Genomic DNA, 72,089 nt, shown 5'->3' on the forward strand with positions numbered 1-72,089 from the left:
TAAAATCGATAACGTGTTATAATTAGTAAACAAACATGCACTGTTGTTAGGATATCTCTAATAGAATCAATGGGTATTGACAGAGAAAAAATATAAGTTAAATGCCTTCCCTAAATAGACCTTTAGTTATCTTAATTAAATCGAGGGATATGAGATTAATGTAAACAGAATCAAGTAAATTAATTTCATTTTCTACACATGACACAAAGCTGTTCATTTTATCTATAATGTATCAATTCTGCTTCACAATACATGCTAACAAAATTTATCGACAGTAATCGGGTGTGATTTTTTTTTTTTATTATATGTTTTTTTCAGTAATGATCAATCTGTGTATGGTTACTCAATGCTCTACAATATGAAAGCTTATTTGGGTCATTCTATGCTCTAGAAAACAAATATAAGTCGTGTCCACAAGTTACTTATTCGTGGCCACGATTTACTTATCCGTTAGACGTAACAGCTTTTCTATAAAATCATAACAGTTAAGATATATAAAACTTACATCCATAGACTAGACAGATAAATACTATTTCGAAAAAAGTGCAAATTGTTTTATCATACTTTACTATAGTCTAAAATAAGGACAACATATTGACAAAACGTCAAAAATATGCGTGTCAGACGTACAATGTAACAGACTATACGCATAATAACTTTAGCAGGGGTGTTTGTGTTCGTCAAAACAGTGTTATATCCACGAAAATTCGAATGAATGATATGCTTTATATATAAAGTATTACAATATTACTGAATATGCGTTCCTGTAACGATCAACGCTATTTTTTGGTAAAAACAAATAGTGGTCATTATGGTCAGATTTTGGAAAATGTTAAGTTATCAAAATTTATAGGTTTTAAAATATAAGATTATATGATATTTCGTTTGTGTAAATTATGCTCACAAAAAGTACATATATAGGCCATATCACAATCGAATTTTTGCAGCACTCACACTTCATATAAAAATACAACGGCTTCTGGTAAATGTCTTGCAAGATGTCCAATGTCGGATTTTGCCGCTTTTTACAAATAAATTGGCATTTGCGACGCTATTCATTGAAAAATTAGATTAGTTGCATGCTACATAGTGCTTTTCTGTAATTGTGCTTTAACTTTGCAAAACAGCTACATAGTTTTTAATAATATGCGCAGTCAAAACGACTTTGTTTTCAAAGAAATGAAATGTCTTGCAAGTTTGTCCACTGGACGATTTTCATACGTTTTCAACGTTGTCCATTCGGGGTAAGCTATTTATGGTGGCTCATCTGTATATTTCCTCAGACAGAATTTTCCTGATGGTCAGATACTATCAACAAGACCACAAAGTTTTTAAAAAATCCGATGACTTGGGTTGTTCGTTTAGATGAGGTTCTTAAGTTGTGAAAAAGTTAGTATCATGAAAGGATAAAAAAATTCCTCTTTTTCAAATTTTCAAATTTGGGAAGCGTAAAACTTCGATTTTTTTTTATTTCTCTGTAATCAGATTCATATGTATAGAACTTGAAAGTAAAATTAAAATTGGGCCTAAAGCGTTCCATTGGCTATATACACCTCTCCACATCATACAAAGCTTGTAAATATATGAGATGAATAATAATTAACCTTTTATCTCTGACAATCGTTTAATTTCTTAATCTAATTGTACCGCTATTAGGCTTAAATTAAAATATTGTTTGTTTGCCCTTTACCGACCGACCCTATAAATTCGTTCCTCCTGAAAATCTTTTATTTGTATTTACCAGCAAGATTTTATTTTATTTTATTTTTTCGTCCTACCAAAAATCTTATATTTGTATTTCCCGCTCAAAACTTTTTTACCGGAATCCTCGGGTTTTATCTTTATCGTATAAGGTCTAGTCCGTTTGGTATCACGTGAGCGTTTGACATGAACACTTGCATATAGCATGCATAGAGTTTCAAAGCATTTGTAAGAAATCGATGTTAAACGCTTTGAAATAATGTTATGCCGTACGTTAATTCTGCATCTTTATACTTGGAGAGCAGGGTTTATTTGCAAAAAAATTTGTTTAATACAAAATTATTAACGTGTGTACAAACTATTTTGTGTAAACGGACGTTGTATTTAATGTAGGGATGGCCTTTTGTGATCCGTAGATCAGGATGATTATCATGGTTAACGATGCCTTCGACCAGCATTGCTATATTATTTATATCTGAAATGAACCAAAGGTGCAAAAAGCCTGTAAAGTGGAGAATATTTGGCAGTAAAATCGCCAAAGTTTTCCATACAAATCATTTATAAATGCGATGTAAAATACGTGACAATTGAGTTTAAGTTTTGTAGCATTTTTATTGGAAACATGGGCACACACGGAAATTTAAACACTCTAGGGACTTTTTCTAATAGTCATGTATGTCTGCCCCGACATATTTAACCAGGACAAAGTTATCTCTTACCGAAAACCTTTAGGTAGAGGTAAGCGCACAAGGTATGTAGTACAGAATATTAGTGCAATTTAAAACTCTTCAAAGTTCCAGGCATAAATAAACGTTGAAAATATGCGACACAGCTCTTTATTTTGATATTTGAAAACAAATTATTAGTGCAAAAAAAAGCCATATGAATTAACTTCACATTCTACATGATATTTTTTTTTTCAAAACGTTGTCCCAGAAACTTGTTAGCAAAAGCAAAACAGACAAAAATGACATTATGCAGATTTTGTATCTATAAAATAAAATATTATACCTACCTGCCTACCCATGAAAAAAAATATACCGAGTCAAGTTATTTTTTTGGGGAAAAAAATAAAATATTTTACCTACCTACCTACCCTGTAACTTGTTTTAAGAATATTTATATTGTTCCATGAATATTTATAATTTTTATTACAGTGTGGTTTCAACATTTTTTTCATGTGAAAAACCTTAATTTTCCAATCATTTGATTTTTTTTTTTTTTTTGTGAATACGCTAAATGAAATACTATTGACTTAAAGATTGTTAATGGCCCCGCCCATCGGCCATATTTTCTTTCCTAGTAGTCGAAAAGTTACCCGGGACTCTTCTGTTATGTCTTTAGTTACTGAGATGATGTTTTGACTAGAACATGTATAATGCTGAGTAACAGACTACGTACATGCTGTTTCAATTAACTACTTTTTAAAGACACTACGACACTTTTCTTCTTTGGCAGCATGTGAAGGGATTCATATTGTTCAGACGCAAGTAGTTTTCGGAGCCTCTATACATAGCTCAGTGTTTGTCGTTGGTTCATGTCTGTCATATTTGTTTTTCGTAAAATGTCTTGTTATAAATTAGAAGTTGGTTTTTCTCTATTGAATTGTTTCATATTTTTCTCGCAGGGCCTTTTATAGTCGACTATAAGGTATGGGCTGTCCTCATTGTTGAAGACCGTAATGTTGCCTTTAATTGTTTACATCCACTTCGATCATTTTAAATTTGATGGAAAGTTGTCTCATCGGCAATCATATCACATCTCGTTAATTTTTATATAGTTATAATTATCTACATCTATTGTTTTACTTCTGTATTGTGTAACCAATGCCAGGGTTTCTTTTCCAGAGGACAAAACACAATGATGGATATCAAACGTTACTATGAGAAAAAGAAGCTCGCGCTACCTTTAAGGAGGTAGGCCTCGGATAAGGGAATTAACTTTTAAAATCATCAGTACATTTGTGTAAACCATTTTCATAAATATATTCTAAGCTTCTAGGTTACATAGATTATTTCCAATCTGTTTCAGGTAAGGGCTTTAAATGCATTGATGAAACTCAACTTTACAAACGCATTTATTTAATGATTTAAATAGTAACTGTTATCTCCCTATCTACTTTCTTAAGTCGGAAACAAAACCTGAAATGCATGGAACAAGTGTAATTACAATGTAATTTCTTTTAAAAGTCGCAATATATATACAAAACCTATTGTAAAAAATGACGTCAAAAGATTATATATATTCAGAATCCAATATCATATATAAATGTTCATAAGTCGAAGAATCGTAGCAATTACTGTTGATCTACAAATAAAACAAATCTGAAGAGATTCAATAAAACTCACTGAGCCAGACATGTTGCAATTAAATTTATTCTTCTTAATTTAATTCCTTGAACAGAACAAAAATCGTTGGCAGATTTAAAAATTACAAAGGAAATTTAATAACTCTTTTGTTTTCAGGTAATTTACATCTGTTTGTACCAAAATGATAGTTCATTGCGATAGTTAACTTGTTTGGGTTAAGATAGAAACCCCGTTTCCTTTAGGTGTTGTGGATGATCTCACCCTATATTCTCTTTAATAGCGCTTTTAGTATCTCGCAATGTATTATCATTATTACAACAAAGCAGATACGAATTAATGTTATAATAAGATATATGTTGATAACAGAGAAGTAACCAGTCTCTATAGCTATTTGCCTCGAACTTTATATACCAGTAACTGGCAGTACATATTTTTATCATTTCTATATTTTAACCTTGTTGCACCGTCAACAAATGTTACAAAACACAATAAACACGACAGTTAATTTCTTTAGTTATCTCAAATCTCCCTTTAGTATCGGTATGCCGAAAGTTAATCACAGAATCAGCTGAAATTTTCAGGAATAGCGAAGCTGTAGTTTGCAAATCCTTTTGAAATTTTCGCCCTCAAAATAAATCTAAACTTCCCTTTAATCATCATCCTTAGGGTATCTAGAAGTTATTGAAAATATATCCGATGACCCTGTTCATGCATAGACCAAGTTGACCACTATGACTAAAAAAGAACACGGGGGATGCAGTTTGGTTTATATCTCTGAAACTAAATCAATGCTATTCATCTTTGTTCTTTATTTGATCTTTTAACTTTTTGAATTTGAGGCATCGACATTGACTACCCATGACGGTCTTGTACTGCCATGTGCAGCCCCACACTATACAAGATATCCTAAGGGAGCTACCATTTGATTTTTATAGAGGGGGGACGAAACATTTTGTCCTTCATTTTTGTTAGCTGTAATCTCTGTTCTGCCATATTATTTTTCACTCTGTTCGGTCCTGCCTTTTTTTTTTTAGTTTATCCTGACTTTTTTTTTACCTTAATTGTCGTCCTGACTTTTTTTTTGCAAGTGTCTCATCCTGACTTTTTTTACTCAAAACTCCTGTCCTGCTTATTTATTTTCAAATTTCATCTTATCCCCCCCCCCCCCCCCCCACAAAAAAAATAATCAAATGGTAGCTCCCTAAACGGACCTCTGAGAAAAGTGAAAACAACGATCAGATGGATAGAACTCTATTCATGTACTTTTACAGTCAAGATTTTACGAGTATACAAGGCGATTTCAAAAATAATGTTCCAGCTTATTCAAATTCAAGTTAAGTTCTATTGTTGTACGTAGCCTTTGATCTCATTTATGAAAATTAAGTAACTTGTTTCAGGTTAATGTTTCATTAAATACTTGTATAAATGATTTGGACCCATCAAACGCATTAGTATTTTATTACCAGGAAATATCCTAGCGACACATGGTGTACAGTGCAATTATATTTAGATTAAATGATTATTTTTATATTCAAAAATGCATAATGGACCTAAAAATTTATATTTATATATGCATAAGGTTATGTAATTAATAAAAAGGTTATATTGAAGCTGTTGACGTGATTTATAAAAAAAAAAGTATAAAAAAGAAGAGAATTATTGAGAAATACATCTTACAGTGGAATAAAATTTCTAAAAGTAAGTACATGTAAAAAGTACGGAAGTGAAAAGTAAAATCACAAAAATACTGAACTTAGAGGAAAATCAATTCGGAAAGTTCATAATCACATGACAAAATCAAATAACAAAACGCATCAAAAACGAATGGACAAGAACTGTCATATACCTGACTTGGTACCGGCATTTTCAAATGTAGAAAATGGTGGATTAAACCTGGTTTTTTAGCGTTTACCCTCTCTCTTTGATGACAGTCTCATCAAATTCCGTTATATTTCCATTGATGCGTTAACTAGACAAGTGACACATAAACTTTTATTTTATATTTGTCGCTATTTATAGTTTAAATTCTATTTTTTTTTTTGGAAAAAATAAACGCTTCATACGGGAGGTTAAAATAAAAGTCATTTCTAAATTTAAAAAATAAGAAATAAACATAAACTTTTCATAACCTTGCTCTTTAATATTATATGATTGGTTGAATTTTTTTTTAAGTTTAAAAACTGTTTCTCGGCGATGTTTCGTTGTATCCAAAATGAAAAGATGTTCATACGTTTTCAAATATATACTTAAAATCTATGATAACATGTACCTAATCATTTTTTGTATTCAACATTTTCACTTAAATCGAAATATCAGTTTGTAAGTTTGAGTGTCCGAATCACCTTTCAATATTAACTTTCATCAGGAATTAAGGCTCAAATTCAAATACTTCAGAGAGTGCGATATATAAATACGTAGAAACGCTAGGATTTCCATGACAAAAATGAACCAAAAAAGCAGCATAATTTAAACTTTTAGTATTTCATTGTCATAACAAACTACATCATTTGTTCAAAATTATATTGCGTACATTATAAAGAATTTATGGTAGACAAAACTGTGTTCAAAAAAGTAAATTCCCTATGTTTTCAAGACATCAATATAAATACATATGAGGCTTATATTAGTTTTCATTGCGTGAAATGAAAAATGTAAAATATCAAAAATACCGAACTCAGAGGAATATTCTAAACTGAAAGTCCTAAAAGCTCAAAACCATCGAACTAATGGACAACAACTGTCCTATTTCTGACTTGGTACAGGCATTTTCTTATGTAATGAATGGTGGATTAAACCTGGGTATAAAGCTAGCTAAACCTCTCACTTGTATGACAGTCGCATAAAATTCCATTATATTGACAACGATGTGTGAAGAAAAACAGACATCAGACATAAAAGACCGATATAATAGACACAAAAAAGACATTAAAAAGGAAATTTTATTTTTAGTTTATAGGTTAGACGTAGTGTGAAAACAAAAATGAAATTTTTGGTAGCCGCCTTTTTACTCGCTGTCTGCTTTGCAGGTAAGTTAAGATAAATATTAGACTGGAATATTTGTTAAATTCCATGACATTTTCTGCTCGATTGAAATACATGAAACCAAACCATTTTATCAAAAGTGCGAAACATTTATGGGTTAGCTATAGATTCTCTTTATTTCCTCCTTATACTGAATATTTTCATTTTCAAACACAAGTTTTTCTTACAGATTATCTCTGACTTTCAAATCATATTATCCAATACCTCTGTGCCAATTTTGGTGCCAATGACATCAGTTTCTGGATTAATCTTTCCTGGGATCAAATCTGGACAAAAAAATTCTGGGAACATACACATGAAAAAGATTCTCTTGGAACATACACATGAAAAAGATTCTCTTGGAACATACATGGAATAACATGCCCTTTGAACATATTTTGGTTAAACTTCCGTTTGGAACATAGATGGAATAACCTTCATTTGGAATACATTTGGAATACATTTCGGAACATATAAATGGTTCTAATCCATTTACCTAAATTAAAAGAATGTTTAGGTTGAAATTTTGTTTATACTATTTTTTGGTATTTATACTATTTTTTTATATTTTCTCTAATAATTAATAATTCTGATGAATATGCTTATGTTGGTTAGCACAGTTAAACAAGAGAGCAACTCTCAATTTCAACCCGACTTCATATACACTTCCACAGTGACCTTTGTAAAGAAGCAATACGTTTACTATTAGAGGCCATACTTTGAAAGGTAGCAATCAGATGTCTGTCGTCTCTGGATTGTTGCTTTCCAAATTGTGACGGCAAAAATAATGTAAGAGAGAGACGAAAGAAACCAGAGCGACAGTCAACCTCATAAATAGAAAACAAAAAACTGACAACGCCATGGCTAAAAATGAAATACACAAACAGACAAACAAAAGTACACATGACACAACATATAAAACTAAAGAATCTGTGTTTGATACACGTATAGTACACAAGGGAATGATATCATACGTAATTTAGTAATACTAGTTAGCTGGATGATGGTTATTTTAGCGATCATAACACATTGAAGGCCGTACCTTGACCTTTAATGGTTTACGTTTACAAATTGTTACTTGCATGGATGGTTGTCTCATTGGCACTCATACAACATTTTCCTTTATCTACATAATTCAACACTTTAGAAATCGGTTTTCTTATCTTAAACTTCATATTTTGAACTTCGAATTTTATATCTGGAATTTAATTTCGTAAGGACAACAAGTATTAACTTTGCGCAATATGGTATACCTGGTACAAATGTATGTAATTGTTTCGCCATTCGTCATTCTATAATTCGCTATTGTAAATTTTTGTGTGCGGTATATTTAAAAGCGTATTTAAATATTGCATTGTTATATATCCAGTCAGTTGCGAAATCTAGGTCAAACTGGTTTGGCCTATTTTAAAAGTTCCATCGCTTAATGAATATGCTTAGTAAGCTTTATATTAATGTTACTTCAACTTCATGGTGAAAACACATATCCTGCGATTTGATGGACGAACGGCACAGAAACCTGAAAAAGGAATGCCTTATACTATCGAAAGCGAGGCTTGAAAACAGTTACATTTGTTTTTCATTACCTGTCTTATATAATTTATGTCGTAAGTTTTCACCGACTGTATTACGTCTAGCGGTAAATCAAATGCATATTTAGGACGAAAACATGTTTATAATGCGATAAGTATATACACCCTGCTTTGTGTACTCTGTACATGTAGACCGATCGACAAGGTGAGTCATACTTTAAACTGAGTAATACCTCACAAGATAAAACCTGCAAAAGGATGTATATCTCCCTACCCGGACACACATTACTGTTCTGACTTCTAGTCACGTGTTTAGTGGAGAAATACCAACAACGCATGCTCATACACTTGAAACATCTACTAGGAACAATATATATACTAATATCCATGCAATGATTCCGATTTATTACTATCATAAGGACGATACTTTGGATAAAATTAATAAGTGGTATTCTTTTTTAACATTTTTTTATAATTTTGCTTTGATTGCAGGTGAGAGTGCCGCGACATACAATACAGGTCACTGTGACAAGTTGGTAAATCTCTATCCACATGTGTGCAATTATAGGAATTGCCACAATGCATGTGCTGCCCGGTATTGCAATGGACCACATACATGCCAAGGCAGGTACAAATGTTGCTGTACATGTACTGGAACCCATCCTCCCCATCGTGGTTAATACCAGCATAGGCTAATACGCATAAAAGTTTATTCAACACTAACGTGTTATGAACACATCAAGTGAAACTAATAAAATATCAATAAAAACAAACTTGTATGTTTTACATTCATTTTCTCATTCTATGTCAGACGGTGGACACATGTCGAGCATGAACTTTTCTCATTTTATGTCTGACGGTGGCCACATGTCGAGCATGAACTTTTCTCATTCTATGTCCGACGGTGGCCACATGGTTAGCATGAACTTTTCTCATTCTATATCCGACGGTGGACACATGTCGAGCATGAACTTTTCTCATTCTATGTCCGACAGTGGCCACATGTCTAGCTTAAATTTTTCTCATTCTATGTCCGACGGTGGACACATGTCGAGCATGAACTTTTCTCATTCTATGTCCGACGGTGGCCACATGTCTAGCATGAACTTTTCTCATTCTATGTCCGACGGTGGACACATGCCGAGCATGAACTTTTCTCATTCTATGTCCGACGGTGGCCACATGTCTAGCATGAACTTTTCTCATTCTATGTCCGACGGTGGACACATGTCGAGCATGAACTTTTCTCATTCTATGTCCGACGGTGGCCACATGCCTAGCATGAACTTTTCTCATTCTATGTCCGACGGTGGACACATGTCGAGCATGAACTTTTCTCATTCTATGTCCGACGGTGGCCACATGTCTAGCATGAACTTTTCTCATTCTATGTCCGACGGTGGACACATGTCGAGCATGAACTATTCACTTTACCGTCGGATATCTCTGTCCATGACACAACTCTTCATACAAGTAACAATGTATTAAAACATATGGAAGCTCTCTTGTAAGCAAACAACCAATAATTGTAAAATATAAGGGCATACACCACTAGCACATGGATACATTATTAGGCTTATCAAGCAAAACACCAGAAGACTTATTTAAATAGGTAATTTTCGTGTTTGTTGTAAACACGGAAGTCCAATTTATGGTTATAGAAAGCTCATCGACAAATCATTAAAATTACATATTATTTAGCAATATATCAACGACATATAAATAATGTTAAGTGTTTTATGTTACCATTTGGCCGGTACAATTGCTTCAAGGTAATGATTTCGTGCTAATACTCGTAAAGGGACAGCCAGTGTACTCGGTCAAAAAACTTTACTCAGACCTCGGAGTACAAAATGTGAGCTAGAACACCAAGCCCAGTATTGTGATTGGTTGAGTCCAAGAACAAAAATAATCGTGCTTCAAATTTTATGACTGCAAGGCCAGGAGTATTTCAGTTGCACATATTCAATGTTTTAAAGTTGTGTATTTCGGAAACGGCGTGAAATAAAAATGAGAATTCGCGAAATCGACCGTTATTCGCATCGCCAAACTATTTGATTTGACTAATATAAAAAAAGAGGTCATCGAAACAAATTTCAGTATGAAAAAAATGTCTGTTAACGTAAATATGCCAGGTATTTTGTTTTTTGTTTTATTTTACCACCAGTTGTTCAATCGAAATAAACGTCAGTATTGTACGTCTCTGTGTCTGTCTTATTCTGCTAAGCCGCTACGTACTACATCTATGAGACGTGAGGTGAAGTGGGATGGTTACCCTTCCGGAGCACCTAGGTGCAACACTTGTTTAATTACGAGATTGATTCTGCCCAACCATTAGATTTGAATGTGGTGTTTGTGAATTTATTTGTCTTTCGGTTTTCGTCATGGCATTGTCGGTTATTCTTTTTCGAATTGGGAATGTACACGTGGAATGTGTCTAACATCAAAAACAAAAAAGCAGAAAATCGTGCAGTCCCGTTCTTAGTTAACGGTGTCTACCTGATATTCCTACAGAACAAAGAACACTTTGTGTTGATATAAAGTTTTCTGCAATTTAAATATGATTGAATATAGGTAAGTAAGGAATTATTGACAGAATTTTTACAAGTATGATGAAAAATAAGAAAACTTCACATTTATTGCAAATAGCAAACAAGGACAATGACATTATTCACGAACTTGTGAGTGGAGAAGCCGAACTGCTCTTACTCAAAGCTGAAACATTCCATGTGACAATTGCAATTAAACCACTATGCTTAAAGTAATCGATGATTATGGAACCACTATTCTATATGTGGCCCAAGAACTACAAATTAAATCGTCTAGAGGACTGGCATAACACATTAAGGACATTGGTCAAGACACCTCACCAAAATATATTTTTAAAGTCTTGTCAAGCTACTGAAGCTAAAGGAGGCGTGAACACATCTCTACAATATGAAGCAGAATTATAGCCTGTACCAACAAAAGATAGTTTTGGCAAATTCATAGTCTTGAAGTTTTATATATGACTTTTAAAGATTTTTTAAAACCTGAAATCACACACATTCCACATAGATAAATTTGTCATTTCGCTAGCTTTTTATTGTCAGCGAAAATGTATGTATCTCCTAAGGGAATCAACTCGTAAAAACGGTTCTCTAATTTCTGAGTCATTTACGAATTTAGCAAATTTGTTTCAAGGTTGTTTTGAAAACACTTTGACGGAAACTCATTGTGCACTGAAAGTTGTGTAATTCATTTATATTACACCCACAACCTGACAATTATTACTCATTATATACAAAATCTCAGTTTATTCATAAAAACACAATCTTCCGGGATTTGTCGTATTCTACGAACAATCAATCGGGCACTTTGTATTCTGCGAACATCATGGCTGCCAACTCTGTATGCACACCGGTAATCGTCAAATATCAAATGACAATAATTACAAATACAACTAATTGATCATGGCAAATTAAATCTTCTTAAATCTGATAACAAATTGTTTTCTGACATCATTTTATGTAAACAAGAAGCTTGGAAATAGAAAATCTATATCGGATTTGTTTCCGTGTATTAACTTAATTATTGTATTGTTCAACAAATCAATAAATATGAAATTCAATAAGCATGTTGCTACGCGATATTTACTGAATGTCGCTATATTGTGTTGACAATGTTTATTTTTTTTCTTAATTTACTTTTAATAAGAAGACTGATCAAACGAAGCAGAAAAATGGTAGTCAATATCGATAAAAAGGAAGTCGATTTAAGGTAGTTATATATTGAAACGCATCAGTCTTTTGAAATCAGCTGTTATAACCACTTCTAGAAGAGAAATAAACACTGAGAACATTTGTTGATACATGTAGTAGTAAGATTAAGATCCAAAAGATAAATCAAATAAGGTAGCTGTGAAAAAGGCTTACACTTGTGGAGAGTTGTCTCATTGGCAATCATATCTCATCTTTTTTATACAACTTATTGGGTTTTAGTACGTGTATTTTAACTCTGATGGATATTTGCGTCAATGTGAAATATACCGTATCTCATAGTTTCTTTATGAAATAATTGCCACTGAACGACACACAAACATAGATTGACAAATTAAGATATCATTGGATGATGACTTATATTTTTTCTTCTTGGCAGAGGTGGATCTATAACTGGTATTTCTGAAAAGGGGCGTAATTGGAGAAAATATAATGATTTTTTTTCAATCAGTTTATGCTAAAAACTTATGAATTGTAAGTAACAGGATAACTTTTCAGTTTACGACCAAAAGGAGACGTACGTCTTTTATATATACACCCTTCCCTGGTTCTGCATCAGCTTGGTCCATCTTATATAGGCAAAGTGCGTGCACCAATTTGGGAAGCAAGAGTTGTCGGTATTAAAGTTTCAGTTAATACAGTGGGTGACAGAAGAACACAATGATATACATTGCTAAGATGTAATGGCTCGAACAAGACGTGTGTGTGTGTTGGTGCGTGTGTGTGTGTGTGTGTTTGTTTGGAGAGGTCATAGATAAAAAGAGTTTGGTTTAAAAGTTAATAATAAATATGAAAAAAGGAATGCTGCAGCTTTGGATTTGTGTAAGTTTTAAAAGGCATAACTCTAAAACAGTAATTGACTCACTGCACAAATTCGAACTATGTCTGCTAGGTCTGTTTTTCTACATTGTATATGAGCTTCATGCAAATCTTATGAGGCAAACTTAAGATGATAGTGCAGAAACGAAAATGGGACGGACGAACGGACGGACGGACGGACGGTCAAGGGTAACACATCATGTCCACGTTGCCTACGACGAAGGCATAATAATTGCTGTAAATGGGTTTTTCTAAATAGTCGGGGGTGGTGTATGAAGTTAAATACAATAAAATAATTTAATAACAATTATATATGCATCATTTAACAATAATATGCAAATAGGCACAAAATATACAAACACAAACATTTTGATTGTCACAATAAAAGAAATAAATTCTACTAAATAAAAATGAACAGTGGCAGGACTTTAAAATTGAATACACAAATACTGAAATTTACCGTTCACTATGAAAATAACGCAACGTCATTGGTTTAACATTCATCGTTTTAACCAATCATAAAGTTTGGATTTACGCTTTTGAACATATTACATGTACCTTGCATGCATTAGATTTTTAAAAATGCAAAAAAGTAGTTCACAACTGAATTTTGATTTCATAGAAAATAACATTATTTGATATATCATTGGGAGTGAAAGAGCTACATGTACGATTATATAAAAGAATTGCTCATATACTTGAACAGAAACTGTCATGAATGGTATTTTTGTGAATGAAAGTTTATCATCGGAAATTTTGCAAATTTTGCGTTTTGTTTTGTACAGATTTTTTTTTAATTGTTTTTATAAAACTATTTACAAATCATTATTCGAGATACCCATTTCTTTCTTTATGGAAAATTGAAGAAAAGAAATGAAATCTCTACAAATAATCTGTCTAGATATGCGAATATTAATACATGCAGAAATTGAAGTTATAATTGCAATTTACTAACTATATGAAAAACAAAAGTGGTTTGATCTTTAGGTAACATTTTTTGGCAACACATTTCTTACGCTTGTCAATTTAATTGGGAGTATGAAGGGATGTACAGTAAAATTCATTTAATGTTTGAAATCACAGTTCTACATTTTAATTTGACTGTTATTGTATTGTGTTGTAGCAGCAAAGACACGATACGGTTGATTTTTATTTCCTGAAAGCAAATTAAAGGAGCAATCATTTCTTCTATGACGATGACAAATGCATGTGAAACGATACGTCTTACCATACACTCTCGTCACAATAGTCACGTGATATCCTACATTAAAGGCATCGGTTGCATATTTTTACCGTCTTGCTTAATTGCATTCGGCAATCCTCGGTAGAATCCGTACGGAATCGGCCGATTTATGACGAATGGCTTAATTGATATAAAATAATGAAGAGCAGGACGATTCTTTGCTGGGCTTTAAATATATTTTCAGGGGTAAAAATCGAAATCGAAAATAAAGGTTTTGTATATTATCATCTGTTTATACTTTAAAGTGTTTGATTTTTTATAATTTATACAGCAGGCGCTTTTATTTAAAATCTATTATTTTTTTGTATATTTAAAAATAAGTCTTTTACATGATGATATTCAGCCATGTTCTGTAGTTAATACATTGTAGTACCCAAAATAACATAACAACTAAAAACAATTTAGCGTCAATTCTGGACTTAAGTGCTAAACTACTAGGAAAAAGGCACCGCTTATATGTAAATCCCTTATGGAAAGTACAAAAGTGTTCCGAACCGCAACATTCATCATTCGAATTACAAATTCCCCAATATGGCGTGCAACATTTATATTTCCGGCCACACTGTAATCCATCTTCACACATATAATCTGCGTAGCATGGTTGGTTGATTTCACTTTTGGAACACCTTTTGTGTGCACCTTCGTGTGCTCGGTCACAAGATTCCGAACAACAATCCTCGTTTTCGTAACATCCCTCATTTGACCATCGACAAGATGCAGTCACTGTAAAAAACAAAGATGCAAGATATTAGTAAATATCATGTAAGAAAAAGACATGATAGCTTGAACATGGTTTATTTCAAAAATGATATTCAAATTATGATTGTATTAAGGAGTTCGAAACATGATTGTCCTTATAGTAATCAGAGATATATAATACAATGTCTCTGTAGTAATCTATTATATATATCTATACATGTATATATATCTTAAAGTTGTCGTCGGCTAGCCTCAATACTTTTGTTGTTGTTGTTGTTGCTGGAAGGGCGGTATTACAAATTTAAAATATCAATTTTATTCTACTGCCATCAAACAATCACAAGATACATGATGTTTTATATGGCAGACGACACTAACTGTTCGCCGTCGACAAAAAAATTTTGAGGCGAAGCTTGAAAAGTAAAGGCGAGCGATTATAATTTTTTTTTTGTAAACATAAAATAGTAGGTTTTGACAATATTAAAACTTGATTTATCACTTGTGCTTTGACATTTCTTTAATTTCTGAAGTATTTGTTCACTGTTCACCAAGAAATAATTAAATCTGGTCTATGTATGTGTAATTGACAATGAGACAATTCTCAATCCAAGTCATAATCAGTTTTGGGGCAACCCCTTAATGTTATAAATATCCCTTTTACATGTTTTATGAGGGATCAATATGAAATATAATATATTTGTTTGTACAAAAGGGCTCATATTTTCTCAAAGAACTATATATCTATCTGGTATTAAATGGTCAAAACATGTCCAAGAATTTTTGTAATATTCCTGGACTTTAACCATGTTAACACATTTACTTTAACAGTTTAATATTATTCAAAATAAGTGGACCCCTCTTTTAGAAAAGGTTGTTTAACATATGACGTAACTTTCCTCTTTTTGAGTACAAAATTCTAAGTTTTCAAAGGTTTTGTATAGAAGAACTATACAAATCCTTGGTATTTCTAATTTTTTTTCTACATCAGTAAAATGACCCCTTGTCTGAGGGAGGGTTGTTCTCAACCTGATAATAACAAACACAGGTCAAAGTACGGCCTTTTACACAGGACTTTGATACAGACCAAACAGCAAGCTAAAAAGGACCCCAAAATTATTAGCGTACACAATTCGAACAGGAAAACCAACGATATAATTTATATATCCGAACCGGAAAATACCAATGAACCACACCAACAAATGATAACTGCTGAACGACAGGCTCCTGAATCAATCAGGACAGGTGCATAAACATGCAGCGGCTATGGATAGTTTCTTTCGCCAGCATACAATATAATTGCTGTTGAAGGCAAATCCTTCAGAAGTTCTTTGTACTTTATTCTAACAACGAACATTTTTTGATAGGGAATATAGGTAAGGGGGAAAGAAACCAATTTTTTGTTCTCTACATGTAGTCCCGCTGTTATAAATTTACATCGGAGCACTCTCACTTTTGATAAATACGTTTCATGCTAAAACAAATATTCTCACAGATATTTACACAGTGTGGTGGGGTGCTTTTATGTTTAAAATCGTTATATACAGGTTAAACTGATTTTAAAAACAAATGTTGATATCTTTTTATAATTTACAAAAAAAAAGGTGCGGAAAATGGACATGATTACATTTCCGGATGCGGGAAACGGGAATATAAAAAAAATAAAAATATTCTGTTTTGAAAAAAATAGGTGCGGGCGGGTCTGTCGAATAAGGAATCAAATTGGTGTGGCCTAAGTCTAAAATATTCCTTAACAATTCAACTAAATATCTTTATCGTAAGATTAGTTTTACACTTAAGATTTTTTGTGAAAGGGCTACAGATTTTATTCCGAATGGAACGCTAAAAACCAAATATTTACAAGCCAGTGGTGTATAAGAACCGTAACACGTCAAGACTTATATGATCAAAACGGACTAAAGTCAAGTTTCCCTGAGGAGGTGGAACCTAAGATTCTAAAGTTAGTAAATTGATCAACTAACGGTTCACGAAAGGTGTGTTATAAAATCATGACAGTTCCGAAGCACTGACTGTACTCATAGGCTATCAGCAACCGTATCGACACAGTACTATAACATAGACATAACAGTTTGTTAACTCTATTCTGGATTTACCTTCTTAAAGACACAAATAATTACAAAAGTGAATTTGTAGTTGATAATAGATACAGTATAGTAAAACATAATATCATCTATCATATACGTTTTCCTGAAGTACGAATTAAGTAAAATATATACACAAGGGTAAAACCAAAATTGCAACCTAATCAGTCGTGAATTAGGAAAAAGACGTTAATGTGTTTAAATCAACATTTATAGACACAGCTAACATACTATAACTTAGATTGTGGCTTAAACACACTTATCATAAAGTAAACTATCATTGAAAAGAAAGTAATGTAGTAAAAGTCATCAACTAGTTGTATCTAACATGGGGAAGTGTATTTCATTATTTCTTTATGAATATCTAAACTCAACTGTCTGTTTGTATTCATTCGGACAGATCGACAGTGGTAACAATTGAACTCATAAGGGAGCACCCATTTAACTTCAATGGTTTTTCGTCGCAGTCAGAAAATTTTATTTAGTTTTCAGTCAACGCTAACAATCAAATTACTTTGATTAAACTTTAACACTATAAGGTATGTGGGAAATATGCTTGCAGAATATTTGATTTTGTCCTCTGCTTGAACAGATTTTTTTTTTATCAATTTGGAAATTAGAATATTTTTTTTAGAAAAAAAGAACATACCACCTTTCCCCCTTTGAAGTTAAATAGTCAAAACCAAACTGACAATGTCATGTCCAAAAACGAACTGACAATGCCATGTCTAAAAACGAACTGACAATGCCATGTCCAAAAACGAACTTACAATGCCATGTCCAAAAACGAACTGACAATGCAATGTCCAAAAAACCCACCTGACAATGCCATGTCCAAAAACGAACTGACAATGCCATGTCCAAAAACGAACTGACAATGCTATGTCCAAAAACGAACTGACAATGCCATGTCAAAAACGAAATGACAATGCCTTGTCCAAAAAACCGAACTGACAATGCCAGGTCAAAAAACAAACTGACAATGCAATGTCCAAAAAACCCAACTGACAATGCCATGTCCAAAAACGAACTGACAATGCAATGTCCAAAAACGAACTGACAATGCCATGTCCAAAAATGAATTGACAATGCCATGTCAAAAACGAACTGACAATGCCATGTCCAAAAATGAACTGACAATGCCATGTCCAAAAACAAATTGACAATGCCATGTCAAAAACGAACTGACAATGCCATGTCCTAAAACGAACTGTCAATGCCATGTCAAAAACGAACTGACAATGCCATGTCCAAAAAAACGAACTGACAATGCCATGTCCAAAAAACGAACTGACAATGCCATGTCCAAAAAAAAACGAACTGACAATGCCATGTCCAAAAACGAATTGACAATGCCATGTCCAAAAAACGAACTGTCAATTCCATTTCCAAAAACGAACTGACAATGTCATGTCCAAAAAAGAACTGACAATGCCATGTCAAAAACGAACTGACAATGCCATGTCCAAAAATGAACTGACAATGCCATGTCCAAAAACGAATTGACAATGTCATGTCAAAAACGAACTGTCAATGCCATGTCCAAAAACGAACTGTCAATGCCATGTCAAAAACGAACTGACAATGCCATGTCAAAAAAAACGAACTGACAATGCCATGTCCAAAACACGAACTGACAATGCCATGTCAAAAACGAACTGACAATGCCATGTCCAAAAATGAACTGACAACGCCATGTCCAAAAAAGAATTGACAATGTCATGTCAAAAACGAATTGACAATGCCATGTCCAAAAACGAACTGTCAATGCCATGTTAAAAACGAACTGACAATGCCATGTCCAAAAAAACGAACTGACAATGCCATGTCCAAAAAACGAACTGACAATGCCATGTCCAAAAAAACGAACTGACAATGCCATGTCCAAAAACGAATTGACAATGCCATGTCCAAAAAACGAACTGTCAATTCCATTTCCAAAAACGAACTGACAATGCCATGTCCAAAAAAGAACTGACAATACCATGTCCAAAAAAACGAATTGACAATGCCATGTCCAAACAAAGACAAACAAACAAAAGACAAACATCAATATACAAAACACCACGTGGTACATCTCATATTCTACGAAAGGGTTAGAACAGTTGCGGACCCAAAGCGGGGGAGTTCCGGGGGTTGGAATCCCCCTTTTTGGACGATCAATGCATTTGAATGGGGGCATAAAGTTGGACCCCCCTTTTACTCTGGGTTGGGAATTCCACCCTTTTTAAAATGGCTGGATCCGCCCCTGTAGAATATTATAATATACCCCTGTCGTGTTACTAGAACTCCTTCAATATACTTTGATAAGTTCCATCAAGTACTGACATCCGACAGTTATCAAACCGGTAGACATTAACAAATACGACCATCGGTCAAGTATATTTTATAACTCAGAAACTTGACCAATTGTTATGTCATTACATGTGCACATAGAACTGTAAGTTTTATAAGCATAGTTTTATTCCAACAATACCGTATACGTTAGGCGTATAAGGATATATGGCTTGATAATCCACCTGAGTCCGACCGAATGGCGTGGGTTTAATCCTGGTAAGTCACCATATATATATATGAACTTCAACCATGTGGTCCAAACTTATACTTTATAGTGAGATAGAAAATGAGTTTATTTTTTATTTACTTTTTCTAAATAACGTACACATGGTGTCTAATTTCAGTACATAATTTAGAAGATGTACAAACTGATGACTGTTTCGGATTCATATCTTTTAAATTGATTTAACAGTGGTGACTGTTTCGGATTCATATCTTTTAATTTGATTAACAGTGGTGTCTGTTTCAGATTCACATCTTAAAATTGATTTATAAGGTTTCTGTGTTTTTAAAAGGTCATCATATTATGCAACCAATCACGTATTCCATAAAACTAAATCTGATGATTTGTAAACCTCATTTCAGGAATAACCTCGTAAAAAACATATCACTTGAAAAATGTTGAACAATTCATGTACCAACTGATGGGAATGTAACAATGGATAGAATGAATGAATGCAAAATCAATTATGTGTATTGATTCAGTCTTGTGACGTTTAAATAACATAAAATTGTACAATAAACTATTTTACAACTTTACAAATCTACTTCAAAACACGAATATTTTTAATTATATTATTTAAATAATATGAAATCTTGAATTTTAAAGTGGTTCAAAATTTGAATTTAGTATGATTTCACAATATAAATATGACACATATATATATTATATAATAATGTATCTTTCAGGGATAACACGCCTAGTAAGCTACATACGGGTCATGCACGCTAGACCACGAAATACGTGTCGTAAACATAAATACGTGTCGGACACACTGAACAAGAAATACGTGTCGTACACACTGAAAAAGAAATACGTGTCGTACACATAAAACCAGAAAAACGTGTCGTACACAAAGAACCAGAAATACATGTCGTACACACAAAACCAGACGTGTCGTACACACAGAACCGGAAATACGTGTCGTAAACAGAAATACGTGTCGGACACACGGAACAAGAAATACGTGTCGTACACACTGAAAAAGAAATACGTGTCGTACACATAAAACCAGAAAAACGTGTCGTACACAAAGAACCAGAAATACATGTCGTACACACAAAACCAGACGTGTCGTACACACATAACCAGAATTACGTGTCGTACACACAGAACCAGAAATACGTGTCGTACACACAGAACTAGACATACGTGTCGTACACACAGAACTAGAAATATGTGTCGTACTTTGTGTACGACACATATTTCTACCAGAAATACGTGTCGTACACAAAGAACCAGAAATACGTGTAGTATACACGGAACCAGAAATACGTGTCGGACACACCGAACCAGAAATTTGTGTCGTCCACACAGAACCAGAAATACGTGTCGTACATACTGAATCAGAAATACGTGTCGAACAAACAGAACCAAAAACACGCGGCGAATACAATGTACCAGAAACACGCAAAGACCACACTGAACCAGAAATACGTTTCGTGCACAGTGGAACAGAAATACTGTCTCATATTTGTACACACAGCACCAGAAATACGTTTTATGCACGTTGAAATCGTTCATATATTTTCCTTGCATAGTTGAGTTAAAGCCTTGCATCACTTAATCTATATAGCGGGAATAAAAATGGAGGTTCAAATTCAACGTTATTTAATTATGCGTGATTTTAAAATTGTCAAATTAGTAACGTTAATGTTACACTGTTAAAGCAACTAATGAAAAATTTATACGTAAAATTGTTTTCTGAATCGAAGCCGAGGTTTAAGTATCATCCCTTGGTGAATTCTGCATTAAAGTGAACATTTTTTTACTTTTGTGCACTAGTCACGAGGAGGTTAAGAGGGTATCTAAAACCCCACTTACTAACATGTCCAAGTGCATTTGCCCTTGGCCTCTTTTCCATTTTAGTGATTTGTTTGTATTATTTATTCCTTCAACTTATTTTTGTGGATAAGAGACGAGGTGGACCTCAGTTGGCAAACTATTTCCATTCTCAATTTAATATGGTGAATTAATAAATTATCAAACTATTTTTGCTGGCACTCTGGAATGGCAGAAAAAAAAATCAAAAAAGAAATAATCAAAAAATCAAAGATATGAAACTTTGAGAGAACTAAAATAATTTATGAATAATAACAATAACAATTGTTTTATGATGTGACATTTTATATAATATATATATTCTATGGTTTTATATTGTCTTCATGTGAATTGAAATTTTAACTTTATCTTCTTTATATGTTTATGTGTTAAGAATCAGAATGTATTGTGTATTGTTGTTATTATGTCCCGTCAGGGGCCGGCCCTTAATTGGAAAATAAAGAACCATTTTGGAGGAGGGTAGATGTAGGGTTAATATCAATGAGACAGCAATTCAACATCAACAAAAAACAACCGACCTCAATCCATATTTGACGGAAGTTCCTATGGATACAATCATTCATATATCATTAACGGAAAGCTTAATACTAAAATTTATGATAAAAGACATGATTTCTCATTTCCTATCTTTAATTATCCAATTGTAGATGGTGACGTTCCCTTGTCACCATCTTACGGAGTTTATATATCTCAACTTGTACGATTCGCTCGTGTATGTAACAATGTTTTAGATTTTAACGAGAGAAATTTATGTATTACTGAAAAATTATTACACCAGGGTTTTCGATATCACAAACTAGTCAAAACATTTACTAAATTTTATCATCGGTATAAGGACATCATTCGTAAATATAGCTCAACATGCAGACTTCTTATACGTTCAGGTATTTCACATCCAATATTTTATGGAAATTTTCTTTATAAAGCACAGAAATGTCAGTATTCACCTCAGAAGCTAACAAAACCTTTAAATAGACTTATTAAGAAGGGATATAGTTACGATACTGTTGTCAGGTCATTGCATATTTTGGCGTTAATATTGATTCACTTATAGAGTCTTTGCATCGGAACTAAACACATTTATTCTTAATAAACCAGTTGTTGGCATGACACGGGTTATGTTCTTCTCATATATGTTATGATGGTATGATACTAAACCGCTCACGGGGAGGATTGTGCCTGATATTCATATGATGAAGACATAATTTTTCAATCAGTTTAATTGAGCTTGCATGTCAGTTAACTGCTAGTAGTCTGATGTTATTTATGTATTATTGTCATTTTGTTTATTTTCTTTGGTTACATCTTCTGACATCAGACTCGGACTTCTCTTGAACTGAATTTTAATGTGAGTATTGTTAAGGGCTTACTTTTCTGCATTGGCTAGAGGTATAGGCATGATAGGGGGAGGGTTGAGATCTCACAAACATGTTTAACCCCGCCGCATTTTTGCGCCTGTCCCAAGTCAGGAGCCTCTGGCCTTTGTTAGTCTTGTATCATTTTAACTTTTAGTTTCTTGTGTACAATTTGGAGTTTAGTATGGTGTTCATTATCACTGAACCAGTATATATTTGTTTAGGGGCCAGCTTAAGGACGCCTCCGGGTGCGAGAATTTTTCGTTGCATTGAAGACCTGTTGGTGACCTTCTGCTGTTGTCTGCTCTATGGTCAGGTTGTTGTCGCTTTGACACATTCCCCATTTCCATTGTCAATTTTATTGTTACTTTTTTCTCGAAAATACGTGAATGGTATAACTTATGTGCGGGGATCACGCACTTTTAGAATTTTGTTCAAATTGCAGACTCGTGTCTTTTAATTTTATGCAAATGTCGAACTCGACGGGAAAAATTAAGATATATAGAAAGTAAAACGCCCCCACTCTTTCAAACTAAATCTTTGCTCTTGAAATATTTAACAGACATACCTTTGTACACAAGTGAATCAAGAAGCAATAAAACTCCAAACCATTTTACAAATCCTATGCACCTCATTTTACTCCATAGACGTTTAATCCATTGACATACTTTCAAGTAGTACTCACGTCCACTTGCAACATTTTCCAGAATTAAATTTAGCTTTTGTAATTCAATATAATATTTATATAATACTCGGCATGCAAGATAATAAATTCAATATTGGATTCTTATTTTCCATAAAAGACAGATCCAATTTAAAATGTAATCTTTAAAAAATTTCCAACGTGATTGAAATGTCAAAAATCGTCATGAAATATTGACTGCATTCACAGACTTTCAGGTTTGATGTTTAAATATAACCGTTTCTCGCTCATTAATTGTCGTCAAACAAATTGATGTCCAATAACCCAATATATATTGTTCTTATATCGTTGAAATATGAACTATTGATAATACCTAACACTTCGCAGTTTTGCCAAGCAATACCTCAAGCAATCGATTGCTCAAAACAATAGCAATAAAGTTCAAAATCTAGGTCTAACCACTATTACGATCACTATAACATGAAAGCAGCACTTTAATACACATTTTCTGTCAATCATAATCAACAAAACGTTTGAAAGTAATAGCGCAGATCAATATAAAACATTGATTGGATTAAGATGAGATAACTATTACGTACAGTATCAGAACCTCACACTTTCAGACGATTAGAGTACAAAGGTCAAGAAACCATTAGGGAAAGTTTTATTCAATAAATAATGTTAAATATATTGTTAAGGGAACAGAATGTATTGCATTTTGTACATAAAGTTTTCACTTAAGAGAATTCTTCGCTCACGCTAACCCTATAATCTTATTTAACGATAACATTTATCATAACAGGAAGGACATTGTGCTATGCAATAGACTCACACAAGAGATTTAGTATTGCATGATTAATGTTCACATTGTCACGTGATGTAAGAAAATATATACTTTGTGAACTATTTGATTGTTTCATGGGAGTACTATATTCTTACTAAATATATTGAACCAAAACATTAATTATTTTCTCACACAAGACCTTTAATATGATTGTTTTAAATATCAGAAAATCTTGACGGTTCTTCACCTCCTTCACAAAGAGTTACTTCCCTTATTTAAATATAGCAAATATGTTTTTTCTTTACAATTCACAGAAAGACACTAAAAAGATATCTGATAGTACTCGGAGTTACAGACAGCTAGTACACAGCCAAAAACAAATAGTCAAAAAAATCATGGATCTTAATTAGACTAAAATATCAATCAGTACACATCTAACATCCAATGGATTTACTGTAAAGACGTCATAAACAGGCAGAGAAAAACATGATAATGGGCAATGCCAATAGTTATCAAAGGTACCAGGATTATATTTTAGTACGTGAGACGCTCGTTTTGTCTACATAAGACTCATCAGTGACGCTCATATTAAAATAGTTATAAAGCCAAACAAGTACAACCTTGACGAGCATTGAGGACCAAAAATCCCAAAAAGTTGTGCCAAATACGGCTAAGGTAATCTATGCCTGGGATAAGATACAGGTATTGACATATTGTAGTGCCATGAATGTGCACATATATATAAAACAAATATTTAGTTTGATTTTAATTTACTGATAATAGAATCAATATTAATACCAATAAAAGCAATATTCAACTATCTAATTACCTTGTTGAATTTGTAACATTTTAGATTTTATTTCAATGATCTATAATCCTACCTTGATCATTGAAATCTAACGGGTTCGGTTAACAATATCTATGTAAAAATTAGTCCTATCAGATACCTTTTTATTGTCTTTCTATTGTGTCGATGTATAAGTACTGGTCAACGTAAACTTTGTGCTTTTGTATTAGATGATTTGTATTTGTATCCATCCGATGAGTTAAGCATTTTTCAATTATGCTGTACTGTTACACAACTGTCTTAGTAATTGCTCTTTTATATAATTTCATCTGTTCTAGTATTTTGTTTTGGAATTACATTTTTTGCCAGTAAAATCTGGTCTGCGACAATACTTGTTGGAACCCGGGCCTTAACAAATTCAGCTCTATTAATACTATTTCTGAAAAAAAACCTCAATATTCGAAAACATAGGGTTTTTATCAAAACAGTACACACAGGAAATATTGTCTTATCATAACACTTCAGAGACTGAAGCCAATTTTTGCATGGCTGTTGACGCATGCTTACAATAGATATTTATCCTCAGATGCACATGGTCTCGCTTCTTATTGGAGTCATGTAATTTCCCCAGTTTGTGTTTTCTATCGTTATTTTTCTCTTCTTAGTCGATTAATGAGAGATTCACGTCGGTAAACTACTGTCGCTTTAATTCATCTAATTATGAAGATCCACGTTTTACCTTGAGGTCTTTCAGTTGATGATACTTATTTACATATACCATTTCATCTCAATGAATACTCTTGTCATGATGGAAAAACCCATGCGATAAAAGGAATTTACTTTGTTTTATAAATATTCATTCTTTCTGAAAAAAGTAAAACAAAACACTGAACTCAGATGAAAATTCAAAACGGAAATTCCGTAATCAAATGGCAAAATCGAATATATGAACATCTGTCATATAGCTGACCTGGCACATGCATGCCCTTTGTAGAAATAGTTTATCAAATCTGGTGTTATATCTAGCTAAACCTCTTACTTGAAAGACAGTCGCATCAAATTGGAGTTTTAAACAATAACACCTGTTTCATATTTCACATGTCGGTTTTAAGTCAAGATTGTCCGAAATTCGTTTGTATGTTTTTTTCAGTTGTAAGAACAATATATCCTCTTTCCGTTATGACAAGCATATCTTACAATAACTATCTGAGATGCCGATAGAGCACAAGTTAAACAAAACTATACACAAAAAAACTAATGATAGACATACTCACTTTCCAAGTTAGTGTTTGAAGAATATCCTTAATGTTCCTGAACAATTAGATATTTTTTTTTATGCAATACCGTGTGTCGGTCACATTTATCTCCATGATATTCCTTTTACAAACAATTTGTTGAAATTTGTTTCAAAATTTTTGTTATTTTATACAATGATTTGAAATGTTTTAAGTTGTAATTTATAGTATACCCGTCAAGTTTACAAATTGTCTGATAATCATATCATTTTAGAAAATGTCTAAAATTATAAAATGTATGTAACATATATATATACATGTATCATTGATTTTCTTTTATAAAAAAAAAAAAGCATAACATCAAACTAAATTCTGGTTCTGTCTGTGTAGATGAAGTAACTATCACTATCTAGTTTTTGAGAATACTTTGATCGACAAAATTATTTACTTGCATAGTGGTATTAACCATATGCGGATTCTTAAAAATTATAAAGAACTTCTGGATAATTTTAAATCTCGGTCTTTTTCTGATATTAGTTCAAACAAAACTTTTAAATGTTTAACGCTGTATGCCACCATTCCCCATGTGAAATTATATTTTATTAGCAAATACTTTGAACGACAAAATTATTTATATTTCTTCCTGTGTGACGTTTACATTTTCTGATGTCAAACACCTGAAGCAATGAATGTGGTTGTTAAATTTGATAGATGTGTTTTGTGCTTCTTTGTTAAATATTTGTTTGTTTTGAGGTTGTGACACAGTAATGACTGACGTACCCATGTTTTTTTACAATTTTACCTATAAAGTCTATTTTTTTCACGCATCGTTGTAAATATAATGGAATTTGACGCGACTGTCATTCATGTGAGAGGTTTAGCGCTTAAAAATCTGGTTCAGTCCATCATTTTTATATTTGAAAATGCCCGTACTAAGTCAGGAATAGGACATTTATTGTTCATTCGTTTGAAGTGTTTGATAACTTGATTTTGCCATTTGTTTAGGTACTTTCCGTTTTGAATTTTCCTCGGAGTTCAGTATTTTTCTTATTTTACTTTTCACATCAGCAGCCAATACAAGTATGAGGCCGTTTGATTGAAAGTATCTCAGTATATGCCCTAAGATATATCTGATGAAATTATTTAGAATAGTCTTAGGACGTGTCTGAGACATGTCTTTTGATATAACCAAAGCTGTCTCAGGACAGTCCTTAAGCTTACTACAGTAGTCCTATGACCATCATATTACATTTATTTGATAAATAAAGCTATGTAGAGAAATAATTGACATATATGTCATTGAATTTCGGTAAATGTGTAAAGGAAGATTGCATCTTTTATGAAAAAAGAATTAACGCAAAATAAAATTTGTTTAAGTGATTCTAATAGATACGTTATATTGGCTATACATATTTTTCATTCATTTCATGAAACATAAAAACTAAATTGTCACAACAATTTGTTAAATGCAGTATTCGGGCTGCAATTTAATCTATATCAACTAGAGTTTTGTCCTTTTGTCATTAGGTCCTTAGGTCCACTCGATGTCATTACATGAATTGTATCAGACTCTGAGTCCGAAATTTAAATATTTTAAACATTTCAATTGTAACTGCACAATTTGGTTAGGTGCAAAAAATGTTGCTAATGATGATAGAATTTTCAAGCTTCCAAAAGTGCAGTACGAATTATTCTGAATGAGTGCAATAGTATGACATTGTCAAAAATACTTTTTTGAGAGCTACGATTGAAGCCTTTTCATATGGATTTGTTTGATGAAAAGTAATTTTAGTTCTTAATGTACTTCATCTGCACTTCATCAAATGAATCCGGAATATCTCAATGTATTAACATATATATGAATCATGTAAGTTCTAGAACACCCAGACAATATAAGTTCTTGTACATTGTGATATGCTTATTATTTCTAAATTGAAACGGACAGGCGCCTGTAATTCAGTGGTTGTCGTTTGTTTATGTGTTACATTTTTGTTTTTCGTTCATTTTTTATATAAATAAGGCCGTTAGTTTTCTCGTTTGAATTGTTTTACATGGTCATTTAGGGGCCGTTTATAGCTGACTATGTGTTATGGGTTTTGCTCATTGTTGAAGGCCGTACGGTGACCTATAGTTGTTTTTTTTTTTGTTTCATTTTGTTCTCTTGTGGACGGTTGTCTCATTGACAATCATACTACATCTTCTTTTTTTATATTTGTTGATATCTGGAATTATTTTTTTTGATCAAAGTTTTAAATAATGCAACGCAACAAAATCGTTTACATAAATATAGATATGTGTTTAATTAGTTTAATTCTGATAAGAGTATACAAGTTTAATATTGTATTAGTATTTTTGTATTAACTTCCTATCATATTATTTGTTTTTATTTCGATTTAGGCCATCATAATTTTTAGGACTTTCTGACTTTAGGACAATATCTATGAAATATCTTATTTTTAGAGACATTCGTTACCCTGACTAAGGACTTAGACGTGTCTTAAGATCATCCTATTACACGTCCTAGTCAAAGGACAGCTTCGTTGACTCGGACCCTGGATTGCAAAGTCTTTGGACTCCATTTTTATATAAACTTCAGTTTGAATACCTTTGTTTTGAACAATTTAGTTTGCTCCTTTGTAAAAGTACATAGTAAATCAAATTATTTCTCTTCTCTTATAATGTATATAAACTCAAAACTCAAAATCAACTAAACAAGCAAATATTCATTATAAGAACAGTTAGAGTAAATATTATTTTATGCGACTTATGAAAAAGTGTAAAAGGAACATTTGAAATTTAATTGAATCAAAATTGTATACGAAGACATGCAATGAATACAGATTTTATGTAGAAAGTGTACTTATTAAAATTCTATTTTTATCCTATATCCTGTGCATTAGTAACATCCTGAATTTATGAGAACTATATGACGTTAGAGATGACTGAACTATGTTTGGTGGGTAGCTACAAAGAAATAGTTAAGTACGTAATCTTATGTTATAAATTTACTCTGACCCTCTCAGTTGCAAATTTCAACATGAACATAATGTCGAACATAGGATGTATCTTAATTTTCTTCTGTGTTGGACATTTTGCGTTTTCTGAAAGCATCAATCATAAACTCAAAGTAACTAAAATGGAACACTGGATTAAAATTGTTCAATTTTCGGGAAATATTGGATTAACAGTTGTTCGTTCTTTAGTTGAATGCATGGCTTTGTGTAACCAGAACAAACAGTGTCTCTCATTTTTCTACAACCAGAAGTTACGTAGATGTGTCCAACATAGAAAATATTTCTTTTCAACGTATAAGGCACCCGAAATTTTTCAGCAAGGATGGAAATATTATACAGCAAAATTGGATGGTGTGAAATTAAGCTGTTGCTTTTATCTTTGTATTAATACTAAGATTTCAATTTTTAATTGTTAGTTCTTCTGTTCTATCAGTTTATATTTTGAACTAGTTATCTTTGCAGGATAATATCATTCCGTCATTTTTCGTCTATACAAGTTTAAAACGTTGACACCTTTAGGAAATTGTGTGTTCTGCAACAATGGGAAAATACCAACAAAGTATGAAAGAGTATATTTAGGTTTTAACAATGATATTTATTAATTAAAAAAGTTAATCGGAAAATCCATAGTACAGTGGCATTTGTACCGTTGTATTTTATCTGACCTTAATATATATAAAGTTTAAACAAATATTTTCTGCTATACAATCAACTGCAAACTAACTCTTTACATCAGTCATCCGTTATTATTTCGATATCAGTCATGGTTTACAAGCTTTACTTAACTCAAAAATCTGCGTTGGAAAATATAATTTTGCTTTTAAGTATAGTTATAAAAAGAAGCTATGATATGAATGCCAATGTGACAACCCTTCACAAGAGACCTAGTGACACAAAAATTAACAACTATAGGTCACCATGCGGTCTTCAACAATCAGCAGAGCCCATACCAGATATTGAGATAATTAAGACCCCGAAATGACTAATGTAAAACAATTCCAACTAGAAAAAAATCTACATGATTTTCACTCAATGTATCAATCCTCAACTTATGAAATCCCTCTAGTAGAGCTCGGATTATATTGGTGTCTTATGTTAACGCAGGTAGGAAGATGAAAGAAATAAAGCCATAACTATTTTCTATTCATTGTTTAGAAAAATTGTCTAGCCGTGAAAATTGTTTGCTTGACGCTCTGGTAAATTATAACTAGCGTTTGACTTATTCATAGGTACAAACAAATGCTCTAATCGTTCCACCCTCTGCAGGGAATAGGATTACTGTTATAGGATTTCCCGTGGAAACAAGATTTTGGCGGCGCAAAGGCTAACTGGAACTCAGTTGGCGGCCAACTTTCTGCAATCAACAGTCCTGAGAAACAAGATTTTCTGGAATATATTATGGGTATGGTAGATCATGCATGTTGTAGTTTCATTGTTTGTAACGGATAAATATACGACATGGAAAGGACAACGACATCCAATATCAACCTTAAATTCTAATTTATAAATACTGTTTTCAAAATTAACTATATGTGTTTACCTCTTTTTCTTCTCCTCGAAACACAGATACACGTGGACTGTGTGCTGCCAATTTGTTTCAGTAATTGTCCTCAAAGTTGTCACTACCTTTACTTTCAATATTAAGCAAATGGTTTTGTTAGTTGCTCCATTTTTAAAAGACACTTTAAAACCCACTGATATTCTAATCAATCTTCTAGTTTAAAAGAAATTGGTATTAGTCGAACGTTAAATTAAGTTACCTGTGATAAGTAATTTTGATTCTTTAGTGTAAATAACAATTTTCGTACTCTGGAAAAATATATAATTTCAAAAACGGAATTTATTTTTAGTTGGTCGTCCGTATGATCCTGTTTATATTGATGGTGAAAAACAACCTGATGATACGTGGCGACAGGAAGATGGATTCCTGTTAACATACTCCAACTGGTACCCAAACGAACCAAATGGGAATGGAAACTGTATTCAACTATGCACTGGCGACAAGTGGTGTGATGTTCGCGTTGGATTGATTCAAGATGTGACATATAGCTGGGAAGAGTAGCTTTTTGTTTTCAAAATGAGACTTTTTAGTGTAATAGTCAACAACACCAACATGTTGGTAAAAGTCGTCATTTTAGAGTACTAAAAACTATAAGGAATTAACTAAAATACCTTGTCTTGTTGAACATTTTTACTTTTTTTAAGTTTCTATCTATCTATTTTAATTTAAAGATAATCATATGTGACCACGCAGTATAGTAAAACTCGTCATTAAGGACAAAGACTACAGCAGGCAAAAACAAAGACTTTGGCTATGCTTACTCATTTGTAGCATCTGTCTCGATGTTCATGTTTGCTATATTAATTTTTATCTGTCTTTTTCATCTGTCTAATATATATTTCAAGATAATATGCAAATTTGATTCCAATTATTAAAAATCCCAATTAAAGGACAATAACATCCATTTGGAGTGGACTGACGATTTCAGTCATTTGACCTTTTTGTAGATCTTCATCACTTTTGTTTTCAAATTTTCCGTCTACCTTTTATAACTTTCAAAATAAACATGATAACAGGGAAAAACTAATTGTCAAAACGTTGTTATAGGCAATAACTTCTTCTATATAGTTGTCGTGTGTCAGTTTAGATTTCAAAATACAGTCAGTAGTTCTCATCATTCGTAACAATTCTAGAATTGCTAATAACTTCAAAACACGTCTAGTCTTAAACATATTAGGCTAGGTCTCAAAACCAGCAAGTTCTCATAGGTAAAATATTTGTTTCTTTTACCATTTCGTAGTTGTTATTGTGCACACAAAGTTTATAGTCGTGAGCAGACAGTAAATTATATAAATTTGATTGATAAAATTAAGCCGTAGTATTGCTCTTTTACAAAATTAGCAAAAATGCCAGGTTCATATAAAAATTAAAAGTCGACGGTTTTACATCTTCTTTCATAATAGTTGATCCCCTTATTAAAATGACGATCATATTTTTTCTTCAAAATTTTGGGTTAAATTATACAAGCCTTATCCCCTATTTTATTTGTCATCTGACCAGTTAACTGCTGTTAATCTAGCTTTCTTGTGCAAACAAAGACGCGATTTCGATGCCAGGAGTACTCATCAAGAATACTTACAGAGAAACATAATTAATATTTTGAATGTATTAAGATCATGTGTTCTTCATATAAAAAGTATTTATGTGTCTGTCCCAAGTCAGGATCCGGTAATGAAGGGGTTGTCTGTTTTTGCTGTTTATCGTATGTGTTTTTCATTTTTTGTGTTACATATAAAAAAGAAGATGTGGTATGATTACCAATGAAACAACTCTCCACAAGAGACCAAATGACACAGAATTTTAAACAACTATAGACCACCATACGGCCTTCAACAATGAAAAAAGCCCATACGAACTAGTTTGTTATAAAAGGCCCCGAAAGGACAAATGTAAAACCATGCAAAAGAGAAAATTAACGGCCTAATTTATGTACCAAAAAAAACGAACTAAAAACAAATATGTAACACATAAACATTGGACAAACCACTGAATTACAGGTTCCTGGCTTGGGATCGGCACACACACTTATATACAGAATGTGGTGGGGTTAAACTTGTTAGCGGGATCCCAACCCTCCCCACCCTGGGACAGTGGTGTACTAATACAACATAAGGAAGGAACTATAAAAATCAGTTGAAAAAGGCTTAACTCATCAGATGGATACAAATATAAATACATCTAACAAAAACACAGAGTGGATATGGTCGGGTACTTGTATATCCCAACAAAAAAAGACAACAAGTGCTGATCTGAGAGTACTCACAGTTACTGACATTTGGTTCAAAGCCACTAACAACTAATAAAAAAAGCATGCATCTATGGCTAAACTATCAATCAGTACACATTTAACATCCAACGGATTTAGTGTAAAGACGTCATAAACATGTTTTTCGTTCACCGTTTTGTACATAAACAAGTCCGTAAGTTTTATCGTTAAAATTATTTTACATTGTCATTTCGGTACCTGTATCTTGGCATTGCACAAGTGCATGTTTTTCTCTGACTTCACACTAAATCCATTGGATGTTGAATGTGTACTGATTGATAGTTTAGCCCCAGTTTTTGGTGGGATTCGTGTTGCTTGTTCTTTAGTTTTCTATGTTTTGTCTTTTGTACTATTATTAGTCTATTTGTATTTTATTTTTACCCATGGCGTTGTCAGTTTATTTTCAATCTATGAGTTTGACTGTCTGTCTGGTATCTTTCGTCCCTCTTTTATGACCGTTTGTTTGATTTATTTAAAATAAATTCCTTTGGGTAAATTTCTGCAGTATATTTGGAAAATATTTGATTTTTTAACCAAATAAATAACATCAATATAATGTTAAGTGTTGTTGAAATTATCAATGAAATGCAATTTAGACGGGTCTTTACTGAGTTTGGTCATAATCTGTGATTCATAACAGTACAAAACAAGTCTGCTATTACATAGTTAGTTCTGTTGTCACAAATGTACACTAACGTCCAGGTTAGGGGAGGGGTTAGGGACAAAAATACTAGTTTTACCCTGCTATTTTCTGTATGTGCCTGTCCAAAGTAAGAAGCCTATCATTCAGTAGTTGTCGTGTGTCGATCGCTATGTAACGTTTTTGTCGTTTATTATTTTGTACATAAACTCGGCCATTAGTTTCCTCGTTTTAATTGTTTTTTGTTGTCATTTCGGTACCTTTCATAGCTAATTTTGTGGTATGAGCTGGGGATGGTATTTGTTTCCTTATTGTTAATTTACCTATTTCATGTACCGTGATGTTCCTTTTGTAACATCTTACGGTGTTTACATATCACAACTTGTTCGCTACGTGTATGTCTGTTGTACATGGTACGTTTAAGATGTCAATGAATGTTATATATGTATCACGGGTAAATCATCAGGTCAAGGATTTCGTTGCCACACATTACTTAAATCCTTTACATTATGAATTTAGATAATCGGTTTTTATGTTTGGTGGTTTCAGTCTAACGAGTTAAACCTTTTGCAATTGATTTTTAGCCTTTGTTCTTATGTTTAACTGTTACCCCACTTTCCAGTGTTAGGGGATGGTTAGCACCTTTAAACGAGTTACAAAAAAAAAAACAGGTCAGTAACCTGTAATTAAGTAGTTGTCGTTTGTGCCTTCGTTCATTATTTTGTACAAATAAAAGGCCGTTAGTTTTGTTGAAGGTCATAGATGACGGTCTTACGGTGACCTTTGCTTGTTAATATCTGTGTTATGATATCTTCAGAAGAGTTGTCTAATTAGCTATCATACTACATCTTATTTTTCATGTGTTTACATTTGATTGACACAAGCAACAATATAAATATCATGTCAGTTCCAGTGATTTCCCAGAATACTGGGGATTCATTTATTTTCATGGGTACCAATTTTCCTGGATTGCAGAAAACTTGCCTATTCGTGGATATGTAATTTCGTGGTTATTCCAAAGTCTGTATAAAACCTTATAGACAATTTGTAGTTCGTTGAATATTTAAATTCGTTAACCTGTACCCACGAAAACCACGAAAATTCGCATCCAACGAATAATGATGAATCCACAGTATATACATCACACGTATTTTCGTTCCTTAATCTGTAAGAGTATATGAATAACATATAAAGATGTTGGAATACGTGGATGTTAGGATTCATTTTAATTTTACCTTAGTTCATCAAATTGGGAAGATCCACATAGTACCATGTCGCAAAATACGCGAAGTACAAACATTACGTTATGGTAACGTTGTTACCATACCGCTTTACTCTATGACGTTATATTATATGCATTAGCTATCACAACGATTAAACGTATAGAAAAACACAACGCATGATTTATTAAGATTCTTCAACATACCATGAGGTTTTAAAGGTGAAATTACATATTAACTTATACCATTGCACCACGAGGAGAACTCATGCGATAACAAGGAATCCCTTTGGCTGAGCAGAATGTAAGACTTCTCATTTGTTTCTGTATGGAGACTTTGATATAATAGCACTGTTTTGCGCTGCTTCATATAACCCTCTTTTGTTTTGAATCTAGATTATCCTGAATTTAGTGTCTTAATTTTGTTTAATGTTAGAAAACTTGTTATTCTACAATCATGCCAATACGATTATAAAATAAATATCTGAGATGCATTGATAGTTGATACTAAACTAAACTATACACGATTTTGTATAGACATACAGTTGTTATTTAAAGAAACATTTGTTTCTGAAGCATTATTTGTGATCATATTTGCCTATTCCACAAACATCTTGAAACTTTACAGTCAATTTGTTGAAGTTTGTTTCAAAATTTCTGTCAATTTACAAAATTACGTGATATTGTTAGTAATTTTATATAATGTTTTTAAAAGTTAATCATTTGATGAATTGTCTGATAATTCAATCATTTACAAAATGCCTTAATGTAGAAAATGCCTGTAACATTAACATATATAGTTTTGCATTCAAACATTACAAAATTAAACTTTATTCTGGCTCTGTCTGATTACAGTAACTCTCACATCAAAAGACAATAGAGGTCTGGATTTCAAAGTTATTTGGACTGCAATGTTTATATGAACTAATTGTTGGATACATTTGTAGTGAATTACCTAAATGTGTCCCTTTCACATAGCACATTCACAATTATTTGTCTTCTGGGCCTTTCCTGTTTTGTCTATGAACTAAACAACACTTTAAACCCATTAAACAAGCAAATATCTATTTTTCTAAAAGAACAGTTAGCGTAAATATTTTTTATTGCTCCTCGAAAAGTGACAAATTAAAATATAATGATTTTCAAATTATATACCAAAACGTGAAATGCATACATTTTTTTTGTATAAGTGCACTTATAATTAATTATTTTTATCCTTTATCCAATGCATTTGTGAAATCCTTGATCTATATTAGAACTGAAATACAATTGGTTGGTTTTAAAATAAAATGACAACTTGAAGGTACTTAATTGAATGTTGATAGATTAACTATGGTCAATTTTTTTGTAAAATTTAACATGAACATACTGCCAAGCACAGGATTTGATTTCTTTTACTTCTGTCTTGGACATTTTACGTATTCTGAAACCACCAATCCAAAACTCAAAGTTTTTCAAAAGAAATACTGGATCAATTATGTACAATTTTCGGGAAACATTGGATTAACAATTACTCGTTCTATAGGTGAATGCATGGCTCTTTGTAACCATAACAAGCAATGTCTGTCAGTTTTCTACAACCAGGAATTGCGTAAATGTGTTCTACATAGAAAACATTTTATTCTGGATTTGCAACACCCGAAACTTTTCAGCAAGGATGGAAATATTATTCAACACAAGATGGTACTACAATTTTAAGCTGTTGTTTTATCTTAATACTTTTAGTATTTTTTAAAGATATTACGGACGCGTATAAGGGATGTAAAAATAAAATGGACATTGAAATTATTTTCAAAGTCGAAATTGTGACATTTCACAGCTTAAAATATCGACTGTAACTCGAAATTTAAAATTTTTAAAACTCGAAAATTTAACTTTTTAAAACTCGAAATTTTATCTTTTTAAATCTCGAAATTTTGAAGACTTAAATATGAAATTTTGACTTTCTAACATGTTGAAACTTTTAAATGGTTCTCCGCCTGTTGGTATGGATAAGAATTTAACATTGAAGCGTTTTATTTGAATGTTGAGAGAGAAGAAAAAGGTTGTGTTTCCATATTCCATGTTTTAGCTTCCAATACACTGGCATAGGATTGTCAGATCTGTGGACGTTTAGCACCTTTTGTTAAAGTGTTGATTTTAAGGATCTGTTTGGTTTCCCAAAGCAAGTCACTGACGTTGCCGTGTATAAATAATGGTAAAGCATGCCAAAATGTGTTGATGACGTTTAATGATTTGCATACATGTTCCCTCCTTCTAAAATTGTAATAACTGTAATACATCCAGGTTTAGAGCATTAGAAAAAGTCGAAATTTCTAGATTTTCAAAGTCAAAATATTAGCTTAAAATAAAGTAGAAATTTCGAGATAAAAAATAAAATTTTAAGTTTAAAAAAAGAGACATTTTGAGTTTTTGTAAATGAAATTTTTGGATTAAAAAGTAAAACTTTAAGTTAAACTCAATATTAGAGGACTTAAAAGTTGAAATAAGTTAAAAGCCGAAATGTCGAGTTTAAAAAAAGTAAAAAAAAACCATCCACCCCTTATGATATCAGTCATGCCATCACATGCTTTCAAAAAGATACAAAAAAATCTGTACGTAGTCATGCCACGTGGAAAAGAGTACAATCGCAACAATATCGAGCTCCGAGTAAAATACAAAACGGAAAGTCCCTAAAGTTATGGCATAAACAACTGTCCTATTCCAGACTTGGTACAGACATTTTCTTACGTAGAAAAAGGTAAATTAACCCTGGTTTTATAGCTAGACAAACCTCTCTCAGTATGAAAGTTGCATATAATTGCATTATATTGACAACGAAGTGTGAACAAAACAAATAGACATAATAGGTAAAAATGTCAATAATAGGGGTACAGCAATCTAAATTGTGTTATATTCCTAATCACTATAAAACAAACAAATATGTAACAAGGAAACACAAAAAAACGCAAATAGACAAATCACATTAGCAAAAACATGATTCTGCTTTCAAGTACAACTATAAAGTGATTATTTTGTATAGGTACAAAGACATGCTCATATGGTTTCACCCACTGCAGGAACTTGGAATTTTGTTTTCAAGTTAGAAATGGATATGCCAGTATTGTTGGCGCAAAGGCAACATGTAAGTCAGTTGGAAGCCAACTTTCTGCAATCAACAGCCCTTTGAAACAAGATTTTCTGCAACATATTATGGGTATGGAAGATGGTTCATGTTGTATTTGCATTGTTTATAAATATACGGCACGACAAGGAAAACGATATCCGATATTAAACTCAATTCCGGAATGTCTTAAATACATTGTAAATTCGTAGCGATTGACTATAGTAAATCCAAAATTCAAGTGGGCATTTATTTAAGCTAGAAAAATTATTGCGATTTCAGGAAAAGCTGCATGCAGTTATATGTATGATCCAAATACTCATATGGTCCGGAACATATACTTGAGATATTTTCCTCAAATTATCAATATTTTTTTTTTATAAATCTCCCATGCGGAATAGAGACTAAAAACCACGGCTCTTTTCATAAATATTGACATTCATCAACCTTCTAGTTTTAACAAAAACCTACTTACCAGTAAACATTTAATAAAGGTATGTTACCTATTATAAGTTATTTTCATTTTTTTGTGTAAATAATCATACTTCTTTCTACTCTGAAAAATTAAATCATATAAAAAATGGGAATTGATATTTAGGTGGTCGTCCTTATGGTCCAGTCTTGATTGATGGAGAAAAACAACAACATAATGAGTGGCGATAAGAAGATCCCTGTTAACATACTTCAACTGGTATCCTAACGAACCAAATGGGGATGGAAACTGTATTCAACTATGCACTGGCGACAAGTTGTGTGATGTTCGGTGTGATTTGATTCAGCGTGTGATGTATTGCGGTGAAGCGTGATTTATCTCTTTTGAAATTGTTTCTGTGACTCTCATTAGAATTGTGTTAGTTGTCAAAAACGACTAAAAGTTGGTAAAACTCGCTATTTTAGAGCAATAAGAACTGGATGGAATTAACAGAAAGATTTCGGCAATATCGACTTTTTGTATATGTTGTCTTGCTGATGCTTTTTGCTATTTTTACAGTTTCTATCTATCTATAATAATTGTTTTAAGATACTCATAGGTGACCACAAACAATATGGTAAAAATCGTCATTAAAGTACAAAGACTATAATAGGTAAAAAAGAAAGATTTCAGATATTATGATTTATTTGTAGATTTTGTCTTGCTGATCACTTTTGCTATATAAGTTTTTATCTGTCTAATATATATTTCAAGATGATATGCAAAATGTATTCAAATTGATAACAATCGTAATTAAAAGACAATAACATCCATTTGGAGTGGACTGACGATTTCAGTCATTTGACTTATTTGAAGATCTTGATCAGTTTTATATATAATTTTCCGTTTACCTTTTATAACTCTCAAGATAAACATAATAGCAGGGGGAAAATAATTGTCAATTGGTTGTTCTAGCCAACAACCTATTCTATATAGTTGTCGTCTGTCAGTTTAGATGTCAATAAACAATCAGAAGTTTTCATCATTCGTAACTTTTTGTCTATGTCTGTACTGTCTGTCACAAAGTCGCTTGCAATAACAGTAAGCTAACCAGTTGAGTTTGAATGCTTTATTCCTCAAACTTTATGGTAAAAAGCTACAAAATATAAAAAGAACCTCATAAGTAAACATAAAAGACTCGTTTTCATTTATAAAACACACAATCAAGCAAATGTCTATATTTTGTTAACTGTTAGTGTTAAATTGGCGTTCCATATATCGTTTTTTCTACAGGGTTCTACTGTGTCACAATATTTCACAAAAAATCGGGTAAGTAGTTCAGGTATTAAGTATAATAAATCAATGTGTACGACTGTTTATAAGGTAAGTATGCTCCGGTAATAGTTTGTGGTTTTTGTAGGTTCAAAGTAGGTCGGCTGCTGAACGGTAGCATTTCGGTTTCCTTGTCCATAGGAAGCATATCTATAACGATTATGCATATGACCGATGTTGTCCATATAAGAGAAGTTCAAATAAATGTATGATGTCGTATATTACTTACACTGTGTTGACATATAGCAACAAATTTCCCTGCGGTGTCCATGATGTAAACAAAAACGAAAGTAAGTAAATGGGAGACAACTCCAAATGTTCAAGTAATTCACAGTACGGTCAGTGCGTTTAACACCGAAGACAGAACACTCCCCTTCTGATTTGACCCAGATATCACTATTCAAAGAAAAGATAAAGAATATATATACTTGTCTACTAATCCTATGCCTGAATGTACGTTTCACTGAGATGCAGAATGCAGTAACATCAATTTCGTAATCGGACGCAGGTAAGTCGTTTGTTTTCCGTCCTTCATAATTCGAACTTCAGTTTTTCTTAGCATCTTATCTTCACTCGGAAAGATGTGCGTTACTATTCCGACTGGCCATTTATTCCTGTGGGCGCTTTAATATTAAAAAGGACAACATCGTTTTCTGAAAGATTCGGAGTAGCAGATTGCCATTTGCGCCTAGTTTGTAGTGTCTGTAGATACTCCCGTCGCCACTTATTCCAGAACATTTCAGCCATCACTTGAACCCGTTTCCATTGGGCCTTGTACATGTCGGTGATTTCAAGGTTGCTGAAGGAGTCATCCGCCGATTCCGTCTTGTGAGTCAATAGAGCTGATGGTGAGAAGATTTCTGGAGACTCGGGATCACTTGAAACTGAAACAATCGGGCGAGCGTTAACAATGCTACATACTTCAGCCATCAGAGTAGTTATAACTTCTATGGTTATATCATTTGCTTTTGTTTCCAACATAATTGAATCCAAGATTCTTCTAGTTGTCCCTATCATCCTTTCCCACACTCCTCCCATGTGTGAGGAGTGTGGCGGGTTGAAAATCCTAACACTTCCCTTTGTAAGCAGGAAATCCTTCACTGGGCCATGTTCAATGTTTATGACATTTATTTTCAACCTATTTGTTGATCCGACAAAATTCGTCCCATTGTCCGAGCGAAATACCTTGACATATCCACGAAGAGCAATAAATATCCTCAGCGCATTTATGAACGAAGAAGAACTCATGTCATTAATCACTTCTATATGTATAGCTCGTATGGTCAAACAGGTGAAAAGTACCGCCCAACATTTATTATGAGATAAGCCTCCTCTTGTTCGTCTTGCAACTACACTCCAAGGGCCAAATACATCCAAGCCAACGAACGTAAACAGAGAAGCTGGTGTGAGACGGTCCACAGATAAGTCTGACATTAGTTGAATTTGAATTTGAATATAAGTCCATTGATCAGGCGTCGACACACTCCTGATCCGTTCGACTCTATTATTGACGTACTTGAAAAATCTTCTACTTTGGTTGTGAATCTATCCCAATGCCACTTTACTATCCGAATAAAATACAGCTTTGTCGATATATGTGTCTAGCTGATTCTTAACTATTGTATACAGTTCAGTCGCTAGAACAGCTGTGCACAATTCTAGGTGGGGTATAGTATGGCTGTGTATCGGTGACACTTTAGCCTTTCCAATGACAAACTTGACTTCCGTGATTGCACTACTAGACTCTGTTGTCAAATAAACAACTGCAGGTATAACTTGTTCAGATGCGTCGCAAAAAATGTGTAGCTCTTCCTTTACAGCTGCTGACAATCCTTCCGTTGCACATCTACGCGGAATTTGTAAACATCGGAGATCTTTTAATGAGTCTTGCCATGTTTCACACTCTGTACGATGTTCTGCCGGTAACGACTTATCCCAATCCTTAGTTCCTGAAATAAGCTTACGTAGAAACATTTTCCCTTGTACCGTTATTTGTGCCAAAAATCCCATAGGATCAAACAAGCTGTTTACAACAGATAATATTCCTCGTCTTGTGTAGGGTTTTTCATCGGTTGATACATCAAACGTGAATGTATCAGAGGCCAGATTTCAGCATAGGCCTAGCCTTCTTTGTACAGGTAAGTTTTCTGGTTCCAATTTGATGTCCTTCAAATCTTTAGCTAAGTCATCATTAGAGAATGCAGACATAACTGTGACGTCGTTTGAGGCAATTTTATGCAACCTCAGGGCGCAGTTCGTCTTGAGTGCCTCTTATGTAGACTGTCAAACGATTTACAAATAATGAATAAAATAGTTTTTGGTGGGATTCGTGTTGCTTATTCTTTAGATTTCTATGTTTTGTCATGTGTACTATTTTTTGTCGTTTTTTTCATTTTAAGCCATGGCGTTGTTAGTTTATTTTCAATTTATGAGTTTGACTGTCCCTCTGGTATCTTTCGTCCCTTTTGTATTCATTGTATAAAAAGTGACGATGCATTTTCTAAAATCCTGTCCGATTCAGGCGTTTTATGAATATTGATTAATATTTGTAAAGTCCTTGGAAGTATTGGAAGGCATTTTACAAAAATGCCTGAAATTATTTTAAGCAGTGAAATTTCTAACAGGAAAAAATTAGCCACTGCAAAAAATGTTATTATTAAACAAAAGAGTAGTTTTATCTATAATTATCACCAAATTGTAAAGCATGTATATTATAAGAGTACTAGTCTAAGAATAAATAAATATTTTAAGCACTGAACTAACAGTTATCAAAGGTACCAGGATTATAATTCAATACGCCAGACGCACGTTTCATCTACGTAAGACTCACCAGTAACGCTCAGATAAAAAAAAGTTGTAAAGCCGAACAAATCCAAAGCTGAAGAGCATTAATGACTCAAAATTCCAAAAGGTTGTGCCAAATACTGCTAAGGAAATCTATATGTGGGATAAGAAAATCCTCAGTTTTTCCAAAAAATTTTACAATTATTTTCTGTTTCATATAATGTTTGGATAGGATTTGTTACACATCTGTTCTACTATGTATGTATTTTTTAGAAATACATTGTTTGCTGTGCAATCTGTTAAACAGTCTCATTTGGAGAATGATGGGCCTTACAAATTCAGATATGTCAATTCGTTTTCGGACAAGACGCTCAATATTCCAAAATATTGGATTTAGCGAACAGCATACACAGTAATATAAGTGATGCGTGCATAGAACGAGTCGTTTATCCTGCAGACGCATTTGGTCTCGCTTCCTATGGACCTCCTGCAATTCCCCCTACCCTAGTTTTTATTTTCTATAGGTTTTTTGTTCTCTTCTTGGTCAATTAACGATTCATGTTGGTGAACTACTGTCGCCTTTAGCCATCAAATTGTGAAGATCCAGGAATTACTGTGAAGTCCTTGAAGGTGAATATACCTTTTTATCTAAGCACTCATTTGTATGGCGAAACCCATTCAATAAAAGAGAATCCCTTTGGCTAAGCAGGATGCATAAATTCTTATTCTTTCCGAAGTGCGGCTTTAATTTGAGAACAACTTTTTTCTCTGCTTTAAAGAACACACTTCGGTTTTGAATTTTGATTCGTTTGTAAGTTGTGTACGTATGTGAGAACATTTGTCCTTCTGCCATCATGGCAAGACACTCATTAAATGACTGTTTGAGAAGCCGAAAGAGTTCATACTAAACTAAACTACACGAAATAAAAATATGGACATAAAAACAATACAAGCTAGTATTTGAAGAATACAAAATTATGTTATCGGTCATATACATCTCAATGACATCTTTTTTTCCGGAGCACATGAGATCAGCCCCGATTTTTTTATCAGTTTTTTATGGGGTTCGCGTTGCTCAGTTTTTAGTTTTCTATGTCGTGTATTGTGTACTATTGTTTTTCTGCTGGTCTAATTCGTATAAACCATGGCATTGTTACTTTCTTTTCGACATATGCGTTTGGATGTCTCTCTGGTATCCTTCATTTCCTTTGTAAAACTTAACAAGCAATTTGTTGATTTTTGTTTCAAAATTTCTGTCATTTTACAAAATCACTTGATTGTTTTAGTAATTTTATATCATGACTGTCTAAGTTAAGTGTAACGGGGTATTTTCTGGTCAAATACAACGAAAACTATTCTAGGGTTCTGTTCTTTTAATACACAAATATTTAAGACCCTACAACATATAATAACAAATAATAAATATTCACATGACAAGACAGTACATATAACATATGGGCAAAGGGGAATAACTACAATTCATATTTATTCCTTTAGATATCTATATACTGAAATAAGTCCTAAAAGCACTCAAATCTAACTCTTTGGTTAACTTTCCAATACATTATTCATATGTATCTCATAATAATTAATAATTATATACATCTCAAATCTATTAATGAGTTGTCCATTTTATAAATATATTTGTATACAAAGTATACAAATTCTGACCAACATAAAGATATTACATAAACTACACTTCACATAAACAGACAATTACTTGAATAAAACATAGACAGTACAGACATTACAAATAAACAACATAGAACACAATGCTTACCATGTATATGGTACAAAGGTCAGTGTACTAGCTGGAATATCACAGTGCTGTGTACATTAAAATCTGAGCACTACTCATTTGACAACTTGACAAGGTATTAATCCATATCCTGAATAAATACAAAATATAACATTCATAAGTCCAGTGGCAGGACTATTTCACCAATTAAATAAAATATACAACTACATCTAAAATATGTAGTTTCAGAGATCTGTATTATTCAAATACCAAAGTTATCTGTCTTTCAGTTTTATTGTAACTTTATAATATCTAAAGTACTAGAATGTTTTATATTAAAATGTTTAATATGACTCTGTGTTTTTATAAAATGATTTAATCTTTTACTCTTTCATACTCCAAATATTCCTCCATTCAATACATACTATCAATCCTTTCACAAAGTATTAAAATGACATACTATTAGTTTGTTAATTAGAAATAAGGTTAATCAACTGACCTGAATATAAGAATATTGAAAATCCAAGAAGTATAATACAAATATCATCAATGTCAGAATTGAATTTATCAAGCAGGTAATTTTCACTGCATTCCAATATGTCTGCAGTCTAAATCTACCAGAAACAAAGAAAACATATAGTAAGACCTTTGGCCTAAAGATTGACCAATCAAAAGGTTAGAATTTTCCCTCCAAAATGATATGAAAGAAAAGAGGTTCACCAAAGGGAAAAGAGAATGATACTAGAACAATAGTGCTGGAAATAGAAACAATGAATAACCAAACTATCAAACACTCCAATAAAATTAATATCATCAATATCATATTTGATATATCAATCAAATATGACTCTGCCACAAACTCCCCCTCGATGTAAAATGACGTCCCGGTCATTTACAAGGAGTAATACATACATATAAAAATAGCAATAATAAAATGTCCTAAAATAAATATAATAAAATACTAATCATTAGTAATCACTGCGAGTAGTGCCTCGCCTGCTTGTCTCTCGAATCCTGGAAATAAACCATGTCTCAAACAATCTGATATAAACTTAGCCTTTTGTTCCCACTGTTGCTGTACAGGAACAGCAACCTTGTGAACAAATTTACCTGAGCGCATCCATTCTGGTTCAAGGCGAGTACGTGTTGACCGTCTCGGTACAGGAATTGGAGGTAATGGAATAACAACTGGTTCAGGTTGTGTCACTATCTCAGCCTGTTCATCTCCTGAAGCGCTTCCTTCTGTGCTTTGATCATCAGAATCTCTACTGGCACCAGTTGCAGTAGAGTGGGCGTCCCCATCTAATTCTGTGTCATTCTGTACTGGAGTGTCCATATCTTGTAGAATAGGTTCCATATGATAAGGTGGAATATCATAATCTAATCTAACAAGAACATCTAACTCCTCATCACTACTTTCATAATCAGATGGCTCTGGTGATGGCTGTTCAATTCTTTGTCTTAATCTTGTTCTTGGAGGTGGTACTGGTTTGGGTGGTGGTTCTGGCTTTCTCTAATTGATGTTACCCACAGGCAAAAGAAGGTTTCTATGAAGTGTGCGTCTACGGCCCTCTCCGTTCTCCTTCTGTACAGTGTAAACTGGCACATCACTATTCGGTTGACCAATGATAACATAAACATCATCTTCATAACGGTCAGCTATCTTGTGTTTTCCATCATAGGCTACCACTTTCACCAATACTTTATCTCCAATTTCTAAAGTAGCTCCTCTGGCTTTTAAATCATATCCTGTCTTCTGTTTCTCTCTAGCTCTGTCTGCAGCCTTAGATGCCAACTCATAAGCTTTAACGAGTCTCTCTCTTAGTTCCTGAATGTATTTGGACTGTGGCTGTCTGACTGTATCTGGGGTTAGTCCAAAGGCTATATCTATAGGCAAATTAGGTTCTCGACCAAACATCAGAAAATAAGGCGAATGGCTGGTAGCTTCATGGCGGGTACAGTTGTAAGCATGTACAAGTGGAGCAACATGAGTCTTCCAATTTATCTTCTGGTGTGGCTGTAAGGTTCCCAACATGCCAAGTAGAGTCCTGTTGAACCTCTCAGTCATGCCATTTCCCATGGGATGATAAGGTGTTGTTCTTGATTTCTGTACTCCAAGTAGCTTTCAAAGTTGGCTCCTTGGTCTGAGTGCAATCTCTGTGGTATTCCATAATGCACTATAAAACTGTGAAATTGTGAAATGTCTAAATTTAGAAAATGCTTGTTACACGAACATATAATATATTTTATGATGGTATGATACTAAACCCTTACGGGATGTATTGTGCTTGATATTCATATGATGAAGACATAATCTGTCAATCAGTTTAATTGAGTTCTGGAGCTGGCATGTCAGTAAGTCCTAGTAGTCCTTTGTTAATTTGTGTATCATTGTCATTTTGTATAGTTTCTTTTGTTACTTATTCTGACATCGGCCTCGGCCGTCTTTTAAACTGAGTTTTTCCTGTGCGTATTGCTGTGTTTCTTTTTTTTTTTACATTGGTTTAATGTATAGGGGAGGGTTGAGATCTCAAACATGTTTAAGCCTGTCACATTTTTGCGCATGTTCCAAGTCAGGAGACTATGGCCTTTGTTAGATTTAAATGATGTTTTTAATTTTAGTTCATTTATATATTTCGGAGTTAATTATGACGTACAATATAACTGAACCAGTACACATTTTTGTTTAGGGGTCAGCTGCAGCACGCATCCGGATGCGTGATTTTCACGCTGCATTGAATGCCTATTGGTTGCCTTCGGCTGTTTTTTGCTTTTTGGTTGGGTTGTTGTTTCTTTGATACATTCCCCATTTCCATTCTCAATTTTATTCAATGAACAAATATATAAAATCAAACAATATTCTGGTCCTGTCTGATTAGAGTAACTATCCCATCAAATGTCAATAGAAGCCTGGATTGCAAAGTTCTTTGGACTGGAATTTTTAGATAATTTGCATATGGGATACATTTGTTTTGAATTACTTATTTTGATTTCCTTTCACTGATACATACACAATTGTTTTTCTCTGTCTGTCTGGTATTGTCCATGAACTAAACACCACTTCAAACCCATTAAACAAGCAAATATAATTGTTATAAAGGAATAAAGTAAATAGTCTATGTAGCTCCTAGAAAAGTGATAAATTGAAATATAATGCATTTAAAACTATATACAAAAACGTACTATGCCATAATTTTTCTATATAACGTGCAATTTTAATTATTTATATTATCCTATATCCGGTGCATCTGTAAATCTCTAAATTCATTATAACTATTTTACGTAATGAGTGGCTGAAATATAATTGGTTGATAGCTTATAACTACAATGGAAAAGTATCAAATCTGATGCGGCTGTATTTACCAACTACCTAACACTTGTATTTTTTAAATTGCAGTATGAACATATTGCCTAGAACAGGATTTTATTTACTTTTCCTCTGTCTTGGACATTTGGCGTATGCTGAAATCATCCATCATAAACTTAAAGTTACTCGAAAGGAATACTGGATCAACTATGTACAATTTTCGGGAAATATCGGATTAACAATTGTTCGTTCTGTTGTTCAATGCATGGCTCTTTGTAACCATAACAACCAATGTCTCTCATTTTTCTACAACCAGGATTTACATAAATGTGTCCTACATAGAAAACTTTTCTATTCTTTTTTTGCAGCACCCGAAACTGTTCAGCAAGGATGGAAATATTATTCAACACAAGATGGTGGTATGATATTAAGCAGTCGTTTAAGATTACCTTAGCTGTATTTGGCAAAACTATTAGAAATTTTCGGTCCTCAATGTTCTTCAACTTCGTACTATATCTAGCCTTTTTAACATTTTTGAATCGAGCGTCACTGATGAGTCTTTTGTAGACGAAAGGCTCATCTGGCGTATATATAAAATTTTAATCCTGGTATCTATGATGAGTTTATTTATCTTAATATTATATAGATTAAAAGCAAGCGTAAAAGGGATATAGTAAAAATAAAATGTACAGTTTTCAATGTCGACATATTGAAATTTTAAATCTTAGAAAGCATATTGAAATCGATTTTTCTATAAATATATCATGCTAAAAGCCTTACAAGGAGTATTCGCCAAAAATACCAGTTGAGAGGTACAAAGATCTAGAGCCAATAGGTAAGGGAAATTTGTTGACATCAAAACACGTTTTCTTTTGTAGATATACCCCTTGTAAGCATGACATAATTGTTTAATTCCACCGAATGTTCTTTTAATCCATCTTGACCTCAGAAATTTGATTGTAATCATGCAGGTATCATAAGGAGTGTCTACTTATTTATAAAATGTTCGTATTTACTGCAGCTGTTCTATTTGCGCAGTCAAATTGCCTTGGCCGTTTAATCATTTCTGATCATTTATGATGTACATTCACTGACCGTCTATATGTCTCCTTATTTATGACGTTGACCATGCGTTTCTGATGAATTTTATTCATGACATCATTAAAAGTACACGCTTGACGTCGTTCCTTCGAAATTCAATGTTGTAGTTTATAAAGAATAACCTTAAGTTTGTCCTATTAAAATAGAAATAACTTGTTGGGATATTTTTTACATGGTATACACCATCTGCCATGGTATTTTGAACAAATATATCATGTTATGGAGGGGTATTTGCGCCGTTAGGCGATGGAAATTGAGTCCCAAGACTGGTAATTATTCGCAAATACTCTTTCATAACATGATATATCTGTTTGTACGATTTTGCCCCCTCGCAGAGCTATAGAAAAACAGTACATTAACGGGTGTTACACGGACTCTTTTTAAACGATACACGGACTCTTTTTAGTTGTTACACAGACACTTTTTTTAATAGAATCACTCGTACATAATCAGTGAGTTCATGGGCACTTTAACTTTCAATTAGATTTGAACTTTTTTGTTCACCGACATATTTCCTGTATTTTTTTTAAAATAAAATATTTACGTTAGCATCAATATTTTATTTTCAAACATTTCCAGTAAAATACTATTCATATCAGTATACTAAGGTATTCGACATTTAACTTCAAAAAAGGGGGGGGTATACTTTATTTTATTCTAATTCCAAATTTTATGAGAAAAATATTTGCTATGGTAATCATGGTAAAGCAGATAACAAATTAATAATCTGCATGATTCCTGATTTTCCGAATACCGTATATATAATAGTGCTAATTTAAAAAAAATATATATATATATTTGGGCAGGGGCTTTCTACACTTTACTTAAGTATAGAAAGTCTCTGGTTTGGGTGATGGCGTTGAATAAATAATATATACTCAGAAAAAAACATACCCCCCTTTTATGAAGCAAAATAATCGGTCAATACATGCATTTTCTTCAATATATATAATTACTGAAAGTAAAGAAATGATGATACAAACTTTTATATTTCAATAAAAAGAGGACAGAAAATAAGTAAATAAAAATCAAATCTAATCAAAAGATTTTTACTATTTTTTTAAAAGAGGGAATAGGGGGGGGGGATGGCACATCCTGCATTTTTACATAAAAATAAAGATCACAGTCTGTTTATTTTAAATAAATGTAGGCCCCCTCCCTGCTTTCCGTTTCCCCATCAAAATCAAACGTTAGCTTACTTAGCACTAAAATATTTTTTCAATATATTTCTTTTTTACGAAGTTGCATTTTAAAAAGTCTCAAATGTGTACAACATTCATCTTTTACTTGGAATTGTTATTTCTTTATTAAATTATTAGATTCCTGATTTTTTTTCTGGAAAAAAAATCTCGATTGTAGGAAAATGAAGAAAAAAAGTGTGTTTATACTATAACTTACATTTACTGCTTTATGGCCATTTAAGTTTCTAAAATGTTCAGTCTTCCAAAATGTAATAATTCTTCCTTGAAACGTCGTACAAGTCAGATACAAGACAAAAGTAGCAAAAAACAACCTGCCTGACTCAAATAATTATTAAACGTGTTGTTTTCATTTTTTTTTAAAGTAAACAATGACATCAAAAGCACTATTTTGTGTTGGAGTAGGGCTATTTTTACATACATTCTAAATTGGAGGGAGTAATTGGTCTTCTATAAGGTATAATTAGATAGCAAATACCCCGGCACATTCAATTCCCTAATGACAAATACACTGGCAGAGAAAAGAAAAATTAATGCATAGACATTGGTGAATAATACCATGTCTCTCATCCAATCAAAATACAGCATTATAACTCAAGGTGGAATTAAACTAAAATTTTCACTTTTTATCACTCAAAATTTTAACTTTTAATATCTCGAAATTTTGACTGTCTATAAACTTGAAATTTCGACTTTTAATGGTTCTCCGCTAGCTTGTTTAAATGACTATAAATAAGTAAACAATAAACGTAAAAACTGAATCGAAAATTTCGACTTTTCCTCAGAATATAAGTTTGCGATTATCACATTCAGCAAGCGGATAACCATATATACACAATACACTTGTGTTTTAAAGATGAATTTTTAGTTAAAACTTCCATTAAAAATAAAAAATTTCGAAGTTCAAAAAGACGAAATTTGAGATAAAAGTCGAAATTAAAATTTTATAGAAACGAAATTTCGAGTTTTAAAAAAAGTCAATAAAATTACAAAAATACCGAGCTCACTGAAGATACAAAACAGAAAGTCCGTAATCAAATGAAAAAATTCAAAAGCCCTAAAACATAAAACAAATTGATATATAACAACTTTTATATTCCTGACTTGGTACGGGAATTTTCTTATGCATACAATGGTGGATTAATCCTGGCTTTAAAGCTAGCTAAACCTCTCACTTGTATAACAGCCGCATAAAATTTCAATATATTGACAACGATGCGGGACCAAAAGAAACAGACATACAGACATAAAGGTAAAAATGTCAACAGAGGGTTACAGCAGGTAAAATTGTGTTATAGCCTTAATCACTATTGAAACAGCATACATGTAACAAGGAAACACAAAAAGACATATAGACAAAGCAAAAATTCTGCGTTAAAGGATTCTGCGTTAAAGTACTTTTTATATGATCAAGTGTATATGTTGTTATTGTTGTATAGGAACAAAGATCTGCTCACATGGTTACACCCACAGCAGGTACTTGGAATTTTGTTTTAATGTTGGATATGTTTATGCCAGTATTGTCAGTGCAAAGGCAGCATGTAGATCAATTGGTGGCCAACTTTCTGCAATCCACAGCCCTGAGAAACAAGATTTTATGGAACATATTATGGGTATGTTAGATTGTTCATGTGGTATTTTCATTGTTTATAGATATACGGCACGATATATAATAAGGAAAACGACATCCGGTATTAAATTAGGTTTAAGAATGCCTTAAAATACATTGTAATGTCGAAAGATTAATCATATTCAATACAAAATTCTTTCATGCATATTTCTTCAAAATTGTCGATGATTTTATAAAAACTCCCGTGTTGAAAAGAGACTTAAAAAGCCACTGTTTTTCAAAATGCTTTTCATTTATTAACCTATTATAGTCCGGCGGCTTTGTGAACAATTGTGCACATCCTGTTACAAGCATGAAATTTGGCATAGACCTTCCTCAACTATCAATCTTTTATTTCAGATAGGGAGGCATTTGAAAAAAATGTCTCACTTCCGGTAAAATCCAAAATGGCGGACGTCATACTTAATTCAGCCCAATATCGAAGGCTAGCGTGTAAAAATTTCCTATTATCATGCTACTATCATAATATTTGGTACAAACCTTTGTGTTTTACTACTTTTGATAAATTAAATAGATAAGTTGTCTTCAGAAACCCCACTTCCGCTTAAAATCCAATATGGCGGACATTGTACTTAAATAACTTTATTTTTTAGGGAGGGTAATTGAAATGTGTTTAAACGTATTGCTACTATCATTACATTGTGTATGAACCTTTCTTTGGTGCTTCTGATGGAGACAATGTATAAGACATATGTCTTCAAAACCCTTACTTCCGGAAGTATCCAAAATGGCGGACAGAGAAATATCAATTTTTTATTCAAATTTTCATCTTTTTTCATAATGTAAAGAAAATGATTTTATTTTGTGCTGGTTATTAAACTTTTGGCTTTAAGTTATCCCCAAAACCACTTATTCTAGCATGTTGTAAATGCTTAGATATAAAGTTGACACTTCCGGTAAAAATATGACGTAAATTTCAAAGATGAGTCCTCAATCTATTTCTTTGGTGTAGAGTTTTGGATAGATTGAAAAAAAATCACTATAGTACTAAAAAATATTTAAAGTTACTACTATTTGGCCAAGAATACATGCTTATTCACAGTCACCACCACATGCACACAAGGCAGTGCACGGGATACCCGATTTTACACATTAAAAATAACCGCGGCATCCTTTCTTACATCCATAATGTACAAGCTTCTGAAAAAATGATGAGGTCTCAGAAAGAGAGCCTATTTGTCCCTTCGCTATCCATAAGTGACAAGACTAGGTAGCATAAGAGTCAATATAAAGCTCGTCTCACTAAACACCTACATTAGTATATTACACGTTTTATATGCTTGAAAAGACTAGAACAAGTCGTGGGAATAGCCTCACTTAAAATGAGTTTTCCCTTTTGTGCAAAAATTGACTTTCTTGCTTCGTTAATCATGTTAGATCTGATAAGTTTGCACAGTACAACTCCGGTGATTTAGGCTGATCAATCATCATTCTTTATGTTAAAGTCACATCTTCAAATACCATCAATGTATCCCACGCAGTCTTTTTTTTCCTTTTCAAGCAAAGAGAGAACAGTATCACAACCCGTCGTATGGGTCAGAAATAAAAGTGTGTGATCACTCATTGCCTAGTGCATTTGAAAGGCCATTGATAGAGATTAATTTTTGCCTCCCCAAATACAATCCATAGTTCGTCTGCCCCAATGTCACGGAATAGCGAAATAGTATTGACAGCATCATGAGTGACTGTTAATCATGACTCGTTTAAGTGCGTGTTTCACTGCATCAGACACATGCACCATGATTTAAGTGTCCGTCTCTTTATGTTAACATGGTGCTACACTTAAAATACATCACATGGTGATAGAATATCCTGAGCATTTGTTGCTACAACTACCATACTTATCAAAGACTTCATCCACTCTTGTTACAGTCTCAAGGTATTTTATTAAGGTGAGGACACAATACCCAATCATCATACTCGTTAGGAAACACCTTGAAACTGTAACAACAGTGGATGTAGTGTAGGATGTGAACATAGAAAATACTGGTAGTTTGAAAGTTTCTAAAAGAAGCAAGGGCAACATTTAGATGAAAGGGAATACACAGACGAACCCAGGATTAAAAACATCCTCAAAATTGGGAAAGTTTTCTGAGAGATGACGACAGTAAGAAAGAACTTTTAAGTTTTCATTCACAGGAGCTTGCTTAATACAATTTTGAGTACAAGGTAGTTGAAGCAACAAATGCTCAGGATGTTCAGTGTTATCCACCACTTGATGATGTTTCAAGTTTAGCACCATGTTTACACGAAGAGACTGACACTAGAATCAAGATAGATGTGTCTGATGCAGTGAAACATAGACTTAACTGAGTCATGACTCAAACAGTCGATAGTGATGTCATTGCTGTTTCTCTATTCCGTGACATAGGGGCAGACAAACTTTGGTTTGCATTTGGAAGGGGAAAAGTATACCGTAAGATATATATCAATCAATGACCTTTCAAATGCACTAGGCATTAAAAGATAACACGTTTGCTGGAAAAAGAACTGCGTTGGTGACATTAATGGAGTTTGAAGATGTGACTATAGCATTTAGAATGATGATTGACCAGCCAAAATCACCATATGGATTTGGTGTTTAATGTCATTGAAAACGATACGTTGTTTTGTTGGAAGATCGAAAAAAAGAAACATCTTAGGTTAACAAGGCAAGAAAATATGTGTTTTTGCAGAATTTATAGATGTGAGAAACAATACCACAGTCTTTGTAAATGTTGGAAATCAGCTCTCCGATTGTGAATTGCGGCCTACTGAGTATGCTGATTGGGTATTATGTCCTTACCTAAATAAAATACCTTGAAACTAAAATACGAGTAGATGATGTCTTGGATGCGTATGGTAGTTATAGCAACAAATGGTCAGGATATTCTATCTTATCTACCACGTAACGCATTTCAAGTTCGGCACCAAGTTCACATTTAGAGGCAGACACTAAAATCATGGTGCATGTGTCTGATGCAGTGAAACACGCACTTAAACGAGTCATGATTCGAACAGTCGTTAATGATGATGCTGTCACTACTGTTTCGCAATTCCGTGACATAGGGGTAGACGAACTATGGATTGTGTTTGGGAGGGCAAAAGACTTTGGATTAATATCTGTCAATGGCCTTTCAAATGCACTAGGCAATGAGTGATCTGAGGGATCTGAAACACTTATTGTTATCCATGTCTTTACCTGTTGTGATATGGTTCTCTCTTTGCTTGAAAGGGGGGAAATTGATTGCATTTGAAGATGTGACTTTAACAAAAATAATGAATCAGACTAAATCACCGGGGTTTTACTGTAAGATCGCACAAACTTAAAAGATGGGTATAACATGGTTAACGAAGCAAGAAAATAACTATTTGAGCAACAGGGACGGCTTTTTGAGGCTATTCCCTCAACTTGGTTTAGTCTTTTCCAGCATGTAAATCATGCAATATACTTAGGTAGGTGTTTAGGGAGACGAGCTTGGGATTGGCTCTTATGCTACCCACTCCAGGTGGGGGCAAAGAGGTTAACTTTTGAAAAACTCATTTTGTCAATAGCTTATACATTGTGGATGTAAGAAAGGATACGTGGTCATTTTTAATGTGGAAAATCGGGTATCCCGTGCACTGCGATGTGTGCATGTCATGGTGACTGTGAAAAAACATGTATTCTTGGTCAAATAGTAATAATTTTAAATAATTTTGAGTAAAATAGTGATTTTATTTTGTTTTAATCAATCTATCCAAAACTCTACATCGAAGAAATAGATTGAGGACTCATCTTTGAAATTTACGTCATATTTTTAACCGGTGTCAACTTTATATCTAAATATTTACAACATGCTAGAATAAGTGGTTTTGAGGATAACTTTAAGTCAAAAGTTTAATGACCAGCACAAAATAAAATCATTTTCTTTACATCTTGAAAAAAATGAAAATTTGAATAAACAATTGATATTTCTCTGTCCGCCATTTTGGATATTACCGGAAGAAAGGGTTTTTAAGACATATGTCTTATGCATTGTATCCATCAGAAACATCAAAGAATGGTTCATACACAATTTAATGATAGTAGCAATACGTTAAAACACATTTCAGTTACCCTCCCTAAAAAATAAGCTTATTTAAGTACATTGTCAGCCATATTGGATTTAAACCGGAAGTGGGGTTTCTGAAGACATCTAATCTATTTAATTTATCCAAAAGTAGTAAAAAAACAAAGGTCTGTACCAAATATTATGATAGTAGCATGATAATAACACATTTGTACACGCTAGCCTTCGATATTGGGCTGATTTAAGTATGATGTCCGCCATTTTGGATTTTACCGGAAGTGAGACATTTTTCTCAAATGCCTCCCTATCTGAAATAAAAGAGTATTAGTTGAGGAAGGTCTATGCCAAATTTCATGCTTGTAACAGGATGTGCACAATTCGTCTGAAATATGCTTGTAGCCGCCGGACTATTAGTTTTAACAAAAAACTAAATAACTAGTCAAATATTTAATAAAGTACATGACCTATGACAAGTTTCTTTCATTTTTTTGTGTAAATGTCATATAATAAATTATAATTTATATTAAGATGGTCGTCCTTATGCTCCAGTTTATATCGATGGAGAAAAACAACCTGATAATACGTGGCGACAAGAAGATGGATCCCTGTTAACATACTTCAACTGGTACCCAAACGAACCAAATAGGGATGGAAACTGTATACAACTTTGTACTAGCGACATGTGGTGTGACGTTCGATGTGATTTGATTCAGCGTGTGACGTTAAGCTTTGAAGAGTGATTTATCACTTTTGAAAATTTTCTGTGACTCTCATTTCATTTGTTGAAATAGTCAATATTACCATTCAAATTGGTAAACAAATGTCATTTAAGACCAATAACAACTGTAAGGAAGTATATGAAAGGTTTATGCAGTACCGACCTTTTTTGTGAATCTTGTCTTGCTGGTCCTTTTTGGGTTTTTTTTAAGTTTCTATCCATCTATCCATTATTGTTTTTAAGATTATCATCTAAATTAAGTGTAAAATGCCTTAATTTAGAAAAATGCAAAGTTCATACAAAATTAAAAGTTGAGGTTGTTTCTCAAATTCCTCGCTGATTCGAGCATTCAATATATTATATTGAATAATTGTTTGTAAAATGCCTAGAAGAAATAAAAGACATTTGTTTACCATTCTTATCTCATTCATACATTAAAATATATATTAGATTGTTTGTAAAAAAACGTGAAATTATGAACCTAGAGTCTCTAAAAAGCCTGTGTCGCGCACCTTGGTCTATGTGCATATTAAACAAAGGACACAGATGGATTCATGACAAAATTTTGTTTTGGTGATGTTGATGTGTTTGTAGATATTACTTTACAGAACACTCTTGCTGTTAACAATATATAACAACTCTTCTAAACATCAACCCAACAATGTTAGATCTGTTAATTTGCTTTCGCAAATTTTTGGTTCTTCCCTCGCCGTGATTCGAACCCATGCTACTGTGATATCGTGACACCAAATCGCCTGCACTGCAGCCGTCCCGCTAGACCACACGACCACCTGGGCTCTCAATTGGCGATCCGATGGATACATTTGTTGTAGAGTTGTCACTGACTCAGACGTACTATATATATAATTTTTCCTGTTTGTGTAGTATTGTCAATTTTGATGATCCAATACCTATTAAGTTTACTGGTTGGTAGATTCTTATAGACTCTATATATATAATATATATATATATATATATATATATATATATATATATATATATATATATATATATATATATATATATATATATATATATATATATATATAAGTACATCTGAGTCAGGATATTTTCCAAACTGTGTTTTGAAGAAAAACTTAATTGTTCTGAAAAATTTACAGTTATTTTATGTACCAAATGATAAATGATGCTATCGATTATGCGTATCTCAAAGATATCCTTTCTTTATAAATTACTTGAAGTGTCAAATAGACAACTCATAATCCCAGTCGCAATATGTAAAACTTATTCAAAGTAGTGCCGCCAAATCCGAGTATTGGCTCACACCAAACAAGAAGCTACGAATGGTACAAAAATGACTTAGTGTATAAGCATTAATATTCAAACAGGAAACCAAAAGGTCTTATTAATATTAAAAACGAGAAACGATAAACAGATATGAACCACATCAACAAACAACAGCAACTGAACATCCGGTTCCTGACTTAGGACAGGTGAAAACGAATGCAGCGGGTATAAACGTTTTAAAGGCGCACAATAGTGTAACATCACAACATCGAAAGACAAAATGTCTTGATATATTTGGTAATTTTAAAAACATATCATATAATTTTTTCATTAAACAAACATTAAAATCAAACTATATTCTGTTTCTGTATGGTTCAATTTTTTTTTAAACAAATGGCAATATAGGTCTACACTGCAAAGTTCGTTGGACTGCAACGTATTGATGAACTAATTGCTGAATACATTTGTTTTGTATTTAGTTACATTCGTCCATTTTAACCCTGGCCGTATTTGGATCAGCTTTTTGAACTTTTGGTCTGTTAAACATTGTACTTGTTTTGGCTTTCGAACTTTTGTATCTGGGCGTCACTAAGAAGTCTTGTGTGGACGGAACGACCTCCTGGCGTATTAAATTTTAGGCCTGATGCCTTTTAATTTGTCCTGTTATGTTGTGTTGTCATTTTAGTGTTATAATTAACATTGCCATTACAACGGGAGGTTTGGCATGCCACAAAACAAGGTTCAATCCACCATTTCTTTCTTTTTTTTAGTAAATAAAATTGAGAATGGAAATGGGGAATGTGTCAAAGAGACAACAACCCGACCAAATAAAAAACAACAGCAGAGGGTCACCAACAGGTCTTCAATGTAGCGAGAAATTCCCGCACCCGGAGGCGTCCTTCAGCTGGCCCCTAAACAAATATATACTAGTCCAGTAATAATGAACGCCATGCTAATTTTCCAAATTGTACACAAGAAACTAAAATTAAAATAATACAAGACTAACAAAGGCCAGAGGCTCCTGACTTGGGACAGGCGCAAAAATGCGGCGGGGTTAAACATGTTTGTGAGATCTCAACCCTCCCCCTATACCTCTCACCAATGTAGAAAAGTAAACGCATAACAATACGCACATTATTCAGTTATAATTCAGTTCAAGAAAAGTCCGAGTTTGATGTCAGAAGATGTAACCAAAGAAAATAAACAAAATGACAATAATACATAAATAACAACAGACTACTAGCAGTTAACTGACATGCCAGCTCCAGACTTCAATTAAACTGACTGAAAGATTATGATTTCATCATATGAACATCAGGCACAATCCTTCCCGTTAGGGGTTTAGTATCATACCATCATAACATATATGAGAAGAACATAACCCGTGTCATGCCAACAACTGTTTTTAGAATAAATGTGTTAAGTTCCGATGCAAAGTACTTATCAGTGACTCAATATTAACGCCAAAATATGCAATCTTTAATGACTTGACAACAGTATCGTAATTATACCCCTTCTTAATAAGTCTATTCAAAGGTTTTGTAAGTTTCTGAGGTGAATACTGACACCTTTGTGCTTTATAAAGAATATTTCCATAAAAAATTGGATGTGAAATACCTGATCGTATTAGAAGTCTGCATGTTGAGCTATATTTACGAATGATGTCTTTATACCGATGATAAAATTTAGTAAATGTTTTGACTAGTTTGTGATATCGAAAACCCTGGTGTAATAATTTTTCAGTAATACATAAATTTCTCTCGTTAAAATCTAAAACATTGTTACATACACGAGCGAATCGTTCAAGTTGAGATATATAAACACCGTAAGATGGTGACAAGGGTACGTCACCATCTAAAAACGGATAATTAACGATAGGAAATGAAAAATCATCCCTTTTATCATAAATTTTAGTATTCAGCTTTCCATTAGTGATATAGATATCAAGATCGAGAAAAGGGCAGTGGTCATTGTTAGTATTAGCTTTATTTAAAGTGAGTTCAACAGGATAAATTTCATTAATATACATACTGAAGTCGTCATTATTGAGAGCCAAAATATCATCCAAATATCTAAAAGTATTATTAAATTTGTTTATCAGATGTTGTTGCCCTGTACCAAGTCAGGAATATGGCCATTGTAATATTATAGTTCGTTTCTGTGTGCGTTTCATTTTAACGTTGCGTTTCTTTTGTTTCGTTTGTCTCCTCTTATATTTGAGTGTGAATTCACATTATTATAAGACGTGTCACGGTACTTTTCTATCCCATATTCATGTATTTAATGTTGATGTTATATTTGTTATTCTCATCCGATTTTGTCAAATGCTTAGTCCGTTTCTGTGTGTGTTACATTTTAATGTTGTGTTGTTGTTCTTTTATATTTAATGCGTTTCGCTCAGTTTTAATTTGTAACCCGGATTTGTTTGCTTTGCTTTTCTATCGATTTATAACAGCGGTGTACTACTATTGCCTTTATTTTAAAAATACATAGACAATTGTTTTTCTCTGTCGTGTATTTTGTATGAACTAAACACCACTTTAAACCCATTAAACAAGCAAATATCATTTTTCAAAGGAATAGATTAATATTTTCTGTTGCTCCTAGAAAATTGACAAACTGAAATAAAATGCATTTATTTTATAAATATGTATATACGAAAACGTACAATGCATAGTTTTTTTGTATTAAGTGCAATTTTAAATATTTGTGTTCACCCTTTATCCAATACATCTGTAAAATCCTAAATTTATTAGAATTACATTTATATAACGTAAGAGATGACAGCTGAAAAAATATTGTTTTTTTTTTTAAATAGAATGACAAGGTACCTAATTAATGTTAGTTAGATTAACTATGGTCATTTCTCTTGTGAATTGTATCATGAAAACATTGTCTAACACAGGATTTGTTTTATTTTTCATCTGTTCTGGCAAAATAGCGTATTCTGAAAGCAGCGATCTAAAACTCAAAGTTACTCAAATGTCACACTGGATCAACTATCATGTTCAATTTCAGAGAAATATAAGATTAACAATTACTCGATCTTTCGATGAAAGCAAGGCTCAGTGTAACCATAACAAGCAATGTCTCGGCATGGCTCAGTGTTACCATAACAACCAATGGCTCAGCATGGCTCAGTGTTACCATAACAAGCAATGTCTCTCAGTTTTCCACAACCAGGAATTAGGTAAATGTGTCCTACATAGACAACTTTTCTATTCTTCATTTGCAGCACCCGAAACGGTTCAGCAAGGATGGAAATATTATTCAACAAAATATGATTGTATGAAATTTAGCTGTCATTTATCTTAGATTTCAATTTGTGGTTTGTGTGATCTTTTTTCCATCATTTAGTATATTGAACAAGTTATTATGGCGGGAAAATGTCATTCAAACAGGTACCTCGTCACGTCTTCTTTGTGTGTTAAATGTATTTCTATTTGTATCCATCTTCTGAGTGAAGACTTTTTCAACTGATTTTTATAGTCTGTTCTTATAACATACTGTTACACCACTGTCCAAGGTAAGGGGAGGGTTGGGATTCCACTAATATGGCTAACCCCGCCACATTCTTCATGTATGTATCGCTTCAAAGTCAGGAGCCTGTTATTCAGTGGTTGTAGTTTGTTTAAAAGCAAAATATTTGTTTTTCATTCATATTTTTGTACATAAATCAAATTCAGCCGTTAGTTTTCTCGTTTGAATTGTTTTACAATGCCATTTCGACGCCTTTTGAAGCTGACTACTCGGTATGGGCTTTGGTAATTGTTGAAGGCCGTATGCTGACCAATAGTTGTTAATTCCTGTGTCATTTGGTCTCTTGTTGAGAGTTTCATACCACATCTTCTTTTTGTACTATTTATACAAGTTAACAAACACTGACACCTAGAGAACGTTGAATGTTCTTCAATAATGGGCATATTCGAAGTACGTACGCAAGAGTATATGTGGATATTTGCGACGATATTTATTAATTGAAAAGAGAAAATTTAATGGAAAAATCTTGTTGTAATTTCGTATTGTAGTTTTATTTGTAGTGATTTATTTGACGTTAAAATATACTAAAAAGTAAACTCACAAAAATACTGAACTCCGAGAACAATTCAAAACGGAAAGTTCCTTGTCAAATGGCGAAATCATATGATAAAACACATCAAACGAATGGACAACAACTGTCATATACCTGACCTGGTATAGGCATTGCCAAATATAGAAAATGGTTGATTGAACCTGATTTTAAAGCGCTTAACCTCTCACTTGTACAATAGTCACATCAATGTCCATTATATTGACAATGATGTGTGAACATAATATCACAAATAGGGGTACAAAAACAAAACAGACCCCACCTAAACGCAGGGGAGATTCCAGGTGCTCTGGAACGGAAAGTTGATCCAGCTCCACATGTGGCACCCGTCGTGTTGCTCATGTTGTCACAAAGCTGGTAAATAGTCCAAATAGTAGATTACATTCGTGAAAAGGGAACGGGATTATAGTTACGACATAAAGACATACATAAACATAACCGATATCATCTGTATAACGTATATTTCGAAACAGTCAACCAACTCGTGATGGCGTCCATAATAAGTTGTAAAAACAATTATTTTCTGTCTGCTATATATGCAATCAACAGCAATCATTTGCCATCAGTCATCCGTTATGATGTCGATATCATTCATAGTGTGTTAATTTACCTTTTTTTATTGAGTTAAGCCTGCCAATAGATATTTTATCGTTTGTTTTTCTATGTTGTGATGTTATGCTATTGTTTCAGAAAAAGGGAGAAGGTTTGGTACCATTAAAACGTTTAATCCCGCTGCAAATGTTTGCACCTGTCCTAAGTCAGGAATCTGATGTACAGTAGTTGTCGTTTTTTTTAAGTAATTTATACGCTTTTCTCGTATCTCGTTTTTTATATAGATTAGACCGTTGGTTTTCCCGTTTGAATGGTTTTACACTAGTAATTTTGGGGCCCTTTATAGCTTGTTAAGGCTCCGTGTTGAAGGCCGTACATTGACCTATAATGGTTTACTTTTATAAATTTTTATTTGGATGGAGAGTTGTCTCATTGGCACTCACACCACATCTTCTGATAACTATGATTTACCAGCTTTGTCTTTACTAAATCCAAAATCTGTATGATATCACGTCACGTGGAAATACATAATTCCAACAGAACAAAGTGTACATGTTGTATAGGTACACAGAAATGCATATACGGTTACACCCACTGCAGGTTCTTTGGATTACAATTGTAACGTTTATCTGGATATACAAATATAACCGTTACAAAGGCGTCGTGTAACTCACTTGGTGGACAACTTTCTGCAATCAGCAACCCTGAGAAACAAGATGTTCTGGAACATATTATGGGTATGTCAGTTTGTTCATGTTGTAGATTTGTCTCACTTATTGAACCTAGGTAACGGACTTCAAAACCATCTGTTGAAAACATTTATTAAGTGAAACAAAAAAAATATTCTATTAATTTTATTTAAGTTAAAGTCTGATTATACGAAAATAAGCTAAATGTTTTTAAAATATTAAATATGCATTTCATGAGACTCTTTAACATCTCGGATACTTCTCCGACGAGGACAAAATAATTTGATTACTTCTTGTCGAAAGAGGGAGCCACTTAAACAATACAACACAAAGTTTAAAGAGTTGTCTAAATAGGATACAACATCAAATATGTCAAATAATCGCCAAATCAAATTGTCATCTTCATATTCCATTGAATTTCCAATTGTAATCAGTATGATGCCAGATGGCGACGTGAAAATAATAAAGAAGATATTCAACATTATCAAAATAATTGTCATTGACGAAAAGTTTGAATTTCTGGACGAACTGTTGGTTCTGCTGGAACTGTTTCGTTGGATACCTTTTCTAGATTTGATTACTTTAATAATTATTAGCATATTTCCAATTAGCATAAACACAGAAGGAAAAGCAGAATATAAGCAAAAGTCTATTATTGACCAATAAACTTCAAAAAAAATAGAATAGTCATCGGTTACATAATCACAAGAAGTGCTATTGAACAGCGGATAAAAAACAGTGACCCTACCATATATGGTATGACTGTTTAGTAAGGCTATAAACAATGCTACAATGAAAATTTTTATACTGGCAGCTCGTTTTGTAAAACGGTAACGTGATCCATACGGAAGCCATATGCAAAATAATCTCTGAATTGTAAATGCAATTCTTATCCATGCAGAACATTGCAGTGAGACATACGTCAGCCACATGTGTGTACCACAAATGGCGGGAAAGTATAATCTAATGTCAATACCAAGGAGGAAAAATATAATTTTTCGCACGAGACCAGTATACAACACTATTAAATCTACTATCGTCAAACATCGTAAATACACGGCGCTTACGAGATTACGAAATCCACTTCTACACAATACTACCATTGAAATAACATTACCGATGGTTCCAAATATCAACATAAGAATTGTAAGTACTGCTCCCGCGTTCATATTGGGTTTATCTCACAGTTCCTTCCTGTATAGGTATTTTCCTCCGTTAAATATCGGCGCACTACCACATGGGATATATCACCTCAAGCTGAATTGATTATCAAAACATACGTTGCCAAAAAGCAGAAATATTCTGTCTGTCAGAACTGATATTGATTGGTTATTCCCAAATATATCACAAAAAAATGTATTGATGCATTCCTATAAAGCATAATTGTCAAGCATTTAAATAACCTAATGACTATCACGTGTTTTTAAGAATTCGCTTCTTTCCTTTATCTCAAAGTTTTTGATTTTTTATTGACATCTCGTGTGATTGCAATGATATAGTACTAAGATGAGATTTTAATTGATTATTAGATTATTTCATGCTACTTTGTTTGAGAAATATAAGAGGTGTCAGTCTCAACTTGTCAAAAGATGATCAGAGGGTTGTGTAGCTAGGTGGCGCTCTTAGTCAAATACAGCTGTCCTTGCGTATCACACAACAGCGTTGATGTTTACACGCTCAGCATATGTGATAGATAAAGTTCTGTTTTGACATTGATATAATGTTTGCTAAGCACTAGATTGTTGACATTTAGCAAAATCTACATGAAACATATAATGATCATTTTTCATACTTGATACATGTTCTATACCGAATTAAAAACTATGCATACGATCAAAGCATGGCTAGATGTAATTACAACCAGATATCAAGTGTTTTGTTTTCAATTACAAGGCCAAGATCAAACATGAGAGTTAATTGGTGCACGTTCCAAATGTTTGGGCCAGAGGTAAGGAAGTTTTTGCTGTAAAATAGTGCAAATGTTATAAAAACGATCTGTTGACTTGAATCCTCAATAATTGCCAGAATTGTTCCAATCCAATAAGTTATGATAAGGCTATAAAATATTACTAAATTGTGCAGTTGATGTATTCAACTATAATTTAAGTGCAGTTGATATTTTAAAGATGGAATATAATTTAATTCATTTTCAAATCTTGATTTTGAAACTCGCAACTATCAAAGTTGCATCTATGATATACTGACAAAATATTTGTATTTATCATCTCAGATATGGACATGTCCTAAGTCAGGATTCTGGTGTTCAGTGGTTGTCGTCTATCTATGTGGTTCCTACGTGTTACTCGTTTCTTGTTTTTATAAAGATTAGACGGTTGAGTTTCCCGTTTGAGTGGTTTTACACTAGTAATTTTTGGGGCCCTTTATAGCTTACTGTATGGTGTGATCCAAGGCTCCGTGTTGAAGGTCGTACCTTGACCTTTGATGGTTTACTTTTATAAATTGTTAATTTTAATATAACAAATTGTTACTTGTATGGAGAGTTGCCTCATTATCACTCATGCCACATCTTCCTATGTCTATTTAACGCAGCCTTACAAATGGAAGTTTTTAACGACCTTGACTGGCTATACAGCACTCGCACAGCCTTTCAAATCATTTACTAATCCATGTAGCATATTAATCTATTGTAATAAAAATGCATAATATCTAATAAAATTTGTAGATTTAGCTTACAAAGTCCTTATATTTGTATAAAATAACATTCGTTTATAGTGGAAAATTGTTTTAACGTTAAATAAGCTACAACTAAAAATTGCTTGCAAGTCCCTCTCTGTGATTAATATTAGATAATTCTGGTTAATTTCCCAATCAATCTATTATGAAGGGGAGATAAATAATTCGATTTTCATTTATTGTCTTTTTCAAAAATGATGAACGGTTCTTTATATTGGTATGTAATCATTTCAAACGTTTCAAATAATATAATCATGTAATAATCTCAAACCTTAATCATATGATAGACTGATTATAATAAATAGAAATATCGGAAGGGTTCAAGAGGACACACACATACAAATAAGTTTTCCCAATTTTTTTGTCGGAAGAAATATTTGGAAACGAGATATTTGTAAAAAGTGTTTTCGAGAGTAACTATTAAAATAATTGCTTCCCGGGATATATATTAAGTGTACATTTTTTTTCTAACCCAAGTTTTTGTAAACGTTGTACATGTACATGTGTGCCGTTTGCTTAATTTGGTAAACATTGTAAAGCAGAAACAACTGCATCTTTTAATCAGTGTTTACCAATTTTCAAATAGTATACAGGCAAACTTATTACTTCTTTTCGAATGATCTGCGAAAAGATGTGTTCTTTCTATGTGACGTCATTGACCTAGCCTTTGTTCATGCCGTCACAATAGGAAACTCAGAGGAGAGCAAGAAAGTTCGACGTCATAATCGGATTTTAACCAATAAAGAACTGAGATCAAACGTATAGCTTTAAGGTTGAAACCGAAGGTGGCATGAGACTTTATACAATCATTGATGATGAAACAAAAGTTTAAACCACACGTTGATTAAAGTGTGTTATACAATGTGTGCAGAAAGGGATAAATTGACGAAGAATTAGAGAAACCAATTTATATCATTAAATCAAAAGGTCAAACACATCAAACGAATATATAGAAAAAACTGTCATATTCATTACTTGGTACAGGCATTTCCTTATGTGGAAAATATTTGCCAAAAATACAATTTTAAAGTGTCGTTCGGTCATCCCAGGTGCCATTAGGATAATGAAAACTTGTCCTTCGGATAATGACCGTGTCATGTGGTCATTCGAGGTACCAATCAAAAGCCGTGGAGCAATTACACGAGATCGCAAACGATGAGCACGTAACACCTGTATGCGAAAACAAAGAATATTTATTGTGGTATCGAGTTATTGATTCCTAAGATTAAGTTTACTGATCTGCTGGAAACCCAGCGTGACCAAGAACGTAAAAAAAAACCACAACATTTAAAAGATAGGATGTAACTGAAGGTATCACAAAAGCTATGAGTTATATTTATTTAACAGTGGAATCGAAAGTAAAGTGATGAATGGCATACCGCAATTATGTTTATTGAATTCGTTGACTAGTTATTGAAATATGAATTAAAATATCATAGTATCTCATTGTGACAATCAGAAGGATGTAAATGCATTTAAGAATCGAATGCTTCTTTTTGTAAACTCATTACGGTGTAAAGGCGTTGACCGAATTACATTTGGAATGAACAGATGAAGCACGGCAGCTAGAATCATGAAAACAACATTTCTTTCAAGTTTATCTTTTATTTACCTGTGCACTGTATTGTGAGAGCTAGTTTCTTCATGAATTTTACATTTCATTTTGAAATACGTCTATAACCTCAAGAGTTGCAAAATTAAGTCTCAACCGATTATATATATATATATATAATATACTCTGTGTATAACGTTTTGTAATTTAACAATAGAAGAAATTTTGCATGAGTTTAAGGGTACGTGTTTTCTTCAAATTAGAATCTTCTCTGTTTTTTCTCAATATCTTTTCTTATTTCGCAGAAGTGCATGTGGAATTGATTTTTTCTTGGACTAGAAATATTCACTTCAATTTCTTTGTTCTCAACATACATTCCTCTATAATTAATGAAGAGGATGTAAACCGTTTCTATCATACATAAGATCAATCAATTACTAATTATTTTGGGTGTCAATTTTGTTTGTTGTGCACGTAACTTCAAGTTGTCGACCCTTGAATGTATATATCCCGCCGGCATATCCTTTTGTACAATTTTATTTTTCCAGCAAAGGTCTTTTGAAGAGCTTATTTGTCGTAATCAAGACGAACAAATCAATTAGGACTTTCAACGAACCTTTTATGGATCACAATATATTTATAGATAATATTATCATCTAGAATGATCATTTTTACCTTTTACGTCAGTCGTATGACGTGTATAAAGTCATGTATATGTGAAGTTAGCAGCCGGTTCGTTATTCGTTATTCGATATTCAATATCCAATCGGCTGCTAGCAGCCAGTTTGATATTCAAAATTAAATACTTGATAACATAAAAAGCATGATTTTCATATTTAAAAAGACTGATCAGATACGTAGGAAATCGTTAAATGACCTTTTCAAGCTGTCGTAATTTCTCGTCGTAATTTCTCGTTGTCCTCAAATATAAACCCTTTGCCATGTTACATATTTGTCTTTATGTAATATGAAGTTTTGTCAATAAAACGACTTCAAAGATGTACTTTTGTGTATAATATTTCATAAGACAAAAAGAAAACCCCATAACTCTAGAAATATTTATAACTATAAATAGAAATATATATGGAAAGCCAGAAAAACAAAAACAAATCATTCGGAAAATGTCAAAATTTTAGGACAAAGGGCACAGGGTAATGGTGAGAGCCCCGTGATCTCTCAATCTTTCTAATATTTGACAGACATTTAGTCAATAGGTAGATACAAACGTGACTAAAAGGAATTTGGGTACACTTCCTGTCTTCTATGTTTACGGAGCGCCCAAAGTGCCAGTTGGATATTCAAAATATATAGCGAAAAACCTACCCGAGACCGCTTAAATGAGGTTGCGACCCCCGGGTCTTTCAATGTCCATGAAATTCTACCAAATCAAAGATTTTAGATATATAAAGATTGTATCAAAAGTGGAATGTTCTTGAACGGATTGTTTGCTGCAGATCGGATCAGACCAGAACCCTAGGCCTAGTAGAATCGATGACCTAGTTTAAAATACAAACCGTCACTTTTGATTGAAGGGAAAATATACAGACCTTTATCAGACACCTTCACACAGCTCACACAACCACCCCTTTTGATGTAAAATCCAGGTCCAAATGCATTGTTGATCGCTATTTCACACAGACAACTTAGGGCTCCAACACCTCATGCTGACATGAATTGTGTTCGCCAACATAGGAAAGGCTCGCATTGCCCTTTCCGCTAACATGGATAGGAATCCACTTTCTTTTTGAATGTTTTTCTTCAATTGGTTAGTGCTTTTTTACCCTAGAACCATTTTGTAGAAGCTTGGTGATCTTTTCAATCTGTCGCGGGGTATTAAGCAACATCTTGTGTTCACCATGCAGGTTTGTGTGGGATAAACGAATGGTGACCGGGAAACCTTTTTTGTCTGCTCTCTGTAATATTTAGATTGACCTTTTATAAAGTTCAAACCGTATTTCGATAGACTATTTATTTATGCCTCGCGAAGATGGAAGCGGATGGTGAGATGTTCTCTGCGGAGATTGTGGAGGATTGCCGTCTGGATTGGTGAGGTATGTCTGCATGCGATTGATGGTTCTCAAGATCACGGGTAAGTACACCATATTTTTGGGGGGTTTGAATGATCTTTACCCCGGGATCCATTGAAGTGGGGGGAAGCTTCAGATAGGGGACTGTTGGGAGCCGTGTACGTAGCTGCTATTGATGATGCCACTGTTCACCAGGATGCTGTTGATGTTTCTGATGCTAACAATGTATTCACCCTCTTTGTAACATTTGTTGCCCGATCAAATGTGTAGAGATGTCGCTTAAATCCCAATGTGGTGTTCGATTCCTTAAATTGTAGTTGGGGGAGGGGGTTGAACCGAGTAAAAATGCGACTGTCGTTTCTAGAGTCAAGGATGGAAAACCCTTGTTTTTGGTCTGTGTTGTGACGATTTGCTGCAATAGTGTGGTGTCCATTTATTTATTAAAACACGACGTTCAACTACTGACCGACCGATTCGAACTGGAGAACTAGGACTCCTACGGAGATTGGAAGTGCAAATGCTTCGGTGTTGGCGGGAACATAACGCTCGAATTCCGCTCGAATCTGGATGTCCGCTCGGACTGATGACTTACATCGATGAGCAACGGCGGCTTTATGTCAATGAAATCAGAGGGGTTGACATCACCGTTACTAAGGAGGGTGTCAATGTTGTAGAATTTCTTTCTGAAGTCTACATCCTCCTTGAACACTATGGCAACCTTGTTTTGTGGAAAAAAAAACGGCATTAAAGTCGATGGCTGAGTAGCGTTCAGCTTTGAGGGTGACATGGATATTTTGCAATCGACAGCGATTGAACACGGAAGTATTATGGGTTTTGTCATTATCTCTGTCGGTTTGAAAGGCAACGATAATATATCTTGGCTTTTCGCGACCACTATATTGGCAGCTAGGCGGCAGTTAAATTGTGAGGCTTGGGGAACGACTATGAAATCACACTGTCTCATGCGAAATCCACAGAGGATCCTGGATTTTTTCTGGATGGTTTTGTACAGTTGCATCTTGTTTTCGTCTGCAGGAGTGAATCTCCAGAGTTGGTAAGTTGGGCGCCGGCTTAAGGTTCGAATTCGTGAACCTAGTATTAATATTTTTGAAGACTTTCATCGAAGGTCAACCCTTCTGTGATTGTAAGGATGTCAGACATTATGTATTTATTTATAGCATTGGAGGAAGTTGGGATGGTACCAATGCCACGACCAGAGATGAAATTGTTTAACTGGGTTTGGTTGTTGGGCTTTCTGCGTTTAACACTGAGCTGTTGATTGGGCTCGCTGCGTTGGTCAATGGGTTTTCGAGTGCGGGTCACTTTGTCAACGACATGGTTGACGACTACCACCTACCACTCCTATCATGGCTGCATTGGTGGCAGTGCTCATAGGCCTACTTTTCAATGTCTTGGCAGAAGAGGAGGTGAACATGCGACCAGCGATACTGGCGATAGTGTCAAAAAAACTTCTACCACCGTATGCATACTTTCAAACAAAACCTTTCTTAATTGAGGATATTACGATGGAGTTGCTTATATTCCTTGATGCTGATAAGTTCACCATTCTTTATGGCATCGATGATCGCCATAATCGCGTTGCGCACACCATTGTTACCAGCACGGTATGCAGTGTTGCACAGATCCAAGAAATAAAGGAGCTGGTCAAAGTCGGAGGAAAGAAACACGGTTTGAAGTCCGCTACAATGCTTATCTTGCTTTAGATGTTAGACACAATCTTCGTCCACTCAGATCTTTATCGCCTTAGGGTTCTCGAGAGGGTTAATTGCCTTGAAACATGGCACCGGAACTGTTCAGGATCTCTGCATAGTCGACAAGGTCTTAAAAACTTCGGCCTCGAAAGATTCTGATTTCTTTTTCACCATGAGTTCCCAGAGGTTAAGGGTTCCTTTGTACTGTACCTCACACCATCCACGAAAATATCATCGCCGTCAGAAGTAACTGGTTAGCTTACGATGAAGAGATCGAGATCCAAAGGTGTGGTCGGCGAAGGATCGTTACTGATCTGCAAATACTGCTGTGCTCGAAGTCCGAGGATGGTGTCTATAGGTGGTGCAATGGGTAGTGGGTAGTCAAACTTGGGCGGTGGAGGCTGGAGGGCTGTCACTGCTGCAGGAAGTTAAACGATCGTTTAGGTGATCGGTGAAGCTGCCTCTCGCTGAGCCTCAACCACAGGATTAACACCTTGGAAAGGTCAGGGTTGAGTCCAATCTTCTCGAGGCGATGCTGCATGTTACTGGCTTGAATCTTCCGCTTGATCTCTTGCAACTCCCTGACGAGCGCCTCACACTGTTTAGGGTCTGTAATCTTTATAAACGTTCATTTATTTAAAGCGTTGACTTGAACCTTCCTAAGTGAAGGTTTGAATACCTGCAAGCGTTTGTTTGAACGCCCCTAAGCGTTGGTTTGAACAGTTGTACCTTCTATAGGCATATATCTATCGAAAGGTTTAAAAAAAAAACACACATGCATTTTTGCTCGTTTTTCCATAATTTGAATTGAAAAGGTCGAGCTATAAATATTTGTTGATAAACACTACAATAATTTATGGACCTATGGGTGGTACGGATAGAAAAATACGGACTGTCAAACAGATACATACCATATAAAACATGCTAAAAACAATCTAAATGTTCATATAACCCCACTAAGGAGGCTATATTATTCTTCAATTATCTAAAAATCTATTTCATTGTACAAACACTTTCATATTTAAAAAATTCACCATGGCCATAATGCGATACTATACTTCTATTAAACTGTGTATTGCTACAGAA

At 33.5% G+C, this 72,089-nt stretch overlaps 1 protein-coding gene and 1 long non-coding RNA gene across 2 annotated transcripts; both read right to left on the reverse strand.

Annotated features, from left to right (window-relative positions):
• Positions 1 to 13,423: 13,423 nt before the first annotated feature.
• On the reverse strand, positions 13,424 to 24,032 carry LOC143052679 (uncharacterized). The gene is made up of 2 exons (XR_012971205.1): positions 23,504 to 24,032; positions 13,424 to 15,106 (listed from the first exon to the last, which is right to left on the reverse strand). It is a non-coding gene; the product is annotated as an uncharacterized LOC143052679 (long non-coding RNA).
• A 39,204-nt stretch (positions 24,033 to 63,236) lies between these two features.
• Positions 63,237 to 65,117, reverse strand: LOC143051325 (uncharacterized). Its single transcript, XM_076224266.1, has one exon. The coding sequence runs from the start codon at positions 64,185 to 64,187 to the stop codon at positions 63,237 to 63,239; it is 951 nt and encodes a 316-aa protein (XP_076080381.1). The 5' UTR covers positions 64,188 to 65,117.
• Positions 65,118 to 72,089: the final 6,972 nt, after the last annotated feature.

This window comes from Mytilus galloprovincialis, chromosome 11 (assembly GCF_965363235.1).
Source record: "Mytilus galloprovincialis chromosome 11, xbMytGall1.hap1.1, whole genome shotgun sequence".
Lineage (NCBI taxonomy): Eukaryota > Metazoa > Mollusca > Bivalvia > Mytilida > Mytilidae > Mytilus > Mytilus galloprovincialis.

Excerpts from the sequence above, each read along its gene's own strand:
- LOC143051325 (XM_076224266.1), bottom strand. The coding sequence starts at position 64,187 with ATGAACGCGGGAGCAGTACTTACAATTCTTATGTTGATATTTGGAACC.